The 70,341-nt window shown below is 41.9% G+C and overlaps 6 protein-coding genes and 1 pseudogene across 11 annotated transcripts; 4 read left to right on the top strand and 3 right to left on the bottom strand.

Annotated features, from left to right (window-relative positions):
- Window positions 1-10,447: 10,447 nt before the first annotated feature.
- LOC121774304 lies at window positions 10,448-11,296 on the bottom strand. Its single transcript, XM_042171203.1, has one exon. It carries the CDS (start codon window positions 11,294-11,296, stop codon window positions 10,448-10,450), a length of 849 nt encoding a protein of 282 aa, XP_042027137.1.
- A 3,946-nt stretch (window positions 11,297-15,242) lies between these two features.
- LOC121774147 lies at window positions 15,243-16,259 on the top strand (annotated as a pseudogene).
- A 669-nt stretch (window positions 16,260-16,928) lies between these two features.
- On the bottom strand, window positions 16,929-19,052 carry LOC121773663 (pentatricopeptide repeat-containing protein At5g44230-like). Its single transcript, XM_042170561.1, has one exon. The coding sequence runs from the start codon at window positions 19,003-19,005 to the stop codon at window positions 16,993-16,995; it is 2,013 nt and encodes a 670-aa protein (XP_042026495.1). The 5' UTR covers window positions 19,006-19,052; the 3' UTR covers window positions 16,929-16,992.
- Window positions 19,053-37,170: 18,118 nt separating this feature from the next.
- On the top strand, window positions 37,171-39,071 carry LOC121773540 (peroxidase 72-like). The gene is made up of 4 exons (XM_042170417.1): window positions 37,171-37,413; window positions 37,702-37,893; window positions 37,975-38,140; window positions 38,472-39,071. Exons 1-4 carry the CDS (start codon window positions 37,186-37,188, stop codon window positions 38,885-38,887), a joined length of 1,002 nt encoding a protein of 333 aa, XP_042026351.1. The 5' UTR covers window positions 37,171-37,185; the 3' UTR covers window positions 38,888-39,071.
- Window positions 39,072-39,954: 883 nt separating this feature from the next.
- LOC121774824 (50S ribosomal protein L7/L12-like) lies at window positions 39,955-51,712 on the top strand. 3 transcript variants are annotated; one of them, XR_006045032.1, is made up of 2 exons: window positions 39,955-40,729; window positions 51,613-51,712. XR_006045032.1 is itself a non-coding variant. In XM_042171682.1 (1 exon), exon 1 carries the CDS (start codon window positions 40,176-40,178, stop codon window positions 40,668-40,670), a length of 495 nt encoding a protein of 164 aa, XP_042027616.1. In that variant the 5' UTR covers window positions 39,955-40,175; the 3' UTR covers window positions 40,671-40,830. The 3 variants fall into 3 exon arrangements, 1 of the variants encoding a protein (XP_042027616.1); XR_006045033.1 differs by lacking the exon at window positions 51,613-51,712 and adding an exon at window positions 42,744-42,754; XM_042171682.1 differs by lacking the exon at window positions 51,613-51,712 and having other exon boundaries at window positions 39,955-40,830.
- LOC121774822 (folate transporter 1, chloroplastic-like) lies at window positions 51,450-55,316 on the top strand. 2 transcript variants are annotated; one of them, XM_042171680.1, is made up of 11 exons: window positions 51,450-51,859; window positions 51,940-52,016; window positions 52,128-52,204; window positions 52,878-52,968; window positions 53,477-53,567; window positions 53,752-53,825; window positions 53,946-54,059; window positions 54,394-54,465; window positions 54,576-54,596; window positions 54,730-54,797; window positions 55,043-55,316. In XM_042171680.1, the coding sequence occupies exons 1-11, from the start codon at window positions 51,754-51,756 to the stop codon at window positions 55,176-55,178; spliced, it is 927 nt and encodes a 308-aa protein (XP_042027614.1). In that variant the 5' UTR covers window positions 51,450-51,753; the 3' UTR covers window positions 55,179-55,316. The 2 variants fall into 2 exon arrangements, with proteins under 2 accessions (XP_042027614.1, XP_042027615.1); XM_042171681.1 differs by having other exon boundaries at window positions 51,452-51,859; window positions 53,949-54,059.
- On the bottom strand, window positions 55,160-61,214 carry LOC121774821 (D-2-hydroxyglutarate dehydrogenase, mitochondrial-like). 3 transcript variants are annotated; one of them, XM_042171677.1, is made up of 15 exons: window positions 60,995-61,214; window positions 60,310-60,671; window positions 59,535-59,636; window positions 59,348-59,395; window positions 59,106-59,176; window positions 58,629-58,747; window positions 58,113-58,208; window positions 57,926-58,035; window positions 57,574-57,654; window positions 56,806-56,906; window positions 56,329-56,437; window positions 56,143-56,248; window positions 55,980-56,065; window positions 55,778-55,903; window positions 55,160-55,415 (listed from the first exon to the last, which is right to left on the bottom strand). In XM_042171677.1, the coding sequence occupies exons 1-15, from the start codon at window positions 61,101-61,103 to the stop codon at window positions 55,317-55,319; spliced, it is 1,725 nt and encodes a 574-aa protein (XP_042027611.1). In that variant the 5' UTR covers window positions 61,104-61,214; the 3' UTR covers window positions 55,160-55,316. The 3 variants fall into 3 exon arrangements, with proteins under 3 accessions (XP_042027611.1, XP_042027612.1, XP_042027613.1); XM_042171678.1 differs by lacking the exon at window positions 60,995-61,214 and having other exon boundaries at window positions 59,535-59,604; window positions 60,310-60,547; XM_042171679.1 differs by lacking the exon at window positions 60,995-61,214 and having other exon boundaries at window positions 60,345-60,547.
- Window positions 61,215-70,341: the final 9,127 nt, after the last annotated feature.

Genomic DNA, 70,341 nt, shown 5'->3' with positions numbered 1-70,341 from the left:
AATTGTGTAGTTTGGTGTGAATTTTTTGGTGTGAAAGTGAAGGTATTTATAGATGAAAATGTGTATTTTTGGGGGAAAAAAAATTAAAAAGTGGTAAAAAACGGTAATAAACGGATATATTTTTTTGGGAAGTGAATTTTTTTTATCGGTTTTTTAATTAAAAACCGATTTTTTATAAAAAAAATATTTCAAAGGCAACGACTATGCTGTTGCCCAATCACGTGCCGCCACGTCGCCTGCTCGCTGGCACGGACGTGCTCTTCGCAGCGAGCAGCGCCGTGCCAGCGGCGCGAGCGCAGCGGCGGTGGAGCTTGTCCGTGCCAGCGGCACGGACGGACGAACGCCTTCCGTCCACCGCTGCGCATGCTCTTATGCTTATGCAGTTCTTCCATTTCTTTGTTTGTTTATTCTGCCCTTGTAATTGAATTTGGGCTCTTAGTTAATCCTAAAACTTAGTTTTTGTTGATTAGGTTTATTTAATCTTTTTACCATCAATTTCGGAATGTGCTGCTTCATTTTCAGCATCTGTTTATCCATATAAACATTCAATTATTCAACTATAAGCTTCTTACCTAGTGTAAAATTATGTCTTAATAGCCATTGACATTTGATTTTGGCTATGATTTGATGTGTTTGTCCACATACCAATGGGCCAATTCAAAAAGCTGTATATCTAAATACTAGTAAAATTTCTTGTTCCCTCGTAGTCATTTTTACGCATATTTAAAAAAAATTAAAATAAATAGTTAAAAACTTTAAGCCGAGAAAAAGTAGTAAGAAAGAATTATATAAATAAAAATTTTCTTTAAATTATTCTCCCTTATTTTACTTTTTCTCCATTTTAATTATTTATTAGTAATTTTTTCAAAATAAGTGCTACAAGAAAGTGAGTCAGCTGTGAGGGAATAGAACTTACTTTAATGATGGTCCGATTATGCTGCAGAAGTTTGAAGGAAATGCCTTCAGCTAAGTGGAGAGAAGTTGCTGACAATTGGTTTGGAAATTGTTGTTTGACATTTGGAGGTGTAATAGAGAAGCTGGTTGCGGAATATGCATAATCCTACACTTGTGTTCTAGGTTTATGCATATTTTTGAATTCAACCTCTGTTGTTTATGCCATTCACAACGCTGTTCCTATACCGTTTGTTAACCGTTCCTTAAACTACTATTTCCGGGCCCCACTGTACTTTTTTACTCCATTCCTTAACTAAGGAACGGAACCTGCAACCCTCCGTTTCTTATTCGTTCCTTAACCGTTCCTTAAATTAGTATTCATTCAATTTCATTTTTTATTTTTATTTCCAACCCAATTCAATTAAAACAAACACACTTCATTACATAAAATAAACTTACAACATAAAATTCGTAAAAAAAACATAATTTAATAATTTCCTAAAAAATATAAGTACACAATTTAATAATTTCATCCCCCAAAGTTTGCTCAAATGTGCTCAATTAGATCCTCTTGGAGTCGCGTGTCCTTGCACGAATAGATAACTGTTCTTGTATAGACGGATGCGCTCCACTTCGAGGCGGACTACTTGCTGTTGAGCTTCCGGCGATTCGGGGTCGAACCAATTTCCCGCTTCGGGTCCTTCGTCTTGGACAATCATGTTGTGCAAGATTATGCACGTATACATGATGTCGACCATGCTCTCCATGAACCACGTACGAGCCGGGGCTTTGATGATGTTGAAGCGCGCATGGAGAACCCCGAACGCCCTCTCCACATCCTTGCGAGCAGCCTCTTGCTTCTGTGCAAAAAGAGCCTGCTTTGGGTTCGCAGGCTTGTTGCACGTCTTCACGAAGGTAGGCCACTTCGGGTAGATGTCGTCGGCGAGATAGTACCCCATTTTATAAAGCCGGTTGTTGGCGACGAAGTTGATGGCCGACGCTTTACCATCCAAAACTTCGGTTAAGAGGTCGGATTGGTGGAGCACGTTTACGTCGTTGTTCGACCCGGGGACCCCGAAGTACGCGTGTCAGATCCAAAGCCGAAAGTCGGCAACGACCTCGAGTATAACGGTTGGGTGGGTGCCTTTGTGGCCGCTCGTGTAGGACCCCCTCCACGCCACCGGGCAATTCTTCCATTACTAGTGCATGCAATCGACGCTGCCGAGTATCCCGGGGTATCCGTGCACTGTTTCGTGAAGGTCGAGCAAGAACTGACAATCGGTCGTGCTTGGCCTCCGGATAAATTCATTGGTGAAAGCTGCCTAGACGCCTTTGCAGAATTTGAGCAAGCACATTCGCCTAGTGGTGTCTCCGATGTGGAGGTATTCGTCGAACATTTCGGCCGTTTGTCCAGTCGCAAGCTGGCGGATTGCTGCAGTACATTTCTGTAGCGTCGTGTGGCTGGGACGGCCGATCGCGTCGAACCCTTCCTGGAAGAACTCTTCTCGGGCTGCCAAAGTATTCGCGATGTGGAGAAATAACGGTTTCCTCATGCGGAAACGGCGACGGAAGTAGGTATCTCCCCAAACCGGGTTTTCGCAGAAGTAGTCGCGTACTAACCTTGCGGCGGCTTCCTCCCGGTTACGATGGATGTACGTACGAGAGCGTCGTTCGGGCGGTGCGGCTTTTTCCGCCTCCCGTCGTCGATCTTCTTCAAGTGATTGTTCCATTATTTGACGCATTTGTTCAAAATGATCCATTAGTTTGATTAAATATGGGAGAAGAAAAACAGAGTTGATTTGAGATGAAAATTGGGGTGGAAATAGAGAGGATTTGAAAGGAATAGAAGTGTGTTTGTGAGTGAAATGAGTATGAAATATGAGTATTTAAAGAGTAAAGAAATTAAAAAAATTAAAAAAATAAAAAACGGATAAAAAAAAGGTAACATTACCGTTGTAAATTTTTTTAAAAAATTAAAGTAGATTTTTTTTAAAAAAAATGAATTATTGCGTCACCGTGACGAAACCCACTCGCGGGGGCAGCGAGTGGGCGTCACGCATGCGTTGGGAGCTCGGCGCGTGGCGAGACGTGTCGTGCCGCGTCTCGCGGCGACGACTCACGGCATGGCATGGGCACGGCATGGGGACGACACGGGCATCCACAACGCGTGTCTCCGCGGTTTCGTTCCCTAGACACGAAGCGCGGCACCGTGAAGGCACGCGTTGTGGATGTCCTCATGCACAAATGATATTTTAGGGTGTGAATGTGCAGGACAAGGCAAATGAATGAAGAAAATTTTCGTACTATTACTTGTTTTACTTCACATATTTCATAAACTTCTTCTAAGATGTAAAAGAATGAAGAAATTAAAATGTTGGACTTCTTCAAGACCAGAAATTGTCTCTGTATGGTTTAATGATTCGAAATATTTCTGATGGGATAATTAAACCCATCATTTCGGCCGTTTGTCCAGTCGCAAGCTGGCGGATTGCTGCAGTACATTTCTGTAGCGTCGTGTGGCTGGGACGGCCGATCGCGTCGAACCCTTCCTGGAAGAATTCTTCTCGGGCTGCCAAAGTATTCGCGATGTGGAGAAATAGCGGTTTCCCCATGCGGAAACGGCGACGGAAGTAGGTATCTCCCCAAACCGGGTTGTCGCAGAAGTAGTCGCGTACTAACCTTGCGTCGGCTTCCTCCCGGTTACGATGGATGTACGTACGAGAGCGTCGTTCGGGCGGCGCGGCTTTTTCCGCCTCCCGTCGTCGATCTTCTTCAAGTGATTGTTCCATTATTTGACGCATTTGTTCAAAATGATCCATTAGTTTTATTAAATTTGGGAGAAGAAAAACAGAATTGATTTGAGATGAAAATTGGGGTGGAAATAGAGAGTATTTGAAAGGAATAGAAGTGTGTTTGTGAGTGAAATGAGTATGAAATATGAGTATTTAAAGAGTAAAGAAATTAAAAAAAATAAAAAAATAAAAAACGGATAAAAAAAAGGTAACATTACCGTTGTAAATTTTAAAAAAAATTAAATTAGATTTTTTTTTAAAAAAATGAATTATTGCGTCACCGTGACGAAACCCACTCGCGGGGGCAGCGAGTGGGCGTCACGCATTCGTTGGGAGCTCGGCGCGTGGCGAGACGTGTCGTGCCGCGTCTCGCGGCGACGACTCACGGCATGGCATGGGCACGGCATGGGGACGACACGGGCATCCACAACGCGTGTCTCCGCGGTTTCGTTCCCTAGACACGAAGCGCGGCACCGTGAAGGCACGCGTTGTGGATGTCCTCATGCACAAATGATATTTTAGGGTGTGAATGTGCAGGACAAGGCAAATGAATGAAGAAAATTTTCATACTATTACTTGTTTTACTTCGCATATTTCAGAAACTTCTTCTAAGATGTAAAAGAATGAAGAAATTAAAATGTTGGACTTCTTCAAGACCAGAAATTGTCTCTGTATGGTTTTATGATTCGAAATATTTCTGATGGGATAATTAAACCCAAAGTTCATTTATCCATAATGTGAGAAGATTGGTCTTAGGCCATCCAAAACGCTGGCACTATACCGTCCCTTAACCGTCCCTTAAATTACTATTTGCGGGCCTCAATGTACTCTTTTACTCCATCCCTTAATTAAGGGACGAAACCTGCAACCCTCCGTCCCTTATCCGTCCTTTAACCGTCCCTTAAATTACTATTCATTCAATTTCATTTTTTTATATTTTTTTCCAACAAATTCAATTAATAAAAAACACACTTCATCAAAAAGAAAATAACATTACAACATAGAATAAAAATACAACTTAAAATTCAAAAAAATAAAAAACACACATAACTAAAATCCTAACAAAATAAAAATGACATAATTTAAAATACAATTTTATAGAAAATAAAAAAAACTACTCCGCCGGCGAATCATGCCCTGGAGGAGGCGGTGGAGGTGCATCGAAGCCTTGAGCAGGCGGCATGCCAAGTTGTGGTGCCATAAACATAATTCCGTTAGGCCAGGCTTGGTATTGGGTGGGCGTAAAGCGGGAAGTGTCCGCCATTGTGGCGGTCATGTACATGGACATAAGGGAGTTCGAGGGTCCCCCGAGCCCGAGCCCGAGCCCGCCTGGCTTGATTCGGCTCAGCCCTTCCTCCTTCTAGCCGCCTTCACCACATTTCTCCCTTGTGGCCGACGGCGCCCACGGGAGGACCCCCCGGCATCGTCTGACGGGGTCTCCTCCTCCTGCGAGGCAAACTCTTGTGGCCAGCTGCCCGAACCGCCCTTACCAGACGAGTATTGGCCACTCGCCGTGTGCTTCGTGCGCTTCGAGGTTGAGCCAGAGCTGGACCACACACCGCCGGCCACCTTTCCTCGTTCCTGACGACCTCCCAAACATCGGCATATTTGAATTGTTTGCCGGTGTCTTCGAAGTAGACCCGCAAAGCCGACCTCAGAATGTCGGCTCCCGTGGATCCGCTTTGGTCCTGAGCCGCTTCATGCTTGTAGATGGCGCAGAATCGTTTGACCTCTCTGTCGACTCGGTCAAAGTGAGCGCGAAGCATCTTATATGTGCGGCGGCGGGTCTTTTTCGGCTTAATCTCGTGGTTGGCCTCGGTGTCCTTTTCCAAGAAGCACTTCCGGGGTTGTTGATTCCCGACTGATCCAGGCGTTGTACACCGCCAGCGTTTCTTTGGGGTCGTACAGATGCCGGCCTAGATCCTCCTCCTCCTCGTCCGCTTCCACCTCCGCCCTGGAACTTCCCTCGCCTCGGCCTTCTTCCGGAGTGGGTTGAACCGGATAATCCTCCTGAATCTGGGAGAGTCCCTACGAATACCGCGGGGCGGAGGGACGAGTGTATGCATCCACATCAAAATTGGGTGGTTGGTACCCCCCGGCGTCGACGAACCCTGGGTGCCCGGCGTCGACGAACCGGAACCACCCAATGTGTTGTACATGTTTTGTTGGAGTCTTTCATGCACTCTCCTGTTTGTTTCATAAAAGCCATTAACACATCTTTCAGCTCATCCTTCTTCGGTTCTATGATTTGGCCATCTGATACCTGGAATCCGGGTGGTGGTTGCAAGGCATTATTTGGGTTCCCGTAGGACAAGTTGGGATGCACCTTGTTCCCATAGTGGTTGTAATTGCCTCCTCCTAGGTTGGGGCGGTAATTGTTGAAATTTCTGCTAATGCCACCTTGGTAAACGTAGTTTACATCTTCGACTCCTTGTTGCATCTCAGTCCCAACCTGCCTTGTTCCCATATACCCAAGCTTGTCAGTTAGGAATTCCAGCTGCTTGGATATTGTATCCATCCTATCAAAATCGGAGGTGGATGCCACTCTATAGGATTTGCTTCTATCGTTTCTCCATCCATCATCATTTGAAGCCACTCTCTCAATCACCTCAAGTGCTTCAGCTTCTCCCAACTTCAAGAGAGATCCTCCGGCGCTCATGTTCAATTCGCGCATTGCCTCCAGCGTGCCTCCCCTGTAGAAGGTTAAGATTTGTTGCCCCGGGCTTAACCCGTGGTTGGGGTATCTTCTCATCAACTGCTTGAATCTTTTCCAGGCCTCCATAATGTTCTCCTGAGGTTGCATCTTATATTGAATGACCTCTGCTTGGCGTTTGAGTGCCTCGCTAGGTGGATAGTATTTCTCCAAGAACAGCTCCACTATTGCATCCCATGTGGGCACAGAGTTAGGACCCATGCTGTCATACCAGTCCCTTGCATCGTCTTTCAAAGAGAATGGAAATAATCTGAGGCGGACTTGCTCATCTGTGACTCTGTTCGCCTTCACTGTGTTGCTGATTTGTATGAACTTGGTGAGGTGCTTGTTGGCATCTTCTGAGTCTGTTCCACCAAATGCGTTTGCTTCTGCTCTATCTATCAACCCCGATCTCAATTCAAACCTATTGGCCTCTATCCCCGCATTGTTGACTGGTGGATTAGTAACCTGTCTGTAGGCAAACTGATTTTGTACGGGCACTGGCCTCACGTTCTGCTCATCCAATTGCCTCTGCATGTTAGCCAGCTGCAGACGGAGTTCACGAATGACAGGATCCTCATTGTTGTTCTCCCCGCCGTTCTCCATTAGAATTGGAGAATGAGGCTCGCACTGTATAGGTGACGGAAGTGGAGATGGACTTGGTGATGGAGTTCACTGGATAGGAGAAGGTAGACGCCTGTGAGCGGGTGAAGAAATCCGAATCCTTTGGTTTAACCTTCTCTGCGCGTTCCTCCTTCTGTTGGATGCTTCGATCTCGGGATCGATAAGCTCTAGAGGTGGACCTTTAGAACGTGTGTGCATACAACCTGAACAAGGAAACACATCTATTAGAGAACTCAAAATAAAAAGTAAAAATAAAGCAAGTAAAATCTAGATTAGTAATCTCAATCATTATCACGATATTAAGATATAATGACACACAATTGTCCTCGGCAATGGCGCCAAAAACTTGACTCAACTTATTTTAACACAAGTGATACCCACAAGTGTACGGGGCTAGTGTAGCAATTAGTAAGCAAGAGTATCGTATCCCACAGAGATAATTTGTATCACTTAACTACCACGATAAAAATCAACTACTATCTAGACAATCAAGAAAAGATTGGCTTGTTCTAACAACTAATAAAAGCATATAGTAAGCAAGTAACAATTAAGAACAAGGAAACACGGTGTAAAAAGGATGTGAAAAGATAATTCCAAGCTCTTATCCAGTCAATTCGCTTTACCCTTTGGTGTCTCTAGAGTTACTAAGCCGACCACAATTATAGAATAAACCCCCTCCCGAGGTGAGAAACCTGTAGATTAGGTGCTAGGATCGAAGTCCCCTTCTAATCCTAAACTCCTAACTCCCAAAAGCTCGATTAGGTCAATGACCTCACTCAAAACCTCAACTATCCCGAGTTCTATTGTATTAAGGTGTGAATTATTCTTCTTTCCGGATTAATTATTTCATCTCCCGATTAATCTAATTAATCCTACACAATCAAGTGGTGATCAAGCAATTGAAAGGAATAAACCCAAGAATAATCAAATAACTACAAGAGCAAGGCAAGAACAAAATCAATCGGATAAAAACTATGAAATCAGTGCATCATCACCAAGAATTCTACAAGAGATGTTTAGCTACTCATGTTTATAGAGAAAACCATGTTCAAAACAAATGAATTCAACAAATACATGAAGTAAAGATAGTAAGACTCCTGTGAGATCAATCGATGGATAGGTGACTTCAATCTCCCGATTGGAAGTCTTCAATCTTCAATTCTCTCTCTCAAAGGTGTGCTTGGGGTGGTGTGTGAGTGTAGGAGGCGTTAGGTGTGGTGTGGAATGAACCCTAGGCTTCTTCTCCTCTTAATCCCCTTCAAAAATCGCGTTTTTGGCATAAAAATACGTCAAAACAACGTACCCGGCCGGGTGGAATTATAAAGGGTAAAATTAACCCGGCCGGGTGATGATTTTCGACCAGATTCTGCTCCATTTGAGACACCCGGCCGGGTGGATTTACAGGGTAATAATTCACCCGGCCGCGTGAGATTTTCTGGACAGCGCAGTGTTCGTAAAACGGCCATATCTCTCTCATCCGAACTCCGATTGGGGCGTGTAAGGTACCTACGCGAAGCTCTTTCGAAGACGAAGAGAATGATGTGCATTGGGGGTTGATTGGACTTCAAAATCTCCAGTAAAATTGTCTCAAGCCAAGACTGTTGCACATCCACCTATTTTGCACATTTTTTCTTCACATTCTTAACAAAATGGTCAATATACCAACATAATACAGAAGTAGATGTAAACACGCCTAATAATAGATGAAATATGATCAAATTCATATAAAACCACCCTCTAAAACCATGTAAAATCCAAATGTGGCAACTCCCCCAAACTTACATAATTGCTAGCCCTCGAGCAATGAAGTAAAAGAACTAAAAGAAGACTTGGATTTAAAGGGGTTTTAGACATCATCATCGTCTCAAAGAATATGGAATAAAGGAGCATATCACAATACAAATTCTATCAAGTTAAGCTGTCGAATGCACTTTTACTACTAACTCGTATATCACCTTGGTTTCATGCTTCACTCGGGATGTATATGTGTGTGTATATTCACCTCACTAAAAAGTGTATAAGATATCAAGTAGTCACTCAAATCAAGCAAAAATGCATGATTTACCATAAGCTTGCTCAATGTCTAAACTCTTCTCTACCTCGTGTGACAATAAATCAAGAGTCCTAAAGGTCTTTTATTTAGGTTATAATGTAGGCTCTTTGGTAAGGTGAGGAAATATTTGGCTAAAGTGACTGAAATTCCCAAAACGTAAAATTCCAAGAAATCACAACAATCAACTTTTAACTTCAACCATTCTCAAAGCACTTCTCGGTAATAACTACACTTGGTCTAATTTCTTCCCAACTTCCAAAGACCTCAAATTATTCTCTATATACAATTTTTTTTTCTTTCTTCTTTTTCCTTTTTTTTCTCTTTTTTTTTTCTTTTTCGTTCACGTTTTTTTTAAGAACAAACTCAACCAACCTTTTTAAATTATACTTTCCCAACTCTTCTTTTCAAATCTCAACAAATTTAGAGTCTAGGATTCTCAATCCACTTGATTAGCTTGAAAAAAGAAAAGGATTAAGGCTCAAACTTGGCTAACAAGGGTGTTATATACTAAGGTTAGTGTTTAGGTAAAAATGAGGCTAACAACGATGGTCTAACATCTTCCCCTATATTTAAGGTCACTATGTAGACTCAAGAAGACCAGGAGCAAGTTCTAGAAACACATGCACAATTGATGATAAAACACACATGAAAGAATTGAATGCTCAAAAATCTCATTTGGGTAAATAGCATGAAGCAAGGCAAACAAACAATTCGTTACTTATGCACCCTATTACTCAAACTCTCAAGTCAATGGTCAAGTGATAGCTCAAACTGGATGGTTCTTTTATCATAGACGACTAGTCTTCACCCCAATTACTACCAAATTTGTTTTTCAATTCAAGCCCAAAATTTTCAATCAATCACAACTAATCAATCTAAAGCAAAAATAAAGCAATAAAATAAGTACCTCATTAGTGTCCCTATCCGCCATATCATCCCCCAAACTTATTCAAAGCTATGCAAAGAATAAGTTTGAAAAGTTGGTGGAGAAGGGAGACTTACATGGTATGCAAGCAACACAAAACACACCAAAAACAAACTGAAACGGTAAAATTAAAAGTTACCTACTAGGGGTTACCTTCCCTATAGTGTCTTTGGTTATCGTCGTTGGCTCGACGTCCTCCATGAGCTGCATCATGTCACGCCATAACTGGTGGTGTTAGACTTTCTGTCAATATTGGAAGCATATGATCTAGTCAATCTCTTATTCCACCAAGTATTTTTCAGAGCTCCATCAGAAATTTTGGTTTCCACTTTGGTTGAATTTTCAGCTTTTGTTTTCTTCACCTTCACTTTAGGATTTGATATAGTCTCTTCTTTAGAAATTGATCCACCACATGAAGCAAACATCCATTGCGGTAAAGAAAAATCCCCAAATGTGGACTCAATTTCTTATGCCTTTTGGACCTCTACAACGTGCACAGCTTTGCACTCCTTCTTCATAACAAGTTTTTCTTCCTCACGACTCTTCATAGCATTGTAGATAGATAGGATGTGACGTTTGTTGCCCATATGAAGAGTGAGCTCTCCCTTTGCTACATCTATCAATGCTTTTCCCGTTGCAAGGAATGGGCGCCCTAGGATAAGCGGTACATTCACGTCTTCTTCCATATCCAACACTACAAAATCGACGGGGAATATGAAGTCGTGTACCATCACAAGAACGTCCTCAACAATTCCTTTGGGATAGATGACGGTTCTATCTGCCATCTGTAGCGTGATTGTTGTCGGCTTGAGAGTGCCGATCTTCATCTTTCTGAAAAACGATAATGGCATCAAATTTATACTCGCCCCCAGATCACAAAGTGCCTTTGTCTGTCTGTCATTTCCAATGACGCATGAGACGTTGAAACTCCCAGGATCTTTAAGCTTGGCCGGTAGCTTTTTCTGAATTATGGCACTACAGTTTTCAGATATGTTCACCGTCTCATAGTCAGTCCACTTCTTCTTCTTGGAGAGCACATCTTTTAGAAATTTTGCATATGTAGGCATTTGCTGTAACGCCTCTACCAACGGGATGTTGATGTTCACTTTTCTAAATATGTCAAGAAACCTAGAGAAGTGATCATCTAGTTTCTTCTTCTGCACGCGCTGTGGAAATGGGATCTTAACCTCAGCAGGGGGTGCAGGTATCACGGTACTTGCCTTGGGAGGCGGCACCTCTTCCATTGGTTCTTCTTCTTCCACCACCTCTTCTACCACTGTCTCCTCTTGAGAGATTTTCTCATTCTCTGCAGGCATGGTTGGGCCTTCATAGCTCTTTCCACTTCTCAGATTAATGGCTTTGCAATCCTTACAGTCTTTAGGATTTACAACCGTTTGTGAAGGAAATTGGTCTGGTTGATGCTGAATACCCACAGCCTATGAAACCTGGCTCATCTGGTTATCGATGCTCTTCATGTGAATATTCAAGGCATTCACATTAGCTTCAACCTGCACTAGCCTTTTGTTGGAGTCTTTCATGCACTCTCCCGTTTGTTTCATAAAAGCCATTAACACATCTTTCAGCTCATCCTTCTTCGGTTCTATGATTTGGCCATGTGATACCTGGAATCCGAGTGGTGGTTGCAAGGCATTATTTGGGTTCCCGTAGGACAAGTTGGGATGCACCTTGTTCCCATAGTGGTTGTAATTGCCTCCTCCTAGGTTGGGGCGGTAATTGTTGAAATTTATGCTATTGCCACCTTGGTAAACGTAGTTTACATCTTCGACTCCTTGTTGCATCTCAGTCCTAACCTGCCTTGTTCCCATATACCCAAGCTTGTTAGTTAGGAATTCCAGCTGCTTGGATATTGTATCCATCCTATCAAAATCGGAGGTGGATGCCACTCTATAGGATTTGCTTCTATCGTTTCTCCATCCATCATCATTTGAAGCCACTCTCTCAATCACCTCAAGTGCTTCAGCTTCTCCCAACTTCAAGAGAGATCCTCCGGCGCTCATGTTCAATTCGCGCATTGCCTCCAGCGTGCCTCCCCTGTAGAAGGTTAAGATTTGTTGCCCCGGGCTTAACCCGTGGTTGGGCATCTTCTCATCAACTGCTTGAATCTTTTCCAGGCCTCCATAATGTTCTCCTGAGGTTGCATCTTATATTGAATGACCTCTGCTTGGCGTTTGAGTGCCTCGCTAGGTGGATAGTATTTCTCCAAGAACAGCTCCACCATTGCATCCCATGTGGGCACAGAGTTAGGACCCATGCTATCATACCAGTCTCTTGCATCGTCTTTCAAAGAGAATGGGAATAATCTGAGGCGGACTTGCTCATCTGTGACTCCGTTCGCCTTCACTGTGTTGCTGATTTGTATGAACTTGGTGAGGTGCTTGTTGGCATCTTCTGAGCCTGTTCCACCAAATGCGTTTGCTTCTGCTCTGTCTATCAACCCCGGTCTCAATTCAAAGCTATTGGCCGCTATCCCTGCATTGTTGACTGGTGGATTAGTAACCTGTCTGTAGGCAAACTGATTTTGTATGGGCACTGGCCTCACGTTCTGCTCATCCAATTGCCTCTGCATGTTAGCCAGCTGCAGACGGAGTTCACGAATGACAGGATCCTCATTGTTGTTCTCCCCGCCGTTCTCCATTAGAATTGGAGAATGAGGCTCGCACTGTATAGGTGACGGAAGTGGAGATGGACTTGGTGATGGAGTTCTCTGGATAGGAGAAGGTAGACGCCTGTTAGCGGGTGAAGAAATCCGAATCCTTTGGTTTAACCTTCTCTGCGCTTTCCTCCTTCTGTTGGATGCTTCGATCTCGGGATCGATAAGCTCTAGAGGTGGACCTTTAGAACGTGTGTGCATACAACCTGAACAAGGAAACACATCTATTAGAGAACTCAAAATAAAAAGTAAAAATAAAGCAAGTAAAATCTAGATTAGTAATCTCAATTATTATCACGATATTAAGCTATAATAACACAAAATTGTCCCCGGCAACGGCGCCAAAAACTTGACTCAACTTATTTTAACACAAGTGATACCCGCAAGTGTACGGGGCTAGTGTAGCAATTAGTAAGCAAGAGTATCGTATCCCACAATTATAGATTAAACCCCCTCCCGAGGTGAGAAACCTGTAGATTAGGTGCTAGGATCGAAGTCCCCTTCTAATCCTAAACTCCTAACTCCCAAAAGCTCGATTAGGTCAATGACCTCACTCAAAACCTCAACTCTCCCGAGTTCTATTGTATTAAGGTGTGAATTATTCTTCTTTCCGGATTAATTATTTCATCTCCCGATTAATCTAATTAATCCTACACAATCAAGTGGTGATCAAGCAATTGAAAGGAATAAACCCAAGAATAATCAAATAACTACAAGAGCAAGGCAAGAACAAAATCAATCGGATAAAAACTATGAAATCAGTGCATCATCACCAAGAATTCTACAAGAGATGTTTAGCTACTCATGTTTATAGAGAAAACCATGTTCAAAACAAATGAATTCAACAAATACATGAAGTAAAGATAGTAAGACTCCTGTGAGATCAATCGATGGATAGGTGACTTCAATCTCCCGATTGGAAGTCTTCAATCTTCATTTCTCTCTCTCAAAGGTGTGCTTGGGGTGGTGTGTGAGTGTAGGAGGCGTTAGGTGTGGTGTGGAATGAACCCTAGGCTTCTTCTCCTCTTAATCCCCTTCAAAAATCGCGTTTTTGGCATAAAAATACGTCAAAACAACGTACCCGGCCTGGTGGAATTATAAAGGGTAAAATTAACCCGGCCGGGTGATGATTTTCGACCAGATTCTGCTCCATTTGAGACACCCGCAGTGGAATTATAAAGGGTAAAATTAACCCTTCCGGGTGGAATTATAAAGGGTAAAATTAATCGCGTTTCTGGACAGCGCAGTATTCGTAAAACGGCCATATCTCTCTCATCCGAACTTCGATTGGGGCGTGTGAGGTACCTACGCGAAGCTCTTTCGAAGACGAAGAGAATGATGTGCATTGGGGGTTGATTGGACTTCAAAATCTCCAGTAAAATTGTCTCAAGCCAAGACTGCTGCACATCCACCTATTTTGCACATTTTTCTACACATTCTTAACAAAATGGTCAATATACCAACATAATACAGAAGTAGATGTAAACACGCCTAATAATAGATGAATATGATCAAATTCATACAAAACCATCCTCTAAAACCATGTAAAATCCAAGTGTGTCAGTCAGCGTGACGATGCCCACTCGAGGGACGGCGAGTGGGCGTCACGCATGGACTGGGAGCGCGCCACGTAGCCTCGACGCGTGGCGAGCCGTCCCACGTTTTGTCAAGGTAGAACGGGACTGGTGACGGGCTGGGGGCGGGCTGGTGACGGGACGAGACGCTGCAACACGTCCCGCCCCTATTCCGTCACGTAGGAACGAAATACGCGGGTGGCCTTATAGTGCATGTAGTAAAACCGAAGGATGATATCTTCACATGTACCAAGTCTCAAAAATTAAAAAAAATAGGAGTAGTAGGCCACGCAAATCTACAAGGCCGGAGGTGATGACACATGCCCATCATAATACTTATTCAAATTTGAAAAAGTGGATATCTTGAATAGAATAGAAAGAGTATGCATTTTATAATGTATGTGTCATAATTGTTTGTTTGTATGAAAAAAAAGTTACAAGACTTATATATATATATATATATATATATATATATATATATATATATAAGACTTAAGGTTGAATTAGTCTCTCACAAAAAAAACACTTTTTGATCTGATATGGAGTATGAATTGTACGTTAGCTCTAGTCCCAAATGATACTGTCTTCGTCCTTATATAAAATGTCTCGTTTTTCTAATTTTCAGTTTATCTTGTTAAACAAATAAATGTGTAGGACTAAATTTATTTAAAAAATAGTAAATGTACAATAATAATTTTGGATAAATTAAAATATAGAATGGTGCTTTTCATCGTTGTTCCTTGATTGCGATGCTTATCATTTGTGTAAGCATTTGCATGAATGATGGTTTGTCATAATTAAAAATACAAGAAGAGGATTAGATTTACAGAAAAATTAAAAAAAATGCGTGTGCTTATCCGCAACCGCTGCTACGCCGAAATGCGACACATGTCGAAAACCTCCTCTCCGAAGAACAACTCACTTAAACCTACCTACGTGTCTCTCTCTCTCTCTATAGACTATATATATATATATATATATGCATTTCGTTCTCTCATTCCACCATTGCTACAAACAGCAGCTCTTGTGTTTACTAACATAAATCCAATCAAGTTTCAATTCAAAGAGGAAAGATGGCGCAATACGGCAGGCAGACCGACGAGTATGGCAACCCCATCTGCCATACTGACGAGTACGGCAACCCCGTCCAACGCCCCGGAGGAGCCACCGCCGGAGAGTACGGCACTCACACCGGCCACGGAACCACCGGCGTAGGGCTAACTCATGGGACCACTGGCACCGGTGGAACGGGCACCACTGGGGCGTACAACTGATCAGTACGGCACCACTGGGGCGTTTGGCACTCACGGCGTAGGAGCTCCGGGGACCACCGGGGCTCATCCCACTCATGGCCTTAGTACTGGTATGGCAACTGGTGGCGGCCACCACCGCCGCTCCAGCAGCTCCAGTAGCTCGGTATGATCATAGCTTTTTTTTTCAAACGCTTAATTGAGTATTTTTTATTTTGGAAAGTTTTAATATAGTTTGAGTGATTTCTATTTTTAGCAAAAATGACTGACTATTCTTCTTACTTGATTTATTCTTATTATTTATCATGTCTTAATTAAAAAGAAATTTTTTTATTTACCATGCCTTATTAACAAGACACTTTACCTTTGTGTCAATTTGCTTTCCCCAAACAAATTAATGTTTTATATGAAGTTCTTTTGAGTAAATTAGGATTAATTTGGGTGTGCAGGAGGATGATGGGCAAGGTGGGAGAAGGAAGAAGGGGATTAAGGAGAAGATGAAGGAGAAGCTTCCTGGCAGCAAGACCACGGATGAGCATGACTACGGCACCGGCACTGGCACTGGCACTGGAACAGGCACCACTGGGGTGGGGTATGAGCAAGAGCATCATGAGAAGAAGGGAATCATGGACAAGATCAAGGAGAAGCTTCCCGGCCATCATTGAACATATATATACATACATACATACATGAATAATGCAGTGTATGCATAGTAGCCATAATAAGCCATTTCTCGAGGAGTGGCCTTTGTGTGTGTATTTCTATTTGGACAAGTCTTCTTTTGTGTGACATCAATACTATTATCACTTTTTACTTTACAAATTCCTTGCTACTTTTGTCTATTGCAACCATCATACAAGCATACTCCACTTTTAATCCAAATAAAAACATCAAGAATTTGAGTATTTGTCACTAATTTTGCTATGTGAGCCACTCCACAAATTTTGAGTGACATGCGAAATTTAATGCAAATAATGAATTTTTCTTCCATCTTTCGGCCGAGTATATACCTTTATAACTCTCACATATATAACTTCAGCGATTTTCAATCATCTTAGAATCTTATAAATTAAACTTTTGACAATTGATTTTTTCACCATTTCAACGCCAACAAATGAAATTGTGGCAAGTGTCTAATTGATTTTGGTGATAACTCTTATCCCAAATCCTGAGGCGAAAACATGTGATTTGTTCAGTTACCTGTATTTAACTCTCTAGTAATCGGATGAGTTTGACCACCTTTTTGTTTTCCATTAATATTCCATATGAAGTAAAATTGGACTGCACATCACAAACGTGGCTCCAATTAGAGAAACCGTATTGTATATTAGCCCATTCTATTTTATTAAAAATGAATCCGAGACTCTTGGTTTCATACCTTAGCCATTCTATCTATTAGTATTAGGCTAATGTGCATTTCTTTAATTCAAGATCCAGATGTTAGAAGGGGAAAAGCATTTTATTTATCATAGTATTGTCAAGAAGAAAACACATTTTTATCAACTATAAATAGTACTTCACCAAAAATCCGAACAGGAACAAAGCCCATGACGAAAGTGATGAAACCTGAAATTATCCCTAACCAAAATATCCCTCCCAATCACCCTCGACACCCCACACATAAACACATGACAATCCTCACATATTCTCAAATTCTTCACAATCCTCACAGTCCCCTGTCCCCCCACCATCACCGCATACGCCAACGCCATCTTCTCACTATGCCCCATCAAAATCCTCCTCTTCTCCTCCTCTTCCACATCATACACCACTCCCCCCACCCTCGCCTCGTACCCCGCCCTCTCCGCCACCTCCTCCAACACCCCCTTCACCTCCCCACTCCTCGGATGCGTCCACTCTCCCGCGTAGAACACTTGCACCTCCCCCCTCTCCCCTTCCACCCAGCTACACGCCACCCCCGCCTTCTTCCTCAGCCCCTTCGCCCTCATCTCCCTCCTCACCCTCGCCACGTCCTCCCACCTCCCCGCTTTTGCATAAGCCTCGCATAATAATATATAGTTCCCTATGTTCCCCGGCTCGAGCTTGAAGAGATGCCCTGCTGCTTCCTCTGCAATGCTTGCATCTCCGTGGACCCGGCTTGCTCCTAGGAGAGCCCCCCACACGCCGCCATTCGCCTCCATAGGCATGGCTTTGATGAGGCTAAGCGCTTCCTTCAACCTCCCCCTTCTTCCAAGCATATCCACCATGGTGTTGTAGTGATCCACGGAGGGTGAGATGCCGTGTTTCTCCTTCATTTCGTCGAAAAAGAGCTTCCCCTGCTCCACCATACCTCCATGGCTACAAGCAGTCAGAACTCCCAAGAATGTCACCGAATTTGGCTTTACATCTGTCGTCGTCGTCATCTCGCGAAAAAGCTCGATTGCTGAGGTGGCGCGGCCGTGCATTGCGAAACCAATGATCATAGAGCTATAGGAGTAGACATTCTTCCTTTGCAATGAGTTGAAAACACCATATGCTTCTTCCAGACATCCGCATTTCGAATACATGTCGATTAACGCAGAACCTACATGAGCGTCGTGTGCAGGGTCGAAGCCACATCTCACAGCTACGTCTCTAACCCAGTACGCGTGCTTAACCGCGCCCAATTGAGCGCACGCGTTTATAACTCCGACCAACGTGACCTCGTCTGTCTGGACACCGGCGCTCTGCATTCTCTCGAAGCACTCCAACGCCTCCCTGGGCTTGGCATTCTGCACGAAGCCGGTCACCATCGCGGTCCACGCCACCATATCCTTCACCGGCATGGCGCTAAAAAGCTCATCCGCGCAATCCATCTCCGCCGCCTTCGCATAAGCATCGATAAGCGTAGTCCAAGAGATCAAATCTCGTTCAGGCATTTCGTCAAACACCTTCCGCCCGCAATCCAAATCCCCGCATTTCACATACATATCGATCAAAGCATTAACCACAAACAAATCCGCACCAAATCCACCTAATTTCACACTCTCTCCGTGAATCTGCCGCCCAAAATTGGCATCCGATTCGCTCGCAGATCCCTTCAGCAGCGCCGCGATAGTGAAGGACAAGGGAATCAAACCTCTTCCGCGCATCGAATTGTATACGAGGATCGACTCTTTTAGCATCCCGTCAACCAAATAACCCCTGATTAAAGCAGTGTACAGAAACGCATTGGGGTGTCTCACCTCGGAGAAAACAGAGGCGGCGTATGATTTTGTGGAGACATTGAATTTGGATAGCATTCGGATGAGCTTGGCGATTATGTAGGAGGATTGATGGAGGCATTTTCGGATTATGTAAGCGTGGGTTTGCTTGATTTGGGCAGGGCTTCTGCAATGTTCGAGTGTGGAAACGAGTTGGCATTCCAAGTGTTTGATTTTTTGGAGGTGGGAGAAGGGGATGAATGGGAGGTGGTCGTCGTGAAACTTGGCGACTGTGGAGATGAAGGATGAAGATTTGAGTATGGGCGCAATCAGCTTCTTCGAGAGTGAAACCATTACACAATACGATTTGAGTATGGGCGCAATCAGCTTCTTCGAGAGTGAAACCATTACACAATACTCAGAAAAAGTTAGTTTGAAGCTTCTTTTCAGCTCCAAAATTCAAACAGTAATGTTGCCACGTGCAGTTCTCTATGAATATAACGTATAAATATTAAAGCATCTTAGATTTATAAAAAAAAAGAAAAAAATAAATTAAAATAATGCTAATAAATAATACTAAGACTCATATGATTATAATTTATAATTTTCTTAAACAAAGTTTTTAAAATTACTACAATATAACTTAAAATTTAATGTGCAATTAGTTGAATTTTAAATTTCAAAATAAATTTGATCAATGACTAAAATTGTAAAAAAAACAAAAACAAAAAAAGAGACAAAAAAAAGTAAATAGCTATAATAGTACTACTTGGTTGGAACTTTTGAAAAGGTTTGGAGATGATAATCAGATTCATGAAGGAGATTAAGGAGATACTGTGTTTTGATTTGTCAGAGTCTTCGAATAGAAGATTGTTGATTATGGATAGGAAAATAAAGTAAATCAATCCAAGATTTCCTTTCTATATGTAACTTAGACTAAGGGTTCGTTCGATGTTTGCTAAATGGGCATAATAGACCCGAAAAATGGTCAATAAAGGCGGTTTGGTGTTCCGAATAAATATATGCATGGCCAAGGGCCCGCACTTATTTTCGACACAAATATTTATTGCTCCCCACTTGATATTGCAAATCTGCTCTGCTACATAGATCTGGCTCATTATGGCTTGTTTCCTGTTGCATAACTTCATCCGCCGGGAGATGCCCGTTGACCCGATTGAAGCCCAGATAGATGGATTTGGTGAATTCCCCCCTAACACTTACGATGCTGACGAAGTAGATTACGTCGACCATGTTGAGCCAACCACCGCATGGACTGAGTTTCCCAAATGATGCGGAACAATAGACAACATGCTTAGTTCGCTTTGTAGTTTTCGTGTTGGGACCTATTAACTTTAAACCCTATGCATGTATTTAACGCCATGCTTGAAGTTAGTTGCTTTTTGTTCCATGTCATTTATCATATTTTTATTGCCTTCATCCTATTATTTGCCTTTTGCATTGCAGCGTTTGCAATGACAGAATATGCACCACAATGCCCATGTGGCCAAGGCAATATGGTAATGCGCTGCGCGGGCAAAACAACTAGAAATGCGCAGGCAAAATTACTTCAAATGTCCGGTCAATGGTGATCATCTGGGGTCAAAGTGGTGTGATGAGTTTCGGGCAACTTATTGTCTCGGAATTGGTGATCGAAAACAAATGGCCAACAACTCAGGTTCTCTTTATGTTGAGCGTCATTGTCGACATGGCTGTAACGAAATGGATCACAACGGAATGCCAATCCATCATTGATTATGTTGGTCTTCATGGCAGTTGTTCTGGTTGTACTAATATAGCTAGCTTATTAATATTCTTATCCTTGTTCAGAACTCCAAACCAACATTTTATAACCAAAATATAATTAAAATCTTACAAACTTGAGTTCTAAATTAACTAAAACAATATAGCATCAAGATTTCACTATACGCACTCAACTTTGATTTAAACATATATCAAAAACTCTCAAAACATCATTACTAAACTCATCTTGAACCTCTTTAATCAAAATATGCAAGAATCATCAAAATCTTGCCTTACCTATGGGTTGTCCCAAACATTCCACCAACTAAAATACATACTTTTTCCTATTTAAGATTAATTTATGCTAGTATGACAATTACTTGAGCTAATCAAAGTAGCAACACAATTTCCCTAGTATTTTAGAATTCTAAGCTAACACTACATTCACACATCAAGTCATACTTTTCCTTCAAATTCACCTGCCTCGCCATATATAGGAAGAGAATTAGTAAAGGTTGAATTTGCACTTAATTTGTTTAAAATTGAAACAAGGAAAAGCATGAATCTAAATCCTAGCTTCACTTTGAATCCAAAATTGAATAAATAAAATATATAGGGAGGTTGCTTACACAAAAAGGAGACAAATCTAGCCTGGATTTGCCAAAAACCGACGATGGTGGCGGTGGAATCGGCCGGAAAGCCGCTGCACAGAAAGATGGAAGCATTCGTGTGTGGGTGTAGAGAGAATGATTTATCTGATACAGATGCAGAGAGGGGGACGAGGAGGGGCGCCACAATTGATGGAGGCACGACGACGCCGGTGGAGGGCTATCTCCCTGTTTGTGTCACTGTGTGTGTATATATCTACCTCTGTGTGTGAGTTAATAGAAATTGTTAGGAATGATTATTCCCGTAAGAGCATCTCCAATGGAGGCTAGCGGACCGGCTAACCGATTCCCGGCGCTAGCCGGTCTGCTAGTCGAACCATTATAGGCGGCGAGCGGAAAAACACCGAGAATTTCGGCAAATGCTGGCCGATGCGCTCGTCGATCGGCTAGCCGCCATTGTAGGCGGGCGATCGGCGAGCGATCGGCCAACACTTTTTTTTGAAACACTATATATACGCGATTTGCACGTCATTTTCATTCGCACCGCTTGTTTTAACGAGTTTTCTCTCTCACTTAATTTCTGTACAAGAGCAATAAAGCAAAATGGAGAACAACAACGAGTCTACTCCAGTGACGAGCGGGTCTCAAACTCCCACGGTACCTGTGGGAGGTGGATGGGGTCCGATGGTCGGGTACTACATGTACCCTTGGCAGCAAATGATGCCCGGGATGGTAGCCGGGGGTTGTATGCCGGGATGACAGAGGATGCAGGGCGGGCAGGGGGTACCGGGGATGCAACCCGGGATGTAGATGATGCTGGGGTGGCAGCCGGGGATGCAGGGGACGTCCGGGGGGGGACAATGTCTATCGCCCCAGTCTTGATTTTTTGACTGCTTCTTCGCACACATCGACCCCATCGGAGACGCAGTTCACTTGGTGTGATACTTTCTCCTTAGAGGAGTTGGGGATAGATCTAGGGGTGGCAAATCGTGCGGATTGGGTCATTATCGGGTCAACCTGATAACGACCCAACCCAATAAAGCCTAACCCGAATCCGACCTGTTAAGAAAACTCTAAACCCGAACACGAACCCAACCTGCTACTTTCAAACTTGAACACGACCCGCATCCGACACGAACCCGTTAACGACAAGTTATAATTTAGGTTGACACAACACGATATCGACCTGAACCTGATATTACACGATTATAACCTAATATTACAGGATTAAATCTAATATTACACGATCAAACCTTATTTTTCAACCTAATTTACACGATTAAAATCTGTTTTATATATGATTTAAACCTGATTTACAATAAATTTAAAAATTAAAGTAAAATATATTTTTTAATAATAATAAAAATAATAATATTATTTCATAATGGGTTACCCGCATCCAACCTGCATCCAACCCGAACCCAACCCGGAATTATCGGGTTCTTAATGAGTCAACCTGATAAGGACACAAACCCAATAAAGCTTGATCCAAACCCAATAATTTCATGCGGATCCGTGTCGGATTATCGTGTCTTGTCAAAAATTGCCAACCCTAGATAGATCTCGAGGATGCGGACACTCCCGTTTAAACAGGGGGAGTAGGGCGGGGTCGGGGCGCACCAAAGAAGAAGAAGGGCAAAGGGAAGGGCAAAAGGGTGGTCGGCGAGTCGTCGCAGCCGGCTGATGACGACAGCCTGGCATTGAGAAAGTGGACGGATGCGGAGAACGTCGTGTTGTCCATGGTTTGGGTGAGTGTGTGCGATGATCCCCTCCATTCGAACAATCAAAGGATCGTCAACTTGTGGGCTAAAATATCAGCAGCCTACAAGGTATTTTGCCCGGAGGGAAGGCCACACAACGGGGAGGAGTGTCGGAAAGGGTGGGACCGAATCAGGGCTGCGGTCTCCCGATTTTCGGGCTTGTACACCAACGCCCTCCGCATGCAGACCAGTGGCCAAACCGACGAGGACTGCATGAGGATAGCGGAGAAGTCTTCCCCGTGCCCGGGCTTTATAAGGAGTTCACCTACTGGAACTTCTATAAGGTGCTGATGGACTCCGAGAAGTTTCGGGCAGGTGTCGATGCTGGCTGGCCGAAGAAGCAGCGACTGAACTATGCCGGTGATTACAGCGGCAGCAGCGGCGGTTCCCACGACCTCCCCGAGGATGTTCAGGAGTTCCCGTCCCCTCCATCGTTTACTCGCCGCACTCGCCCAGTTGATCAAAGGCGGGCGCAACAGGTAGCGAGGGGGGTCGCCCAGGGGTCCCAGGAGGTCCAGTCGGCATCCCCCATGTTGGCAAGTCGCCAACCGAGCTCGCCTTCTTCACGCGTCAACAAACGCGGGCTCAGATGCACAAGATCTTAGCTGAATGGAGGGCGGCAACTGACCCCGTGGAGAAGAGGTTTCTTCACTCAATGCTCGAGAGTATGCGGGTCGATTTGGATGCTGCCTCGGCACAGTTGTGGGGCTCAGACGCGGGCTTAGATGCCGCAGATTTGGGGGTCCCGGATAGCGGCGACAACGGCGGCGATGACGGCGACGACCACGAGGAGTGAGGCAGAGGCGGGGGCTCGTGTGTGGAAGATGGGTTTTTTTTTAAATTAATGTAATTTTTTTTAATTAATGTACTTTTTTTAATATTACTATTATTATTGAATTTTCCAGTATCTGTGTTGTAAATTTAATTCCGTATTTTGTGTGATTGTTAATTATTTGTTTTTTATAATTTTGTTTATTGTGGCTAGCCTATTGCTTGTCCAGTTGCTTGTCCTGATGTGGCAGGAGGAGTTTTTAGTGCTGATGATGTGACAGGAGGAGTTTGTGGCTAGCCTATGGCTGCCTATTACCATTGGAGATGCTCTAAGTTCCAGATTTCTCTCAAATTCCCTTTTGTTTTCTTTATCTTTAACTATATTTTATTTTATTTTTCATTTTATTTCAAAAACCTACGCTTATACTTAGATATAGCATTAAAAATCAATATAAACACATTTCCAAACCTTATAATTTCCTACTAACCCAACACACAAATTCTCAAACCGTAAGTCTTCTAATTTAATTCTAGGGCTCTATTGCACTTTTAACTATTTCAAATTTACTAATTTTCGGACCGTTATATCATCGAAAATCTCTAATCGAAGACTTTTCTCAAGAACGTACTAAAACACTTTAAAACTCAACTCTTTGCTCGCGTATCTTTTCTTAGACTTATCTAAGACTGGTATTTCAGTACTCCATAATTTATCAAATTGTCAAAAAAAAATTATGTTAATTATGTCGAATTATTCGCCTAAAATCCTAATTCTTGCGATTTATAGCACCGAAATTCACTTTTCCGTCTAAGGTGGATTTTGGGGCATACACAAGGCCATTCAACCTCATTACTTCCAAAACGCATTCTCATTTAATTCTTAACACCCCGACCGTTTTGAAAATGCCTCCGGTTAACCAGCTAGAACTTCTCTCAATTCTTCCGGAAGACGAACTGCCAGTTGGGTTACCGTACTCCCAACATCGCTATTTGTACAGCGGCGGATGGACCGACGACGATGAAAAGCTCCTACTTGATCTGATGATAAAGGCCAAAGAGAAGGCCAAAGCCGCTGGCGGTCGCGAAGATTTCTCCGACGCTTTCATTTGTATGGCTTATGACCTTCTGAAAGATAAGTTTGAGTTTTGCTATTTTAAAAGGGATACCAAGGAAAGTATTGCGTTCCTTGAAGAACGCTACAAGAGCTTCAAGTTTGTCATCAACTATCCCAGCGCGAGTTGAGAAGTGGAGGAAGAGTATGTCAAGGCTAGTACTGAAACTTGGGAAGACATGATTATGGCCAATGCCTACATTACATATGTGTTTAACATGAGTTTTGTTTGACATGTTTTTGTATCTACGCTGGCTGCAGGCAGATGATTTGGTTGTGGCTTACTACCTCCGTGATGAGCCGGAGTATGCGAAACTCTCCCGAATTTTCCGGCCTGATGACGATGACAACGACGGCGAATGTGGCCCCTCAAGAGCTGGATGTAATGTATGGCGGACTTGAAGCTTGTTGGTCTTAGATGTTTGTTTGTGTACTTGTTTGTTTTTATCTTTCTATGTTGTTGTGTCCAGCGGCATGTTTCGTGTTAAGGTCGGTGTGTCTTGGGTATGCGTAGTTTCGTTCTCGTTGTTCCGGAGTAATATGTAAACTACCGCACTTGTAAGTCGGATGCCTTAATTTTGTGCAATATTATGAAAGATATCAACTACATTTGGGTGGTGTAACTACATATATGTGTGCTCTCATGTCGACCTTTGTCCCACCCACAACCAAACGTTTCTATATACACTTTAGTTGTAAACGTACTGCGTAAACGTATCTGCCACCCAAAAGGGACAAATGATTAATAACAAGGATTAATGGTCATTACATTGGTGCACAAAACATAAGCAAATTAATCACCAAATTCTACTACAAAAGATGTTACTTGAAATATGACCCAAAATTATGCTATCCTCGGTTCCCCATATCATCGATCACAACACCATCCGCAATCCCATACACCACCCCATTCACGTTCACCGAGGTGTGTAATCAGTACATGACAACTTTATTTGAAGTCAATGGGGTGTTCGAGAGGTGGAGTAAATGTGTTGTTTGCTTCAATGCAGATTTGGTGAATCTCAACCACAATCTTATTCGACGAGATGGGATAGGATGCTGACAATACATTGCACTATGGGGAGGGGGGTAATGATGGATTATTGGTTGAGTGTCATTCACAAAAATAGTAACGTACTTGTGTATATATATGTGTGAAATAGCACATTCGTTACAAGGTAAAATAGCACCATGCAATAAAAAATTTATCCAGATGTTGTGTTGGATGTCCCATTACAATCCCATTTTTTGTGTACTGAGAAATCGAGTTCTAAACTAGATGCAAGACTGATCGACACGCTCATGCATCTAAAGCATGAGTCTGATTGGAAGGTAGTCGAATTTCCACCGTACTTCTTCACGATCGCTGCGGCACAGATTCATGCTTGGTGTGGAGAAGTGTTCACATACCCTGACGTGGTTAACCGAGTCGGTTTTCTTACCTTGCGATACCAAACATTCAACGATTTGATCAAAACGAAGGCCACTTATTGGGATAGGGTTGATCAGTTTGTCCACACTGCAAATTGCATTTGGGTAAAAAAATTTGAGGTGATTCTTGCATGAATCTTTTTTTTCGCATTCTAGGTTACGCGTTGTAGGGTTGTGTGATATGGTTGTAATGACGTTTTGCTTTTGACGCAGTCAAACCCTTTCGAGGCTGCTTACAACTATCACGACGAGCCGGAGTTCAACCGGCTTCGGAGCCAATTATGTGCAAATGTTGGACGTTGTAGATATTTCTCCTCGGGAGGATGTACTCTACCGACACAGACTATATGGTAGTCGACGCTGATGAGGAAGAGGTCAACTCTCATGTTGTTGTCCCAAAACTATCTGCATGCCGCAAGCTCGTATTCGACGAAGGTACGTCCACTGATAGGTTGTCAACGACACCACCGGGTGTTCTCCCGTTTGTTGATGTCACCGAGGGAAATTTTCATAGTAGCAGCCAGCAAAACCGACGTCTACCTCATGCTCATCACGGCATGAACATTTCACGCGGCCAGACCACCCAAATGTCTCCCTTCGGGAGCTCATGTGCTTCAAATTCACCACTAGGGGTTTGGCGCCAAGTTCGTATGTAGTTTAGTTAGGGAAGAATGTCGGTACTATGGTTTTTGGAGGCTATCGCTATTGAACCTGATGGAGTACGGACTAAACAAGCCCAACAGCAGTGACGGCCCATCGGCCCAAAGCCAAGAGTATCAGTTCGGCATTACCAAAGAGTTCGGCCCCAGCCTACAGCTCGGTAAAAGCCGACCAGTCAAGCTCTACTCTCAGATCGGCAAAAGCTGCTCGGCAATAGTTCAGCAGTTCGGTCTCAGTATTCGACCGAACTGGGAGATAGTGGACTCATGCAGAACCTCCACGACCTCCACTACACGATCTATTTAGTGGTACAGTTGTCAACCTGCAAGCCAACAAGGAGATAGTGGACCCATGCAGGATCTCAAGACCTCCACGACATCCACAACCTAGTTAGCGGTGATGCAAGCCACGATCTTAGTTCAATGTATAAATAGAACTTAGATCAGATAGAAAAGGGCTCTCTCGCTCTCTAGAGATCAAATATCAAATAGCAAGTCTGTATTGTAAGCTGTAGAAAACAGATCAAGCAATACAACTCTGCCCTCTTTTCTTCCCGTGGACGTAGATTTACCTCAGTAAATCGAACCACGTAAATCTCTGTGTCGTGATCTGCATTTACCTGCATTCATCACCATCAAAAATTCGCCAAACCATCACTGGCGCCGTCTGTGGGAAACAGAGAACCAAATTTGTGATAAAGCGAATTTTTGATCCTTTTTCCACCCCAAAAAAAAAAAATGCATACCAGATCACATAACACCCATAATACCGTTCGTGATAACCGTGAGGAAGCTAGTCCAGCTCGCAGGTCTGAAAAACGGCCTCGGGAGACATCTACCTCCGGTTCTCACGAAGAAGGAACAAGCCACTCCAGGAGAGACCGCACCGAGTCTTCCCAGCAGCCCGATTTAAATGAAGCTGTCAAGCTGTTCTTGGCCGAGAAGCAGGAGGAGTTCTTAACCTTCCTGCAGAAGAGCCAACAGCCGGAGAAGACAACGGCGGATTCTCCCTCCTCATCCAGACATGAAAGTCACTACCGCAGTAGTGACGTGTCTTCCAGGAGAAAGAATCCTCAACCCCGACATGTTCCTGTTCCTCCTCGGTACCGGAACCACAGGAGAACTCCATCTCCTCCGTACCGAAGAGATGTCGGGTTCGCCATGTACGGAGCATTAAAGACTCCGTTCTCGGACGATATCACCCGAACTCCTTTGCCGCGGAACTACCGGACACCGTCAATGACTTATGACGGGCTAGTGGATCCTCATGACTTCCTGGGATGCTATCAATATAATATGGCGAACCAGGGTCTCAATGAGGTCCATATGTGCAAGCTGTTCCCCGAGCTGCTCATCGGGAACGCCAGAAGGTGGTTCGACAGCCTTCCTCAAGGCAGCATTAGATCCTACCGAGATCTAATGGATGCTTTCCACAGGAGGTTCTTTCAGAAAGCGGAAGCCCGAATTACTTCGGCTCAGCTGCTTTCTATACGTCAAGGTCGCGACGAAAAGATCAGCGACTTCCTGACGAGATTCCATAAGGAATGCCTACAAGTAGATAATCTCAATGATCTACTTGTCATTTCGGCATTCCAAAATGGAATCCTGCCCGGAGCTCTCTACAGAAAGCTCGTGGAGTGCGGTCCGCAAACAGCTCAAGAAATGTGGGACATTGCGGACCAGTTTTCCCGTGCGGATGAGGCAGACCGTCGAAAACGGTCTTTAGACAGCTCATCCCGAGAAGAGAAAAAGAAGCCCGATCAAAGCAGCCAGGTGCTTCCTCGCCGAACTCCTTTTGAAAGAATTCAAAGGGCACCGGTACAAGGCAGATTGGGGCCACGTCTCAATCCTGAGAAGCCGCCCGCTCAGTTCGTACCATTAAACAAGTCAAGAGCGGAAATTTTCGAACTACATTCCGATATGTTCGAAAAACCAAAGCGGATGACGAAATCAGCCGCGCGGCGACCTCAGGATCAATATTGCTCCTTCCATCAAGCCCACGGTCACGATACCGAGGAGTGCCGAAATTTGGCTGCAGGTATTGATGTTCTTGTGAAAACAGGAACGTTAAAAAAATACCAAAGCAAGCAGCCGAAAAAGAACAAAAGGCAGAGAGGTGCGAACTGCAATCCTCAGGATCCGAAAAGGCATGAGGATCCCGAAGACGACGACGAGCCGCAATATGATGGAGTAATCCAGACTATTGATGCTCTCCCTGCCGGGAAGACTAAGTCGTCCCTAAAAGCAGAACGCAGAGGTTCCAATCAAGAGGAGCCAACACATAAAAGGCTGAAGAAAGACGAAGTGATTACATTTTCAGATGCCGATCCCGTCCCAGCCATCTCTCCTCACCAAGACGCTATTGTCATTCAAGCCGGAGTGGCAAACAAACTGATCCACAGAGTATTTGTGGATACAGGAGCGTCAGTCAGCATTCTTTTTAAAGAATGTTTCGATAAAATGGAAGTGGATCCAGCTCGGCTCAGTCCAGCTCCACTTCCTCTGAAAAGTTTCGCCCAGGAGGACACCCGCCCTGAAGGTATTATCAGCCTTCCGATCACGGTGGGAAAAGCGCCTACAAGCTCCAATACGATGATCGAGTTCTTTGTGGTGAAAGCTCGGTCCCCGTACAACATCATCCTGGGGAGAGACTGGCTCAACACAGTTCGGGCCGTTTGCTCTACTTATCACCTCACCATCAAGATCCCCACTAAAGGTGGGATAGCGGTCATCCGAGGTGATCAAAAGAGAGCAAAAGAATGTCTGCAGATTGCGCTTAAAAGTGCCGAGCAATCAGTTCGGCACCATCAAGCATAGCAATCACAGCAACCGGAGTCAGAGGCAAGCGAGATGACCGAAGTCACTTCAGAGCCGAACTCAATGACCGTTCAGTTATACGAAGATGATCCATCCAGAACGGTCAAGATCGGCTTCGCAGGAACGCCTCTACTCCGGGAAAAGACCATTCAGCTCCTCAAGGAGTACAAAGATGTCTTTGCATGGTCTCCGTTGGACATGACCGGAGTGCCCCCCGAGGTAATCACTCATCGGTTAAATATTAATCCTTCAATCCGGCCAGTAAAACAGAAGCAAAGACTCTTTGCGGCAGAAAGAAGCCAAGTCATCCATGACGAAGTCCGCCAATTACTAAAAGCGGATGTACTATTCGAGGTGAAATATCCTTCTTGGGTGGCCAATCCTGTGATGATCAAGAAAAAAGAAGGAGGATGGCGGATGTGCATAGATTTTACCGATCTAAACAAGCACTGTCCTAAAGATTGCTATCCCCTTCCGAATATAGATAAAAAAGTAGAAGCTTTGATCGGCTTCGAAATTTTCTGTTTTCTTGATTTATACAAAGGATATCACCAAGTGTTGATGGATGAGAGTGACGCTCCGAAAACAGCTTTCATTACCGATTTCGGCATTTTCGCTTATAAAAAGATGCCATTCGGTTTAAAGAATGCCGGAGCCACTTATCAAAGGATGGTAGACAAGCTTTTTCGGCACCTAATCGGAAAACAGGTTGAAGTGTATGTCGACGACATAGTTGTCAAAAGCAAAAGCACTTCGGAGTACGAAGACAACCTCAAATCCACTCTCGACGTGCTCCGAAAAGCCAACCTCAAACTCAACCCCCAAAAATGTACCTTTTTGGTAGATTCGGGAAAATTTCTGGGTTGTTGGGTTTCAAAGGACGGACTCAAGGCAAATCCCTCAAAAGTTCAAGTTATTCAGAACATGGCGATGCCGAAGTCCATACACGATGTGCAAAGACTAACTGGATGTCTAGCCGCATTGAATAGATTCCTTTCCCAAGCAGCCGAAAAGCAACTGCCGTTCTTCAAAGTGTTAAAAAAGGCACCAAAGTTTGAGTGGGGAGCCGAGCAGAAAAAGGCTTTTGACGAGCTCAAAAGTTATTTAGCCGAGCTTCCAATTCTCTCTGCTCCAACAGATGCCGAAGTGATTTTCTTATACTTAGCGGCATCCGATCAAACCATTAGCGCGGTGCTTGTACGAGAAGAAGGCCTAAAGCAGTTTCCCATCTACTTTACAAGCCGAGCATTAAGAGGTCCAGAAACAAGGTATCAACCTCTGGAAAAAATTGCTCTGGCGTTAGTAAATGCAGCAAGGAGACTGCGGCCATACTTCTATGCTCACAAGGTATGCGTCTTAACCGATCTGCCTCTTCGGCAAGTTTTGACCAAGCCAGAAGCATCAGGCAGAATCGCCAAATGGGCCATAGAGCTGGGAGAACACTCAATCGAGTACCTACCTCGGAAAGCCATCAAGGGACAAGCCTTGGCAGATTTTCTTGCAGAGGCCAAGTTCGATCAAGCAATCCCTGTCATTGCCGAACAGAAAAATTCTGCCAATGCCGAACTAGCACAGCCCTTGGAATCCGAAGAAGAGCCGCCGGACTGCTGGAGCGGATTCGTAGATGGAGCTTCGAATAAAACGGGAAGTGGAGCTGGTATTCTGCTTATCGCTCCCGATGGACACGAGGTAACCTATTCACTTCGGTTCTCATTCCCAACCACTAATAACGAAGCCGAATACGAAGCCCTCCTTGCCGGACTCCAGCTAGCGCAAAGTCTATGTATCAAGTCTCTCAAAATCCATTGTGATTCACAAGTCATAGTGAATCACATGTTGGGTACAAGTGAAGCCCGTGATGAGAGGATGAGGAAATATTTAGACAAAGCGCAAAGCATTAGCCGAAGTTTCTCTTATTTTCGGATAATCCGCATTCCCAGAGCAGAAAATAGCCGAGCAGATACTTTAAGTAAGTTAGCCGCATGTCCAAGCTCAAAGGTGGAGGAATTGATGCATCGAAGCATTGATGAAGCTGAGGTACATTCAGTAACCAGCTCGCCGAACTGGATGACGCCGATCTTACAGTATCTAGATCAAGGACAACTGCCCGAGGATAAGAGAGAAGCTCGGAAAATCACATGCCGAGCACTTCGGTACGAACTTCATGGAGGAGTCTTATACAGAAAGTCCTACCTTCAGCCGTTATTACGATGTATAGGGCCAGAAGAGACGGACTACATCCTCAGAGAAGTTCATGAAGGATCGTGCGGCAGCCACATCGGAGCTAGAGCTTTAGCTAAAAAAGTTCTAAGATGGGGATATTATTGGCCAACCTTGGTACAAGAAGCAGTGCAGCTCGTCAAGACATGCCCGAAGTGCCAAATCCATGCAAATATCCCAAGGATGCCGCAGACCGATCTATCCACTATGCAAAGCCCTTGGCCTTTTATGCAATGGGGTATAGACATAGTAGGACCACTACCACAAGCTCCTCGGCAAATAAAATTCCTAATCGTTGCCGTGGACTACTTTACGAAGTGGGTGGAAGCTGAACCATTAGCTACGATAACGAGCTCGAAGGCATTGGATTTCGTCTGGAAGAACATAGTGTGCCGATTTGGCATACCCCACATCCTCATCTCGGATAACGGGACTCAGTTCACCGACAAGACGTTCAAGAATTGGTGCCAAGAGCTGAATATTCAACAGCGGTTCACTTCGGTCTCTCATCCACAAGCAAACGGACAAACGGAGGTAACAAATCGTATCCTGGTGAAAGGGTTAAAAGCTCGGTTAGAACAAGCCAAAGGACAATGGGTAGAAAATCTCCCTCAAGTCCTATGGTCCTACCGAACTACACCCACAACCTCCAACGGTGAAACTCCGTACAGTCTTGTGTACGGTACTGAAGCCGTGATTCCGGTGGAGATCGGCATACCCAGTCCCCGAACTCTAAATTTCTCAGCAGAAATGAATGACGACGGACTGAGAGCCGAGCTAGATCTTGCCGAAGAAAGAAGAGAATTGGCATGCATAAAAGCAGCCAAGTACAAGGAGCAAGTAGCCCGGTATTACAACCAAAGGGTGAAGAAGCTGCAATTTCAAGTGGGAGATCTCGTTTTGAGAAACAACGAAGTAAGCCGAGCAGAAAAGCTGGGCAAGCTCGAACCCACATGGGAAGGTCCGTATCGGGTGTCAGAAGTCCTCGGCAAAGGGTCTTACAAATTGGCTCACATGTCAGGAGAACAGGTACCCCGAACATGGCACATTTCCAACCTCAAGAAGTTCCATTTGTAAGAGACAGTCCGGTCAGTCAGTCTTGAGTCCTGTTCGGTCAATGTGCTTTCTTTGGTTTGCTTGGTCTTTGTTTGTCTCTGTGCGTTTTGTCTGTGTGTTTTGTCTGTCTCTGTGCGTGTCGTCTCTTACAAATGTTACTGAGGTATCTTGTTCTTCGAAGGCTGATCCCCTTCTTAGAACATATATAAGCCAACGATTGTGAAGTCAAAGCTTCTAAAGAGGATACAAGACCACAATTCAGCTTAAACAAGCAGTTCGTCTGAAACGAACTGCAATAAGCCAACGATTGTGAAGTCCAAGCTTCTAAAGAGGATACAAGACCACAATTCAGCTTAAGAATCAAGCACTTCGTCTGAAACGAACTGCAACAAAAGTCTGATTCACGCGATAAAACTTGCCTGAATTAGGACAAGGGAAAGTCCGATCCACGCGATAAAACTCGCCGAATTAGGACAAGGGAAAGTCCGATCCAAGCGATAAAACTCGCCAAATTAGGACACAAGCTTAGTCCGGTCAAAGATGTTTATTTCATCAGACCAAAGACGAGTCCGGTCAAAGATGTTTATTTCATCAGACCAAAGACGAGTCCGGTCAAAGATGTTTATTTCATCAGACCAAGGACCAAGTCCGATCAAAGAAGTTTACTTCATAAGACCAAGGACCAAGTCCGGTCAAAGAAGTTTACTTCATAAGACCGAGGACAAACATCAACTTACCCCGTACCTTTATCCAGAATGCCGAAGTGACTCGCTTCGCCGAAGTGATTCACTTCGCTTTTCGGGGGGGTAGTGATGGAGTACGGACTAAACAAGCCCAACAGCAGTGACGGCCCATCGGCCCAAAGCCAAGAGTATCAGTTCGGCATTACCAAAGAGTTCGGCCCCAGCCTACAGCTCGGTAAAAGCCGACCAGTCAAGCTCTACTCTCAGATCGGCAAAAGCTGCTCGGCAATAGTTCAGCAGTTCGGTCTCAGTATTCGACCGAACTGGGAGATAGTGGACTCATGCAGAACCTCCACGACCTCCACTACACGATCTATTTAGTGGTACAGTTGTCAACCTGCAAGCCAACAAGGAGATAGTGGACCCATGCAGGATCTCAAGACCTCCACGACATCCACAACCTAGTTAGCGGTGATGCAAGCCACGATCTTAGTTCAATGTATAAATAGAACTTAGATCAGATAGAAAAGGGCTCTCTCGCTCTCTAGAGATCAAATATCAAATAGCAAGTCTGTATTGTAAGCTGTAGAAAACAGATCAAGCAATACAACTCTGCCCTCTTTTCTTCCCGTGGACGTAGATTTACCTCAGTAAATCGAACCACGTAAATCTCTGTGTCGTGATCTGCATTTACCTGCATTCATCACCATCAAAAATTCGCCAAACCATCAGAACCCTAACTTATGTAGACTACCGACAGTCTTATTTTGAAGTTGTTAACGGGTAAAAACTTATGGGTTGTGTTGTGGAACTCAAATGGTTGTCTAGTATGTTGTGCTTCTAGAATAGCTAGAGCAATATGTTTTTAATGGATGTATGTTTGGGTATGTAAGGTGGTTTAGTCTTCGTGGGAAAAATGTTAGTTGGGGTTTTGTTACTGCAAGATGAAAATGTGCAACAATCATCAATTCGTCCAAACCCTTGCACACTTCCAGTGCAGTGAACTTTCATTGCAAAATTAGGATGGGAGTTGCAGTACATAATATATTTCCTAAACACAAGGGTACACCACAAAGAAAAACATACTAAAGCAAATGCAAACACTACCAACATATTACTTAAATATAACACTTTGTTTTCTACTCCTCCAAAAGCGTGAGAACATAACTCAGACGTGCTTGCGGCGGCATTCCCATAAACACCTCTAACCGTTGTGGTTTGTCGGAAAGGATGTTACACAGTTTGTACCTCTGCGCTAGGGTGAGTTCTTCAACATCACCAAGGTTTTCATACACCGCTTGTCGAGCCATTCCGAGATCAAATTCGTAGCCTATCTTTGACGAGATTACCTCCAACCTAGAATTGGTATCCGCGTGTAGATTGGCCAAAAACCCATGAGTGCTCCATCGCTATCACTAGCCTTACGTTTCCGACCTAACCTCGCTCTGCTAGTTGGTTTCTAACTATTGGCGGAGCTGTATGGATCGACGACTGGATCGTCCTCATCATCATGATGTTGAGTAGGGGGGATTTCTTCATACGCGGCTTGAGACTCAGTCTCACCACACTCGCTTTGCACACCTACGCCTGAACGAACCCTATTAGCAGCGTCGGCGACGGCCTCCGCTCCCGCTCCGGTTGCCCGATCTTTTGGAAAATGCATTTCCATGTCTCCCAGAAAGGCCAAGACTTGTTGTGCATGAACTTCGCCTTAGGTTCCCGTTGCTAAACACCGTATCTCACGGTTAATATTATACGTACGTCATTAAAAATTCAAATCTTGAAAAGTTTCACATACACACCTGAACAACATGTTCCCACTCCTTGTCATCTATGTCTATTTTATAGTCTCCATTCACACTGAAACCAACTCCAGTCCTATCCAGTATACCCCGAAGTAGATTGTAGTTGTTCTTCCAAGAAGTTATTTTCGACACGATGTGAGGGGTTCCCTTCAGATCAGTTTTGGAAAATTCTTGTCAGATGCTATCCTCGCACTTTTGAAGATATCCACACCTGAAACTGTTGTCTGATTTCCACCCAAGGGCAACCAGTTCAACCAAGGAAGCAGCTAGAATTTCTTCTTCTCGGTGGCTCCACATTCCACGAGTCTGATCACCTTTTTTGAATTTCTGACGGGGTACATCTTGGTCCCCTGCAAGGCGGACAAGCAATGAACAACACGTTAATATGAAAAACATATTTTTTTTTGGATGGGGAAAAGTAAAATAAACCTACACACCGTCATGGCCACGACCACCCACATTACTCAAGAGAGCCATGGCCTGCGACATATTAACCTTCAAAATCCAAAACACAATTGTAAGACCTAACCGACGAAAAAAAGGTGATTAAATCATCGATAAAAGGGGTGAAGCACTCCATGATACTTCGACTTACGAGATTAGATGGAAGCTCACTTCTTTAGTGTCGGCATGTGGTGTATGCTCAACCATTTTATACCGCCAGCTCCACCAACAATTGGAGGGGAGATGAAATTTGACATTTTGGATTTGCGCGTCTAAATGTTATTGGGGTAGTGTGTGACAAATGTAAAAATTATCAGGGACATTATTGCCCATACACTACCGTGTATTTAGTCAACAGACCCACGAAGTCAACAAACGGAAGCTTAATTAATGTGAAGCGAACGTGGATGAGTAATTCATTGTGACGAGTAATTCGTCACAACCGAACGAGCCCTAAATATGTATTAATGACTTGTAGTTCTCTTATACGGTTATACCCTAGTAAATAGTATACGAAAAATTATACAGTGAATTTATAACGTGGCATTACCCCACATATTGGATCGAATTGAGAAATAATTCATGTATTCATCACTTTTGTGTTTGTGATTGTTTGTGCTACTTCTAACAAATAAATTAAGATCTCTAATCGCCTGATCCATGTTTAAACAATTTTAATGGCCTCCATTTTTTTGATTGCGTTGTTCTACTCTTCAGTCCTTTTAAATCAAAATCATTTCAATGTTTGGTCAATTTCTGAATTAGAAAATAACTGCAAGCATCTTTACCTAACCAATAAAACTAGTACCAAGTATAACGAAGCATTACATTTGTTTGTATAATTTGTACGTAAATTTGCTGAAAAGGTCGCGATTCAATTGATGAACAGAAAATAGTCAAAATGAATCGAATCGTCACGTTACGATATAATAATACTATTAATAAGAATCTGTATGATATAGAGAATGGTAGTACTATATCTTTTGACAAAATCAGAGGAGCAGTTGCCCTACTATACATAGTAAGTTTCTCAGATATTCTTTTCCTTTTTCTTTGATTGAAGAAAATAAAAGAATAAGTAAACAAATAGAATTTTTTTTTAAATGTAATATGCAGCTTGTATATTAGCTAGATGCATATTGTATAAACTACTACTCCATGATTATTTGAGTGAAGCCCCTTTTGTCAACAGAGCAGGTGATGTACTTCTTCTATCATATTTATCACTCTATTTCATAGACTTGGTCTTTTACTTAAATCCAAAAACATCGTATTTTATATTTCGTTGCTCAAACTTAAAAAATACGAAATTAAAATTAAATAAGATGATTAATGTCTATCATGGAGGCAGTAACCAATTCAACTCAAAATCCTACCAACTCCAATTGCTATCTCTCTCTCACACACAAAAGTAAACTCTATAAATACTCAGCATTTCCATCTCCCATATCATCAAACAAGCCTTTCCTCAAGCAACACAAACATGGCAAACTCCATCAACTTTTTGTTGATTGTAACCACATTTGTAGCAATTGCTCCTCTCTGCTTCTGCCACAGCACAAATGGAGGCTATCTCTACCCACAATTCTACGACCGAACATGCCCACAAGCTCTACATATAGTCAAATCCATCGTTGCCAAAGCCGTCGCTAAAGAGCCTCGCATGGCTGCCTCACTCCTCCGGCTCCATTTCCACGACTGCTTCGTTAAGGTACACACAACTATATATATGTGCCCACAAACACATGAACCAACGTAATCCTATATATCAGTTAGTTGATTTATTAATATCAGTTGACATCACAAAACATATCAGTTCACTGTTTCATGAATATCAGTAGGCTTTTGTGATAGTGAGTGTCAACAACTAATATGTTTTGTGATGCCAACTGATATTAATGAATCAATGAACTTATATGGTTCACCATTCTTATTTTGATGTGGCTCTCATTTGGTCACATATATATGTGTAATAATCTTGATTGAATGTGTTTTGAAGGGATGTGATGCATCAATACTTTTGGACAGCGGTGGTGGCTTGACCAGTGAGAAAAACTCAATCCCCAACAGGAATTCGGTTCGTGGATTCGATGTGATTGATGAGATCAAATCAGCCCTCGAGAAAGCCTGCCCTCGAACCGTTTCGTGTGCAGATATTTTGGCTGTAGTCGCTAGAGACTCCACCATTTTAGTGAGTAATAATGTGGCCTAGACCGGCCATGTCTAAATATAACGAAATACGAGATGTAACATGAAAATGTAACACATGCAGGCTGGTGGGCCGAGCTGGGTGGTTCCGTTGGGGAGAAGGGACTCAAGAGATGCAAGTTTGAGTGGTTCAAACAACAACATCCCAGCTCCAAACAACACCTTCCAAACAATCCTCACCAAATTCAAGCTAAAAGGATTGAACATTGTTGATCTTGTAGCATTATCCGGTAAACTTTATACGTTTAGTGCAATTATTAGGTATTTATTCTCTCAAATTAATACTACTATGTTTTGGATTGGAAACACAACCTTAACTATGATAAACCGAGACAAAAAGTATAATAGAAACCTAAAGCGGAAGCGTACCAGAATCCACGTGAAATTATATCTTATATTGAAAATAAGACCGTTTGTTTTCAATTCGGTTCCTCAACAAACTAAAAATCACAATATGACATCTACACTTTTAGTATATGACATTTAATAATTTGGCCACTTAAAAATAGTCATGCACATTAAATTAGTCATGCGGTAGTTCTAACACGATGGTATCTGCAGGAAGCCACACCATAGGGAATGCAAGGTGCACAAGCTTCAGGCAGAGGCTGTACAACCAGACAGGAAAGGGGAAGCCAGATTCGAGCTTGGATCGGGCCTACTCAGCCCAGCTGCGCACGAGGTGCCCGCAGTCCGGGGGCGACCAGAACCTCTTCTTCCTCGACTTCGTATCTCCGACGAGCTTCGACAACAGCTACTTCAAGAATCTGCTGAGCTACAAGGGGTTGTTGAGCTCGGATCAAGTGCTGGTGACCAAGAGTGAAGAATCACTGGAGCTGGTGAAGAGATATGCAGAGAGCGAGGAACTCTTCTTCGACCAGTTTGCTAAGTCGATGGTAAAAATGGGGAACATTTCGCCATTGACGGGGCGCAGAGGAGAGATCAGGACCAACTGCAGGAAGATGTCTTCTTCATAATCAAGATTGAATTAAGTTGTTGCAGTGTTTTTCGACTTTCCTACGTTGATCGCCATCGCTAAGTATGTTCTATATTTTTCAGTAAATTTTATAAATGCTGTATTTTTTTTACTTTGTTCTTCTTCATGTATTGTTGGGTACTTGTGTACAATCTACATTTTACAGTCAATTTTATTTTTATGCATCGGCTAATTTCATAAATAGTTTATTTCATGGGGGTATATTTGATTATTTTACATTTCTTAGCTTACTTATGTTGAAAATGAAATTGAAATGGGAAAATGTAAATACTACATAAATTAAAGGGTGACATATTATTTTTGTGGACTTCATTTCATCCAAAATGATATGTCACCCTTTATATAGGGGATTACCAAGCTTGTACTCCAAATATTTTTGGGCACTAAGTATTAGACTTGTGCTTCAAATATTCTTGAACACTAAATATTAGACTTGTGCTCCAAGTATTCTTGAGTTAATTATCTTTTTCTTAACAACTTATAGTTTTGTAAGATTAGTTTTATAAATAGTTTATATATTGATTTATTTAAACATAAGTAGTAGTAGCATTCAATTTTGTATTTTATATTATTTGAGATTTGATTTATTTTTACCCTGAATTTTATTTCATTTTACTCAACAAAATATTTGTCACATCCCACATACAAAGATACTACTACTACTACTAGCTTAAAAAGACAGTTGATGATTAAGTCTATTCAGAGCGAAATCTCACAAATGGAGTACTTAAGCTTATTAAGTAGAGTTGGCTATTTTTCTTTCCCCTAACAAAGAGCTAAAGAGATTAGGTAAATACGTGAATTTGATTTTGAAGATAACACATACAGATACAATAGCTTAAAGAAAAAGACATTTGATAATTAAAGTCTATTGAGATTGAAATCTCACAAATAAAGTGTACTGTACTAATTAAGCTTATTAACAAATGAAGTAGTATTTGGCAATTTTTATTTCAGCTAAATTACGTGATGATTTAGTATTGCTTCATGCTACTCTAGTTTAGCTTCTATGCTTAGGCACTTGTGACTTGTCATTAGTGAGTGATTTTAGGCCGTATGTAAATTACCTCCTGGACCTGGAGTATTATTTTTCAATTTAGCCATTTCACTTTTAGGGGTAAATCCGGGTTGAAATTAGGATCCATATTCAACCCGGATCCTTAAACCCTGCTTAACAATTCGATTTCTCATTTCTTCAGCCAAACCCCTAATTTCCGATTCCGTAAATTACTGCTATTTTCCCAATAAAATCTAGCATTTCTCCCGCAATGACACACTATTTTACCCGATTCATTACTCAATCCCTCACCGGCATCCCCAAATCCATCACACTCAGTCCCCGAATTGAAACCCCTCTGAAATGCCATAATCTGATTCGAAGATTCTCGGATACAGCTCAGCTGTCGAAGCCTTCCCAACCACAACGAGTAGATGAGATCGTTGACGAGCTTTCTGCTCTCACATTACTCGAAATATCTGACCTAGCCGAGGTTCTGAGGCAGAAATTGGAGATTGATGAAATGCCGATGATGGCGGTTATGATGCCAGTGATGGGATTCGGACCGGGAATTTCGGGGGCGAAGGAGGAGGAGAAGAAGGTGAAGACGTCCTTCGATTTGAAGCTCGAGGGCGGCTTCGATGCGGGTGCGAAGATTAAGATTATTAAGGAAGTGAGGGCGTGCACGGATCTAGGCTTGAAGGAGGCCAAGGATTTGGTGGAGAAAGTGCCGACTTTGCTTGAAGAAAGGCGTGACCAAGGATGAGGCCGAGAAGATTATCGGGAAGATGAAGGAGATCGGAGCTAAAGTGATCATGGAGTGAGGTAAAGTGGTCGATTCTCATGTTGTGTTCTACTTCAAAATGCAGTTGTTGTTTTTTTAATAATTTAGATTTAATTGATTCCACAATGTGATGGTTCCTATGGATACATGCTGAAATATGATGGAAGCAATGATAGATTTCTGCGGGAATATCCATACATTGAACTTGAAATAGGTAAAATTTTGAGGGGAAAACACAAACTTGCAGTATTTTCAATGTGATGTTTCCCAATTTGTGTTTGGCATTTCTTTAGAGCATCCAATATAAGGCGGACACTTCCAATAGCCCCGTCCCTTTTTTATCCACAACCCTAGTTTATTTGTCCGCGCCCACAAAAAAAGTGTCCGCAGCTATAAGGTGGACACTGGACACTTCCAATAGCCCCAAAATTTTTAGCCACTTTTCATTATATTTTTTTTGTTTATTTTAAATCAATTATAATTAAAATTATCGGAAAGTAAATAATTAGAAAACGAGGTAATTGAGACCGAATATTCGTTGTATTGGAAACGGTAAAATTATACAACGAACATTTAAAAACAATACAAATAAAAACGCCGCCACCGTCTACTCGGTGGCGGAGTCGGATTCCTCCTCCTCTTCGCCGCCCTCGCCGCCACTGCTTCCACTCGCCCCACCGGACCCGCCGACTCTCGTCGGAACGAGCGTATCCACGCATGCTACCAGCGTATCCGGGACGGCCGGACTGAGCAGACCCATCATCGTCTCCAATGCGTCTCGATCTGCATCGGTGAAAGGAGATTGGCTGGAATAGAAAGGGTCTCTGGCCGCGGATGGTTAAGCACGTCCAGGTTGGGTCTGTAATCTCCAAACGCCGAGCGGCTCAAATTCCTCTGAAAAGGTTGGGGCGTGGGACTCGACCTCCACGGCTGAGATGGAGAAGGAGTTGGACTCGATCCCCACGGAGGGGGAGTTTGACTCCAACCCCACGGCTGGGAAGGATAGCCGTCATATCCCGATTCGTCAGTGCCGGGTGATTCGTTGTCTCCACCGTGCATTTTTTTAGAGTGAAAGTGTAGAGTGTGAATTAATGGAGAGTGTTTGAAAAGGGTGTAAAATGAGTGGGGGAGGAGTGGTATTTATAAAGAAATTTTCGAAAATAATTAAAAAAAATAAAAATATTTTTGGGGGCGGCCGGCGCGCCGATGACCGGCGCACTATAGGCCGGCGCGTCCTCGCACCATTCTCGCCGGAGGGCCTTTCCCCCCAAAAATGGCGTCCGCCTCGGGGCGGACGCACCATGCACTATAGATCGGCCGGGCGGCCGGCGCACCGCCCCTATAGTGGATGCTCTTAGGGTGTCCACAATAAGGGAGCCCCGGCGGCCGTCGCGGAGTCGGGGCGGGGAGGGGCGGACAGCCCACAACCGAGTAGTCGGCGTGGGGTAGGGCCGCGGCTCTGCCTGCAGCTCCCTACTGTGGGGCACCGGCGGCCGGAAAACTATTTTTTTTTTGGTTTTTTTTGATAAAATATTTTGATTTGTGATAAAATAATGTAATTTGTGATAAATTAATGTGATTTGTGCCAACAATTGAAAAAATAATGTAATTTGTGGTTGTGGCTTGTCCACTATTGGGTTGGACAAATTTTTGTGGCTGTGAAAAAAAAAAGTGGCTTGTCCACCTTATTGTGGACACTCTTAGTGTGTGCTATAAACTAGTTCATGTCAATAATCATTTAACTAGTTACAGAAATAATGGTATAAACTGGTTGGAAATTGGAAGAGAGTGAGGTAAGGTGGTTTATCATAGTCATTGTTTTATGTTGTTCTACTTGAAAATGTGTCTGAATTTCATTTCTATACATTTTGGGCCCCATATAGTTGATTTGATTGATTTGTATGGTTGGAAGCAAGCAAGGATAGATTTATGTGGGAATATATATACATTTGATGAACTTGAGATAGGTAAAAGTTTGAGGAGAAAAACACAAATATGCAATGTTTTGAATTTGATTCTGGATGTTTCTCTAATTTTCGTTTGACATTTGTGTAGTTTGTGCTGTAAACTAGAGGATATCTGTAGTTACAAAAGTGGAAACTGGTTGAAATAGAGGCGGTGTCCCAGGCGTTGATGTTTATAAAGGACCAACCTCGCTGTGGAATCGTGTGAATCCAGAATAATACAGGTTCAAGATATTATAGAGGTGCTAAGTTCTCGTGCCGTTTCAAGATATTTGATGAGTCGGCGAAAATTTGATGTTAGTGATGAATGCAGGAAAATGGCAGATCACGACACAATGAATTTACGTGGTTCGATTTACTGAGGTAAATCTACGTCCACGGGAAGAAAAGAGGGCAGAGTTGTATTGCTTGATCTGTTTTCTACAGCTTACAATACAGACTTGCTATTTTGTATTTTATCTCTAGAGATCGAGAGAATGTCCCCCTATCTATCTGATCTAGGTTCTATTTATACAAAGGACCAAGATCGTGGCATGCAGCTATTTACTAGGTAGTGGATGTCGTGGAGATCGTGGCGATCTTGCATGGGTCCACTATCCTGCATGAGTTAATGACTGCTTGACACCACTAAATAGATCGTGGGTGTAGTGGAGGTCGTGGAGGTTCTGCATGAGTCCACTATCTCCCAGTTCGGTCGAATACTGAGACCGAACTGCTGAATTATTGCCGAGCAGCTTTTGCCGATCTGAGAGTAGAGCTTGATGCCGACCTGAGAGCAGAGTTTGATTGGTTGGCTTTTACCGAGCTGTAGGCTGGGGCCGAACTCTTTGGTTGTGCCGAACTGAACTCTTTAGTCATGCCGAACTGATACTCTTTCTTGGGCTTTACTGCTGTTGGGCTTGTTTAGTACGTACTCCATCACTACCCCCCCGGAAAGCGAAGTGAATTAGTTCGGCATTCTGAATAAAGGTACGGGGTAAGTTGATGTTTGTCCTCGGTCTTATGAAGTGAACTCTTCTTTGACCGGACTCGTCTTTGGTCTGATGAAATAAACATCTTTGACTGGACTCGTCTTTGGTCTGATGAAATAAACATCTTTGACCGGACTAAGCTTGTGTCCTAATTTGGCGAGTTTTATCGCGTGGATCGGACTTTCCCTTGTCCTAATTCAGGCAAGTTTTATCGCGAGAATCGGACTTTCGTTGCAGTTCGTTTCAGACGAAGTGCTTGATTTTTAAGCCGAATTGTGGTTTTGTATCCTCTTTAGAAGCTTTGACTTCACAATCGTTGGCTTATTGCAGTTCGTTTCAGACGAAGTGCTTGTTTAAGCTGAATTGTGGTCTTGTATCCTCTTTAGAAGCTTGGACTTCACAATCGTTGGCTTATTGCAGCTCGTTTCAGACGAACTGCTTGTTTAAGCTGAATTGTGGTCTTGTATCTTCTGTAGAAGCTTTGACTCACAATCGTTGGCTTGTTGCAGCTCGTTTCAGACGAACTGCTTGTTTAAGCTGAATTGTGGTCTTGTATCTTCTGTAGAAGCTTTGACTCACAATCGTTTAGCTTGTATATGTTCTAAGAAGGGGATCAGCCTTCGAAGAACAAGATACCTCAGTAACATTTGTAAGAGACGACACGCACAGAGACAGACAAAACGCATATAGACAAAACGCACAGAGACAAATAAAGACCAAGCAAACCAAAGAAAGCACATTGACTGAACAAGACTCAAGACTGACTGACCGGACTGTCTCTTACAAATGGAACTTTTTGAGGTTGGAAATGTGCCATGTTCGGGGTACCTGTTCTCCTGACATGTGAGCCAATTTGTAAGACCCTTTGCCGAGGACTTCTGACACCCGATACGGACCTTCCCATGTGGGTTCGAGTTTGCCCAGCTTTTCTGCTCGGCTTACTTCGTTGTTTCTCAAGACGAGATCTCCCACTTGAAATTGTAGCTTCTTCACCCTTTGGTTGTAATACCGGGCTACTTGCTCCTTGTACTTGGCTGCTTTTATGCATGCCAATTCTCTTCTTTCTTCGGCAAGATCTAGCTCGGCTCTCAGTCCGTCGTCATTCATTTCTGAGGAGAAATTTAGAGTTCGGGGACTGGGTACGCCGATCTCCACCGGAATCACGGCTTCAGTGCCGTACACAAGACTGTACGGAGTTTCACCGTTGGAGGTTGTGGGTGTAGTTCGGTAGGACCATAGGACTTGAGGGAGATTTTCTACCCATTGTCCTTTGGCTTGTTCTAACCGAGCTTTTAACCCTTTCACCAGGATACGATTTGTTACCTCCGTTTGTCCGTTTGCTTGTGGATGAGAGACCGAAGTGAACCGCTGTTGAATATTCAGCTCTTGGCACCAATTCTTGAACGTCTTGTCGGTGAACTGAGTCCCGTTATCCGAGATGAGGATGTGGGGTATGCCAAATCGGCACACTATGTTCTTCCAGACGAAATCCAATGCCTTCGAGCTCGTTATCGTAGCTAATGGTTCAGCTTCCACCCACTTCGTAAAGTAGTCCACGGCAACGATTAGGAATTTCATTTGCCGAGGAGCTTGAGGAAGTGGTCCCACTATGTCTATGCCCCATTGCATGAAAGGCCAAGGGCTTTGCATAGTGAATAGATCGGTCTGCGGCATCCTTGGGATATTTGCATGGATTTGGCACTTCGGGCATGTCTTGACGAGCTGCACTGCTTCTTGTACCAAGGTTGGCCAATAATATCCCCATCTTAGAACTTTTTTAGCTAAAGCTCTAGCTCCGATGTGGCTGCCGCACGATCCTTCATGAACTTCTCTGAGGATGTAGTCCGTCTCTTCTGGTCCTACGCACCGCAATAACGGCTGGAGGTAAGACTTTCTAAAGAGGACTCCTTCATGAAGTTCGTACCGAAGTGCTCGGCATGTGATCTTCCGAGCTTCTCTCTTATCCTCGGGCAATTGTCCTTGATCCAGATACTGCAAGATCGGCGTCATCCAGTTCGGCGAGCTGGATACTGAATGTACCTCGGCTTCATCAATGCTTCGATGCATTAATTCTTCCGCCTTTGAGCTCGGATCTGAGGCCAACTTACTTAAGGTATCTGCTCGGCTATTTTCCGCTCTGGGAACACGGATTATCCGAAAATAGGAGAAACTTCGGCTGAGGTTTTGCGCTTTGTCCAAATACTTCTTCATTCTCTCGTCACGGGCTTCACTTGTACCCAACATGTGATTTACTATGACTTGTGAATCACAATGGACTTTGAGAGATTTGACGAGCAGACTTTGCGCTAACTGGAGTCCGGCCAGGAGGGCTTCGTACTCGGCTTCATTATTAGTAGTGGGGAATAGGAACCGAAGTGAGTAGGTTACCTCGTGTCCGTCGGGAGCGACGAGTAAAATACCAGCTCCACTTCCCATCCTGTTTGAAGCTCCATCTACGAATCCGCTCCAGCAGTCTGGCGGCTCTACTTCGGATTCCGAGGGCTGTGCTAGTTCGGCATTGGTAGAATTTTTCTGTTCGGCAATGACAGGGATTGCTTGATCGAACTTGGCCTCTGCAAGAAAATCTGCCAAGGCTTGTCCCTTGATGGCTTTCCGAGGTAGGTACTCGATTGAGTGTTCTCCCAGCTCTATGGCCCATTTGGCGATTCTGCCTGATGCTTCTGGCTTGGTCAAAACTTGCCGAAGAGGCAGATCGGTTAAGACGCATACCTTGTGAGCATAGAAGTATGGCCGCAGTCTCCTTGCTGCATTTACTAGCGCCAGAGCAATTTTTTCCAGAGGTTGATACCTTGTTTCTGGACCTCTTAATGCTCGGCTTGTAAAGTAGATGGGAAACTGCTTTAGGCCTTCTTCTCGTACAAGCACCGCGCTGATGGTTTGATCTGAAGCCGCTAAGTATAAGAATATTACTTCGGCTTCGGTTGGAGCAGATAGAATAGGAAGCTCGGCTAGATAACTTTTGAGCTCGTCAAAGGCCTTTTTCTGCTCGGCTCCCCACTCGAACTTTGGTGCCTTTTTCAACACCTTGAAGAACGGCAGTTGCTTTTCGGCTGCTTGGGAAAGGAATCGATTCAGTGCGGCTAGATATCCGGTTAGCCTTTGCACGTCATGTATGGACTTCGGCATTGCCATGTTCTGAACGACTTGAACTTTTGAGGGGTTTGCCTTGAGTCCGTCCTTTGAAACCCAACAACCCAGAAACTTTCCCGAATCTACCAAAAAGGTACACTTTTGGGGATTAAGTTTGAGGTTGGCTTTCTTGAGCACGTTGAGAGTGGACTTGAGGTTGTGCTCGTACTCCGAAGTGCTTTTGCTTTTGACGACGATATCGTCAACATACACTTCGACCTCCTTTCCAATCAGGTGCCGAAAAAGCTTGTCTACCATCCTTTGATAAGTGGCTCCGGCATTCTTTAAACCGAATGGCATCTTTTTATAAACGAAAATGCCGAAATCGGTAATGAAAGCTGTTTTCGGAGCGTCACTCTCATCCATCAATACTTGGTGATATCCTTTGTATAAATCAAGAAAACAGAAAATTTCGAAGCCGATCAAAGCTTCTACTTTTTTATCTATATTCGGAAGGGGATAGCAATCTTTAGGACAGTGCTTGTTTAGATCGGTAAAATCTATGCACATCCGCCATCCTCCTTCTTTTTTCTTGATCATCACAGGATTGGCCACCCAGGAAGGATATTTCACCTCGAATAGTACATCCGCTTTTAGTAATTGGCGGACTTCGTCATGGATGACTTGGCTTCTTTCTGCCGCAAAGAGTCTTTGCTTCTGTTTTACTGGCCGGATTGAAGGATCAATATTTAACCGATGAGTGATTACCTCGGGGGGCACTCCGGTCATGTCCAACGGAGACCATGCAAAGACATCTTTGTACTCCTTGAGGAGCTGAATGGTCTTTTCCCGGAGTAGAGGCGTTCCTGCGAAGCCGATCTTGACCGTTCTGGATGGATCATCTTCGTATAACTGAACGGTCATTGAGTTCGGCTCTGAAGTGACTTCGGTCATCTCGCTTGCCTTTGACTCCGGTTGCTGTGATTGCTATGCTTGATGGTGCCGAACTGATTGCTCGGCACTTTTAAGCGCAATCTGCAGACATTCTTTTGCCCTCTTTTGATCACCTCGGATGACCGCTATCCCATTTTTAGTGGGGATCTTGATGGTGAGGTGATAAGTAGAGCAAACGGCCCGAACTGTGTTGAGCCAGTCTCTCCCCAGGATGATGTTGTACGGGGACCGAGCTTTCACCACAAAGAACTCGATCATCGTATTGGAGCTTGTAGGTGCTTTTCCCACCGTGATCGGAAGGCTGATAATACCTTCAGGGCGGGTGTCCTCCTGGGCGAAACTTTTCAGAGGAAGTGGAGCCGGACTGAGCCGAGCTGGATCCACTTCCATTTTATCGAAACATTCTTTAAAAAGAATGCTGACTGACGCTCCTGTATCCACAAATACTCTGTGGATCAGTTTGTTTGCCACTCCGGCTTGAATGACAATAGCGTCTTGGTGAGGAGAGATGGCTGGGACGGGATCGGCGTCTGAAAATGTAATCACTTCGTCTTTCTTCAGCCTTTTATGTGTTGGCTCCTCTTGATTGGAACCTCTGCGTTCTGCTTTTAGGGACGACTTAGTCTTCCCGGCAGGGAGAGCATCAATAGTCAGGATTACTCCATCATATTGCGGCTCGTCGTCGTCTTCGGGATCCTCATGCCTTTTCGGATCCTGAGGATTGCAGTTCGCACCTCTCTGCCTTTTGTTCTTTTTCGGCTGCTTGCTTTGGTATTTTTTTAACGTTCCTGTTTTCACAAGAACATCAATACCTGCAGCCAAATCTCGGCACTCCTCGGTATCGTGACCGTGGGTTTGATGGAAGGAGCAATATTGATCCTGAGGTCGCCGCGCGGCTGATTTCGTCATCCGCTTTGGTTTTTCGAACATATCGGAATGTAGTTCGAAAATTTCCGCTCTCGGCTTGTTCAGCGGTACGAACTGAGCGGGCGGCTTCTCGGGATTGAGACGGGGTCCCAATCTGTCTTGCACCGGAGCCCTTTGAATTCTTTCAAATGGAGTCCGGCGAGGATGCCCCTGATCGCTATGATCGGGCTTCCTTCTGTCTCCTCGGGACGATGAGCTGTCTAACGACCGTTTGCGACGGTCTGCCTCATCGGCCCGGGAGTACTGGTCCGCAATGTCCCACATCTCTTGAGCTGTTTGCGGACTGCATTCCACGAGCTTTCTGTAGAGAGCTCCGGGCTGGATTCCATTTTGGAATGCCGAAATGACAAGTAGATCGTTGAGATCATCTACTTGTAGGCATTCCTTGTGGAATCTCGTCAGGAAGTCGCTGATCTTTTCGTCGCGACCTTGACGTATAGAAAGCAGCTGAGCCGAAGTAATTCGGGCTTCCGCTTTCTGAAAGAACCTCCTGTGGAAAGCATCCATTAGATCTCGGTAGGATCTAATGCTGCCTTGAGGAAGGCTGTCGAACCACCTTCTGGCGTTCCCGATGAGCAGCTCGGGGAATAGCTTGCACATATGGACCTCATTGAGACCCTGGTTCGCCATATTATACTGATAGCGTCCCAGGAAGTCATGAGGATCCACCAACCCGTCATAAGTCATTGACGGTGTCCGGTAGTTCCGCGGCAAAGGAGTTCGGGTGATATCGTCCGAGAACGGAGTCTTTAATGCTCCGTACATGGCGAACCCGACATCTCTTCGGTACGGAGGAGATGGAGTTCTCCTGTGGTTCCGGTACCGAGGAGGAACAGGAACATGTCGGGGTTGAGGATTCTTTCTCCTGGAAGACACGTCACTACTGCGGTAGTGACTTTCATGCCTAGATGAGGAGGGAGAATCCGTCGTTGTCTTCTCCGGCTGTTGGCTCTTCTGCAGGAAGGTTAAGAACTCCTCCTGCTTCTCGGCCAAGAACAGCTTGACAGCTTCATTTAAATCGGGCTGTTGGGAAGACTCGGTGCGATGACTCCTGGAGTGGCTTGTTCCTTCTTCGTGAGAACCGGAGGTAGATGTCTCCCGAGGCCGTTTTTCAGACCTGCGAGCTGGACTAGCTTCCTCACGGTTATCACGAACGGTATTACGGGTAGTGTGTGATCTGGTATGCATTTTTTTTTTGGGGTGGAAAAAGGGTCAAAAATTCGCTTTTATCACAAATTTGGTTCTCTGTTTCCCACAGACGGCGCCAGTGATGAGTCGGCGAAAATTTGATGTTAGTGATGAATGCAGGAAAATGGCAGATCACGACACAATGAATTTACGTGGTTCGATTTACTGAGGTAAATCTACGTCCACGGGAAGAAAAGAGGGCAGAGTTGTATTGCTTGATCTGTTTTCTACAGCTTACAATACAGACTTGCTATTTTGTATTTTATCTCTAGAGATCGAGAGAATGTCCCCCTATCTATCTGATCTAGGTTCTATTTATACAAAGGACCAAGATCGTGGCATGCAGCTATTTACTAGGTAGTGGATGTCGTGGAGATCGTGGCGATCTTGCATGGGTCCACTATCCTGCATGAGTTAATGACTGCTTGACACCACTAAATAGATCGTGGGTGTAGTGGAGGTCGTGGAGGTTCTGCATGAGTCCACTATCTCCCAGTTCGGTCGAATACTGAGACCGAACTGCTGAATTATTGCCGAGCAGCTTTTGCCGATCTGAGAGTAGAGCTTGATGCCGACCTGAGAGCAGAGTTTGATTGGTTGGCTTTTACCGAGCTGTAGGCTGGGGCCGAACTCTTTGGTTGTGCCGAACTGAACTCTTTAGTCATGCCGAACTGATACTCTTTCTTGGGCTTTACTGCTGTTGGGCTTGTTTAGTACGTACTCCATCAATATTGGTGTTCATAACTCATGTTGATATTTGCAATCATGTTTGCGTAAGTCTTAGTTCATCTTTGAGGAATTTTTCTTGAGGTGCTTTGTAGATTTTTTGTGCTAATGGTGGATATTGGTGATGGAACTTACCTTACTCACAATAAGAATAGCATCTGGAAATAGTTGAAGGTTATAATTTTTTTCAAAGAGAGATCAATAATGGTTCCCATCTACTCCCAAGATGACTCTTAACTCCCGGCTCAATAATAAATTAAGGTTAAGGTCCAGAGCTAATTAGTTTCTCAAATGAGTTCATCTTTGTCTTCCTATTTTTTCAAATTGCGTGCATATATTTGAAGTTCTTAAAATAAGATTATAAAAAAAGTATACGGATATAAAGTCTTTCATAATATTCCTACGTAAGAATATGTTATGAGCATATATACAAAAATGAAAAGAACTTGGTTTGTAAATCATATTTTCTCCATACGTGTTCATGAAGACTGGAGAGTATGCATTCTACCATTTTTGAACAGGATTTTTTATAGTTCACTGTAACACCAGTAACTGCTAGTAATTTCTAGGAGTATAAATTTTCAATTGTCAAGAGCATTTGAAAGATTATTAAAAGTAAATAAAAAACAATGTTAAGAATTTGGATTCCACCAACTTAATAAAGAATTCTAATTAATCGTGATTTTATCTAACTAATAGTGTGTGAGAATTCAATAAAAATACTCCTATAGTATATTTGTCCTTTAAAAATAGTGTTCCCTTCGTTCCAACTTAAATGAGACATTTCTACTTTAGCACAAGAATTTATATAATGGTATTTAGTAAATTAAATTATAAATACTAAAGTACTATGAAAGAGAATAAATTAAGTAAAAGAAAATAAAGAATGAGAGGGATAATTGTTATGAAAAGAGACAATGTCTCACTTAAGCTATGACATCTCAGAAATACAAATCATTTATATTTGTCCATGAAAATGTCAATCTCAATTTTTTAGTAACAATATTTCAAATTTTTATTAAAATTGAACAACTAAAATTGGAGTATTTTTTGGATAGCAAGTTAAGTAGTTATTTTAAAGAAATATTGGTGCCTCCCACACAGAGAAGCAGTACATGTGTGCGTAAAGATTTGAATTTTGAGCTCTGAAGAATTAGTGCAATTCCCAAATTGCATGTAATCAGAAAGGAACGACAGTTAATTTGATTAGTGATTGGCGCTGAAACTATTAAGCACCTGAGATCCATGGCGGCGGACTGGCAGTGGGAGAACGCGGCCGCCGGATCCGCCGCTGGCCTCGCCACTGTCAGTTTCACTCACCCGCTCGACGTCGTCCGCACTCGATTCCAAGGTCTCGCAATTACTCTTAATTTCAATTTCATCGATTAGGTATCGAATAATAAACCTTGCTTTTTTACATTTTGTCTTCAGCGAACGACGGTCGCTTACTGCACCTACCTACCTATAAGAACTCTCCTCACGCTCTATTCACCATTGCTCGCACCGAGGTTTGTTTCCATAGCTTAATCCATATTTGCATAATCCAATTCAAACACTTTCTTATTTCATTCATAAAGATGATGATGTTTTAATAGGCATTGCATTGTATTATGGTTCAGGGTCTCAGAGGGCTATATGCTGGCTTTTATCCTGCCGTCCTTGGCTCAACCATTTCCTGGGGTTTATATTTCTTCTTGTAAGCCTCATGCCCATATTGTCAAAATTTCTTCTTGCTGGTTAGGTTAACTTATTGGGAGCATTTACTTTGAGTGATACGATTAATTTTGACAATCTTATCCTTCAAATACGCAATCCTATGTTTTATCAACTTTTTTGTGCTTAAGAGTGTCCATGTACATGAGGAAAACTTGCAGAAGCAATGGTCAAAATGCATTCTCTATAAGGCCAATTGAATCCTGGATTTATTTTTTCTGAGTTTCATTTTCCATGTCTATGCATACATGCTCTCATTGTGCAACGAATGTTGTTTAATCTTTTTTCTAGAGAAAGCTTGAGGATCAAATGCTTAAGTTCTTGTTCTAGAATTATTTTCTTTGTGAAAATATGTGTCCAGTCCTTTGAATTTTCACCTAATTAAAATCATACTATGGTATTATGTCTTCCTTCTAGGGTTGCTGTAATCTTATACTATCTCTCTAGTTTATATATGTTTGAGTCTGTCTCTTGGTTTTTTGCTGGACTACGAAAAAAAATATTGTGTGCTTATCTAAAGGTGCTGCATATATTTTTCGTCTAGTATTAATTTTAGCAAACAGCTTTTTCACTAATTTGTCTGCTGACATAGTGCTGTTTGAACAACCGCAATCTTTTATTTGATCAATAACCATTGCTGTCTTATTCATTTGCAGCTACAGCAATGCCAAAGAGCGCTATCTGAGAAGTAGAGAAGAACTGACCCCTGGTCTTCATCTTGCATCAGCTGCTGAAGCTGGAGCCTTGGTCTGTATTGATTTTCTTATTCTTAAAAAAATTAGAACAGCTATATGGAACTAAATACTTACCGGAGGAAGTCCCTAATGATACTCTTGTTCTATCTTCTATATTGGTTAGGCTATATGTTACTGTTATGTGTAAACTGAAGTTCAGAAAGTAGTTCCATTCAAGATTTTTTATTCAAGTTGACTTCTTGTGGCTAGTTATGAGAGCTTTGAAACAGTCAAATCAATGTTAGTGATGCTATATGTTTCCATAGGCATTTGATTAGAAACATATATACAGTGAGGATCATCTGACTAATAAGTATAAAAATCATTTTCATGATGAGATTCGTAGTCAAGTAATATCATGATGAGATTCGTAGACAAGTAATATTCTGTAAAAGACTCACTTTGATTTCTTCTTGTCATCTTTCCAGTTGTCTCCATTTTGTAAAGTGAGTAAGCTGAATGGTTCCTCAACTCTCCTCAATTTCTTCTCTTGCTTAATGAAGTTTTATTGACTCTTCCAGGTCAGTTGTTGTACAAATCCTATATGGCTGGTGAAGACAAGGTTACAGCTTCAGACTCCACAGCAAGCTCGACCATATTCTGGCTTTCATGGTTAGCTTTGATCTTATACTGATATGTATATCGCGTTTTTGGCAAAGCACAGTCTTTCTTTATTTAGTCCTAAATTCTGGTATCGTTATTTTTAATATAATCAGAGATTGTTAGGGATCTTCAGCTTTCTTGGTTGATAGTTTTCTCTAGGTAATATTTAACTTCTTCATCGACTGAATTTCAGATGCTTTGAGAACCATATTGAGAGAAGAGGGATGGAAAGCACTCTACAAAGGACTTGGTCCTGGTCTGTTTCTGGTAAGGCCTTTTTTCCCTTTCTGTTTTTGATATATTTTCTTGTTTGTAATTGTCTACTGATATGACTCTTATCGTGAACAAGTTAGGCCTGAATAACTTAATGATTTTGGTGCTGTTCAGCAGATTACACATGGTGCTATTCAGTTCACAACATATGAGGAACTTCGGAAAATGGTTATCAGATTCAGAACTACAGAAAGTGAACAAAGTTTTAATTCTGATGTTAATTCATTGGTGAGTATCTGATAACAGTTCGTTAACTTGGGGAGATATATTGAATTTAACTGCAGACAAACAGGCATTTATAGGTTTTGCTTCTTTCCCCAAGCTAACTGTATGTTGTTATGCCTTTGTATATTATGCTATCCATCAGAACAACATGTGTCATCATTTCCTTTGTAGAATATTGTAGTCTTATAAAGTAGCAAAATTTCTGTGTTCTTTTATATGTGCATTGAATACACCTCTTTCTTTTTTTTGTTACCATAAAACAGTAAGAAACTAGAAAGGTTAGTTTTTACTTGCAATTGGTTTATAAGACTCGAATTTTCTGGCATTGTGGTTACAGGACTCAATTGATTATGCCATATTAGGTGCTTCTTCAAAGTTGGCTGCCATTAGTACGACGTATCCATTTCAAGTAGGCACCCTTTTGAAGGGATTCATAATCTTTGCTAACCCTTCTCCATACTCGTTATCAGATTATACTTTTTTCTTGTTTGCTGAATGTTGTTGTCTTATGTCTTGCAGGTTATTCGAGCTCAATTACAGGTAAAAGTATCTTATCATTTGTAATTCGTCATTACTTCTTCAAACTGCTTTTAAGAGGCCGAGGACACAACTACACCAGAACTTAAATTCTAATCTCTTTACGATTGAAACCAATGATTTTTTTCCCCTGCAGCAACGCCCAACTATTAAGGGCATCCCAAGATATATAGATAGCTGGCATGTTGCCAAAGAAACTCTAAGGTAATGAGAACTCTACTGTTCAATAATTTCGTCTCAAACGTTCCGTTTAAATATTTCTGTGTTAAAATGGCCAGCTTCTCTAAAAGCGCTGCTGCATGTGCAAACATTTTTATAGTAATTCAAGCACAGGACCTTTCTATTAGTCATACTCTAGTACCATGTTCATGGTCTCCTCAGTCCATATCTTCAATGTTCCGATTACGCCATGGCACCCTTACTAGCTTCTTATCCTCTTTGATGTGCAGATTTGAGGGTTTCCGAGGTTTCTACAAGGGCATAACTGCAAATGTACTGAAAAACGCTCCTGCTGCCTCGGTTACATTTATCGTGTATGAGAATGTGCTGAATATGTTGAAACTGGCTAGGAGGAAAGATATCTGATTTCATCATTTATTCATTCTTTTTATAACTGAGATAACAATTGTTAGTATGGAGTAATTGATTATGCGTCAGTCACAACGGATTGCATTTCAATGATATTTAATAAAACTATTACACATGTTTGGATTTCTGTTTGAATCAACTCTGTGATGATAATACGGAAGTTGGAAGAACTTTATACGGGTTGAGTATTCCACTGGGATCTAGAACTTTCTTGATGGCTGCCATTACTTGCACCTGCATACCAAAACAAAAAATCCATTCAAAAGCAAAGAAATACACACAAGTTACAGGCTTTCGATACTATTATGCGCGTTCTTGTTCCGTTCCCATTCCTGTCCTCGGATAAGTGTCATCTGCTATCAAGTATCTTACCCAAAACGGAGCTAGATTTACTCTTTTTACCCAAACAATTAAAGAATTTGTATTATAAACAAGGATGGAGGGTATTTCTAAAAAGACAGCATAAACATAGATGGCCATGGAGTCTATGCTAGAGTGCTGACAGCTAAAGAGGGTTTTAAAACTTTTAAGAAGCAACAAGCAGCAAAATTGACCTTTCATTACTAACACATGAGAAGAAATGAGATGAGACTTACGACTTCAGTTGAATTGCTGTAATGAAGTTTATTTGCTTTCATCAGTCCAATGCCATGCTCAGCACTGATGCTTCCTCGTTGCTTAGATGTCCACTCGTATACAAAAGGTTCAATTTTAGCTAATATCTGGAATGAATGCAAATCCTTGTAAATGCAGCTCAGAAATAGATAATCTACAGATGGAAAAGGAATGCAGTGTTACATTGTCGTCATATTGTTTGGTTGAAATGTTCAGATGTAGATTTCCATCTCCCAGGTGACCATACGCCACGACATTTGCTGCAGTGCCTAGAATTTTAAATTAAGGATCAAGTTGAGCTCACGGAGAAGCAAAAACTCCAGCGAGATTATAGTTTGTAATTTACCAAGACGTTGACGCATTTCCTCTACAAGATTGTACATCTTTTCTGGGGGCAAAGACAAGTCATACTTGTAAGTAGCCCCTGCTTTCAGCAGAGCTTCAGGTACTCCCTGTAAATGTAAAAATGTCACCCAACTGAGCATTTTAAAATTATGCTAATAAAAAGGTTGACAGAAGTCTAAACTATTACCTCACGTATGCGCCAAAATGATGATGCTTGATTTATGTCTTGCGCTACAACTCCATCAGTTAACAATCCACTTTCTATAGCCTGAGCAAGGAAGGCTTCAAGCTTCTCCCTAGTGATATTGGGTCAAATAGCAGGGATCCAGTTCATCAACGAAAACTAAATACTCGCACATATCTATAAACTAGCATAACCAATTGCGTCTTAAACTGAGTAATCATGGCAGAAGAAACATTTAGACAGACAGTTGATGGCCAAAATAAGGTGTAGAAAAAATGGTGATATCCAGTCACAATGGTGAGACCAAAACCAGTTCTAGCAAGAGTGATGGTCAGACATAGAAACAGTGAAATTCCATGTTGCCAGGAGTCATAATCAGTTTTACAACAATGAATTAGTTGAATATCATGGCCACGGGTTCATAAAAGTAAAATTAAGTCAATTTGAATCCTGGGGATGATTGAAGATTTTAAAGCTTACTTGTCATGAGATTCCATGCTGCCAGTAGTCTCAATCAGAACATAGAAGTTGTGCTTAGAGGAAGGTAAAGGATCACGAAGACCATCTAATTGTGTCAAAACCTGTCAAACAAAACCCGCAAATAGAAGTTATACATGATGCAAACTATACAAACGATATTTTCGCTGCAATTGCAATTTTTTCTTAGACTTTGGCATTATTATTAAGATATAGATGTAATCAGGCGCCTGGTGATACATTAGAAAACAAACTAGATATTAATCCATGCGTAAGGTTAGATATATAGATAATGTCACTGCATCATACTTGACTGAAGCACATGATCTTGCTCATGTTCCACAGATCTTTTCCGATAGCTCTTTTACAGTATCCATTCAGGTTTTTACCTTGCAATACATTACATTCCTTTTTCCATTAGTCTTGGAGCTACATCAAGAATATCGTCTCACAAAGAGAACTACCAATGAAATTCCTTTGCATAGAACCATCCTCGAAAAGTAACATGAATAATCAAAAAGTAAAGAGGTTCTCATGCAGTGATCCTTCGTCCCTATCCCTAGTAAGGACTACATCAAATAAATGCAATCTTAAGCCATGAATTCACCAGCTCGATTATACTAGCAATATATAGAAGGAAATTTTGCCACATATATTATGAAAAGCAAATGTGGCGATGGCAAGCAGAGTCTGACAATCAGAACATGTAGAATTTTACACAGGATTTACATAACTCTATGAGAGTATTAGTTTCATCTAACGAAACCTTACCAGATCCATAGCATTGATATCCAAAAACTCGAATGCAGAAAGAATTTCTCCAAGCTTCGTCTTAGCTTCGACCAAGATTTTCTGTAAGGATCAGAGAATTATGTAAGGCATGTTCTCATCATCATTCTCCAGTGTAACACAGTAACTTGCCCACTCCTAATATTCATATTTTGGAGAATAATGAAATGATACTATAGTATAGAAGCATCCAAATATGAATGATTAAGAACGGTTAACATTAGTTTTCTTTATAATTTATCACATGTATTTAGAAACAGGAGTAGGATCCAGAACTATCTTTATCTGAAAAACTGAAGTTTCAACATCGTAATGGCTATGTATTTAGCTTTACCTGACAGCTTAGATAATCCTCACAAGCAAGAAAAGCTAGATTTACTGAAGGCAACTTTGGAGGGGTGAGTATCGAAACCTTTGTGACAATTCCTAATGATCCCTCACTCCCTACAAATAACTATAGTTTAGACAAGATCATTTGGCAGATCTTGATATTATGGTAAATCCAACAATATAGTCTTCACCTATAAACAAATGCTTCAAGTCATATCCTGTGTTATCTTTGCGTAAAGTACCAAGCATATCAAGCACAGTACCATTAGCTAGAACAACTTCAAGACCTGAAATATCAACCCATAAAAGGTATGCTCAAGAAATAGAAAAAAACAGGGAGTGCCATTAACAGAACAAAATAGTAGAATCCACACAGGCACATACGACCTAGAAAGAACTATGCACTTCTCTAGTTGTGAATAAGCCTAGTAAGAGGTACAGATACAGAAAAACATTCTGAAAGAGATCTTCTTAAATTCATTATTATGTTGAAAAACCTTCACAACGTTTCTCATGAGCAAGGTCAAAATATAGTTGAACTCGACATCCTCTAACCAACCCCTAGCATTAACCATCAGCAAGGCTTCCAAATCTGTTATAATTCTTCAAACTACATTTTCTCTCAATTAAAGTGCTTGATCAGATTCAACGTAGATGTTACTTTGTTGTTTGTACAAAGGAGACAGAAAAAACAGAAGACAACTCACCAAGAACACTTCCGTGAAGCGAACCATATCGGAGAAGGCGCAAGCCCCCAGCATTAGTTGAGATGTTTCCCCCAATTTGGCAGCTTCCTTTAGCACCCAAATCAAGTGGCATAATATATCTGAAGAAGAAAACACTTACAGTAACATGGATATGGGAAAAATCATTGAACATTGGAAAAATCATTAAAAAGGCTTCAGAAAGTTTAAATGGTAATTAGGAATTAATGTAGCAACCCCGCCCAATCCCCCAAAAAGAGAAAGGAGGAGACGCCCAAATTAAAGATTAATTAAACATATGTTAGTGATAGCATCCACCCCTGCAAACAATACACTAGAAATACTTCTCATTTTTGGAAATAAAAAGGACTTAGAACTTCAAAGTTATATTACAATTGAGAAGAATTGGATATCATCATTATGTTATACAAGGCGCCAGTCTTTAATAACAGAAATGTAATAAATTGAAGAATGCATTACCCTTCATTATCGAGAAACGACATCAAGTTCTCCAGAATGCATCCAGCCTCACATACCAGTATACCGCTAACCTATTTACAACTAAAAATGAGTCATCAATGCAAGTGCTAGCATAGATATCAGAGCTAATCTAGAACATTGATGCTTCTGGTTGTATTCTTCCTTTGTTCTTTTCCTGGTCCCCAACTTACTTCTGGAAGATAAGAGAAAAACGTATGGATGTTGAAATGAAAAACTGTTACCTTGTCAAAGGAAAGGATATTATTCATGGAGCCAATGTTGATGATCACCTGAAAGGAGATAGATATAAAGAGGGGAGGGTTATGCAAAATAGTCAAAAGATGAAATAACCATAAAAATTCTACTTATGTCACAGAGAGAACACATTTTCTCATGTCCCAATTAGAAGAGAAAGAGATATGTTAATACCTCATCATACACAGGAATACTTCCTCCCACAAGACTTGTATTTCCACCTTGCGGTACAACAGCTAAGCATCTGGAATTACAGTAATCAAGAATCTGAGAAACCTATACAGGGGAGGAAGATCAACAGTTATAGCTGTAAAGAAATAGAAGTTAACTTAGCCTGCCAATCAGAAAGCAAAGAGGAGAAACCAGAGTGCACAAAAGGAACCTTTGTTCATCTAAAAATTGTGTTTTGCTACAGACAGAAGGTAAAGCTTACACTAAAATATTAGTGTAAGCTCATAATTATTCCATCAAATATTAGGTATTTTCCATCAAAGGACACGTAAGTGTCTGCTCAGCAGTATTACAGATATAGATCTTCTGACTAAGATATAATTATTCCCTATTTTACAGCATAAAATTAAACTTAGCAGCGGGCAGAACTAAGAACAAAAGAATGCACCCAATCGCTAGAGTCAAGCCTAATAACAACTCGGTGCCTGAGGACTTTAGATTTGCTGCTAAGTGCCGTGCATTACAAACACAAGAAAATGCTCTTCAGAGTTAGGAATTAAGATGTTTGGTGGTAGTTATCTCAGAATAGTCTTCTGACTCTTCTCTGAGTTGAGACATCTTATCTCGTTTGTACAATAGGAAAACCCTTTAGTTCCACTGATTCGACATATAGTTATCTCTAAGTTCTATAGACTACTAAGTATGTGTATGTGACTACAGACTAAAACTAATCATTGAAATGAAGGATGTAAGTTTGGTAGTTGAAAAAGACATTAACCTCCTGGGTTGTCCGAGGTTGTAACATAAGCTTACTTGAGCCTTTGTACTTCCGCATCCAATCTGTGTTTGCATCATCCAGCTTTTCCTCATCCTGAACCACACCTCTCCCACCCAGTACTTTATTGAAATAGCTTATATCATCGGAATTTATTGTAGCAAAGGACTTGTTTCTCTCTGGTATTGAGGCAGTGGAAGCAAGATTTCTATGATGTGTTCGGATGCCACCACTCTGAAATTTAGCTAAGCAATTCAGGATACCAACAACAGAACCTCTGAAGCTATTTTTCGCCGAAATATTTCTGTGAAAACAATCATCTTGCATGAACTTCTCATAACTCCGGAGAGATGTGTAACTATGACCTGACACCCAAGACAATGCAAATCATCAGATTATACAAAAGAAATCAGGAAAAAAAAAACTGTTCATTATTCCTTCAAAATAACTGCATATAATGAGAGACCAACTCCTGATTTGCTTAAAATACTGAACAAAAGTCCATATGCTCAAAAATGGTGTGAAATTTGAATTTGATGTAAATGAGTGAAGTAAAACTACTTTTTGAAATGACAAAATAGACTTCCTAAAATCTCCCAAAAACTCATTCTATAATATGCACTATATATAAAAAATTACGCACAATTACATGAATATGAGCAGAATCTGAGTATAGTAGCACAGGTACCTGAGCTCGAAGGGCGGATGGAACAGAGCAACTGAAGGTTCGAACGACGATTGGATAGGTTCCTCGATGAATGTCTGAGTAGACGACTAGCTGCTGTCAAATACTTCATTGATTCTTGAAATTGCCGTCGCGATATGAAATCAGTGCAATAGCGATGATCGATTTAAATTCGATTCATGAGTGGGAATCTCTCGAATGATGCAATATGTCCTAATGTGGCCTTCCTCTGTTTGGTTAGTCAATATACTGACGTGTTCAGATAAGCTTATTCAAAAATTCCATACATTTTTAAATTCATCCATTTTCTTAATTAGTTCGAATTTACAAATTAATGGTTATTACTATTTCATTTCTACAATTTAGAAATACAATTAATCAAAAAATACTACTAAAATTCAAATAATTAAAGTCTTAAAAATTACTTCATATGTCCCATGATACGACAGAATACCCAAAGCATCTCGAGAGACCATTTAAAAAGATAATGTAAAATCAATTGTTCCAACTAGAGGTCCCCAAATCGAACCGAACCGGATGAACCGGCCCGAAACCGTCTCCGGCGGTTCCGAACCGGAACCGGAACCGGAACCGTCGGCGGCGGTTCGAACCGTGACCGGAACCGCCGATTCCGCCGGGCCGGTTCAGGTTTCCTATTTTGACGAACCGTAACCGGCGGTGCAAAACCGCCGGTTTCACCGGAACCGCCGGTTCAGAACCGGAGGTTCGGCGGTTCCCGATAACTTTTCAGGCTACTTCCGACCTACACATAGCCTTTTCAGAAACCGCCGGTTTTCGTCAGAAAACCGTTGACGAAACCAGCGGTTTCTTACAAAAAACCGGCGGTTTCAACATAAAACCGACGGTAAACCGGCGGTTCCGCTGGATTTTCAAAATTTTGAATTTTTTTTAAATTTAATCACAATTTTCCCCTATAAATACCCCCCCTCATCTTCATTTCTACTCACCATATTCTTGTGTTAATAAGAATTTCTCTTCTCAATCTCAATTTCTCTATTCTCCATCCTCATTCTCTCAAGTTGTTTACTTTATTTGCGCTCATAATTTACTCGCGTTGTTCACGTTATCATATTCACACAATCACACTACTCTCTATTCTCCACTTTCAATTTTCCATAAATATCAAGTCTTCATCTCGTCGTGGTGGTGATCGGGGCAAGGGAATTGCCCAAGATCAAAGTGATACTCGTCGTCGACGTGCCCCTACTAGATCACAAGTTGCGGAGGAGGTGGGAAGGCGAGCCGCTCTTCGAGCGCAAGTAAGTTCTAATATGTTTTTGTTTTTTGCTAATTCATGTTTATTAAATTCATAATTTCATTTTTTAAATCTATGTGTCTATGTGTTTTATTTTTGTGTTAGTATTTTTACTTAGTTGTATAATTTTCGTAGGAGGAAGAAGATCGAAATGTCGCCTTGTTACTTGCCCTCGCCGACGACGACCAACAAGGGGGGCATTCACATTCGGCTTCGCGTTTCGAATACGATGTGAATCTATCATCGGACGAAGGCGATGATGGATCGCATCAATTCCCCCCTTCTAGCGCCGGCCAAGTTGGCGAAAATGATGAGGAGGAGGAGGCCGATGCTCCTCCTGCTTCAGGACGACAAAAGAAGAAGATGCCACCAAAGTTGAAATCCGACATTTTCACCAAACATTACAAGAAGGTCCCGGTGGTAATTTCAAATCCTAATGATCCGACCACTACCGTGTAGATAAATGAGTTCAAAGCATATTGCAACTATTGCGATAAAGTCTATCCATTTGGAACCGGTGGGGGATATGGTACTCTCCATCGCCATTTGAAGACAAAACACCCCGTAGAATATGGGCATACTAAGTCCCAAAGCCAAATAAACTTCCCTTCCGGCTCATCGTCTCAAACAGGTACGCCTCTATTTAAATATGATCCCAAAAATGTTACCGATGCTATGGTAAGATGGGCGGCAATGAAGCATTTGCCGTTTAATTTTTTTAATGACAAAAAATATGAAGTTACTATGCAAACCGCTTTTAATGTGCTACAAAAAGAATCCCCCCCTCAACTGCTCAAATATCTAACAACCGGTAGTTTTTTGATAAAAAAAGTGAAGTTGGAAAATTTCTATCCAACTTAGGGCACAAAGTTAATATTTGCTCCGATGTGTGGACGAATTCTTTCCAAAGAAATTCTTACATGGGAATTTCATGTCATTTTATAGACAATAGTTGGTCTTTAAATAAACGTTTAATTGGTTTTAGACAATTTCCTTCCCCACACACCGCACAAGCAATTGCATATTTAATTATTCAAGTTTTGAATGATTATGAGTTATGCAACAAAATATTTTCGGTTGGTTTTGATAACGCAACCGCCAACACTGCAAGTATACCCGATTTAATTGCGGCTTGCTCCCCGGTGATAAGTGGTAAGTATTTTCACCAACGATGTATTTGTCATATTTTAACCTTTGTGTACAAGATGTTGTCTTTATGGCAAAGACATTCAATCTATTACAACAGTTGTATCCTTGATCCACTAGAAGCCTCAAATTGGCAAGGCGTGGAAGAAGTATTGCCACTCGAAGAAAATAAGGTACACAACTTTTACTTTAGACGTGTCTACTAGATGGAACTCTACATATGATATGTTGCATTCTACATTAGAGCATATAGAATATTTGGTTGATTTTTTATAGAACTTTCCCAGTTGATGATTTTTATCTAACTTCTTCTTGTTGGGATCAAAGCATGAGTTTATTTAAATTATTCAAAGGTTTTAGAAATGCCACCGTTGAGTTATTGTGTGTGTATTATTGCACATCCGTTCGTGTTTTAGAACATTGCATGTACATATCACTTGGTTTTAAAACTGCAATGAAAAATTCCGCAAATAATCTTGAATTAATGTGTGTTTTATATTACATGGTTGAAAATGGCTCAAGTATTTCAATGAGATCCCAACGGTTTTTTTGCTTGCAAAAGTTTTGGATCCAAAATGGAAACTAGTTGGTACTTTAAAAATTTTAGAATTTTTATTACAACAATTTGGCTTCTATTGATCTTGAACCACTCTGAGCTTTGTAATCGAATGACGAGGACGACGTCAACTACATAAACCTAGCACAAACATTCCAAATAAACCTCCCCCACCTCCCAACCCTGCAAAGAAGTTTTGAGTTCGACTTGCTGGCTCTCTTTCACGATTACGAAGCCAAGTACAACAATACCCACCAAGTGAGACCTAGACCCCCCGTCCAACACATAACTTTGGCTTCTTCCAAGTTGATGACCCCGACACCCAATCCCAATTGGCGGACCTATATGGCTTCAGCAGTGGAGGAAGGACGGCAAATTCGGTAAGTGAGTTAGATTTATATTTTGACTCACACTTTTCATTCAATGAGGAAGAAGGAGGTCTCGTTCCCCAACAAATCGACGTCCTAGATTGGTGGGGATCACACGAGAAAGATTTTCCCATCCTTGCATCAATGGCCAAGGAGATCTTTTCGGTTCCGGCTTCCACTGTCACCGTCAAGTCCGCCTTTAGTGTTTGAGGCAACGTCTTGGACGACAGAAGAAGTTGACTCACCGGGCTAAACATGGAAGCCACCATGTTACTTGATGATTGGTGCTCCGCCGAAATTAGAGACCAAGAACCGGATTGGGATAATCAAGTAGTACAACCCGACCAAGACTACTTCCCCGACGAAGAAGAATATGTCAATTCCTCCGATCAAGCCAAATAGGTAAGCAAGGTAAGAGAACTACGTGGACTTTGATTCCAAAATGCAATTGAGCATTGAGGATACGTAGGCATCTCAACTTAAATTTTAAATTTAAGTTGAGCTCAAGTCCTTTTCCTTTATTTCTTTTTTCTCCCCGTTGTTTCGAATATGTAATTTGTAAATTGTAATCAAGACTTTAAGTCTTTTGTAATTTATAATTTTTAAGTTGTAATTTGTAAATTTTAAGTTGTAATTTGTAATTTTAAAGTTGTAATTTGTAATTTTGAAGTTGTAATTTGTATCAATAAAATTGCATTTGTACATCGCTTTATTCTAATTTTATTTATGCAAGTATATTTACATTTTTTACTTGAATTACAAATTTACAATGTAAAAAAAATACCTTGAACCGCCGAACCGGACGAACCGGCCCGGAACCGGATAGGAGCCCGCGGTTCCGACGGTTCACGTGAACCACCGGTTCACGGTTCAGGAACCGGAACCGCCGAACCTAGGACGGGCCGGTTCTGGCTCATGCTTTTCTTGAATCGGAACCGGCGGTTCCGAACCATGAACCGCCGGTTCCCGAACCGTGGTGACGTCTAGTTCCAACTTGCGTGAAATGGATAGTGTTGGCGATTGTAGCTCTCTTCTAATAGACATATAAAATATCCTTACTTTATATTCATGATAAGGAATGAGGGCATGTACGAAGACATGACACATTTATGATAAAATTCTTCATCGGCTCTGCTCAATATCCACCACACTCGTCACTGCTCACTAGCACATTTTGAAAACACACGCAGGGCTGAGTACTTGATATACTCAGTGAACATTTACCGAAATATACTTTACATTAAAACTGGTTTTGTCAAGCCATCACCGAGTGAGCTCAGGGATTAATCTTTAAAACGCCCAAGTACACTAAACTCTTTTCTTCTGTAAACTATGACTGTCCAGTCTATTTTCCTATAGCATATACCATATCTGAACCGGGAATGTGGCCACATTCCAAGTCACTGGACCGACCAACTCAAAGGATGACTCACTATATCCTGGTGTACACTAATCCGAGTAAGGTTTGTGGCCCTACTGAGACCCGAATTCGATTAACTGACCTGATCTAGTAGGGAGATTCCCCTTGCTAGACAACCAAATAGCATTGCTAAAAATATAATATGGCAAGACAAAACATACTTAGAATTTAAATAACTGAAATCATACTTGAAAGATATTGCTTTAATTAAAAGAGAAAGTCCACAGCAATACGTTAGGTAGAAAAGCCCACATAATAATATAGGATAGAAAACTCACCTCATTAACTTAGTTTTCTTAACTTGGATTTTCTTATTCCAACTTTAACTTGCTCGCCGAAATAGCCTTTTTGAAAACAACATGTACTTAATTAGACTCAAGAAAACATATAGAGCATCCATGCTAAAGTGAGGTTCTGGTTTGTTCTCTAATCTTTCTTATAAGTTTTCCGAAATTATTTTGCAAAATTAAATCGTCACTGTGCTACTGTATTAAAATCAACTTCCCCTCGAAATAATTATTTCAAAAATTAAAACATCGTCTAGGATATTATCACAACGTCCCCACAATTGTTTATTTTTACTACACCTTACCTTAATTTGGGAAGTCCAAACTTTAATATACGAATTCAACAACTAAAACAATTAAATCCTAGTCTAACTCTAATTATTTTAGTCCAAAACCATAGACTCTCTAGTTCCGATTCAACAAAGACATTCCTCTAAACCAAGACCTATTAATTAATTGCAATCCATTTATTTATGCAACTCTTCTAAAAAGAAAAGAAAAGAAAAGAAAATGGTATATATCTCATTCTCTCTCTTAGCAAATTCCCCAAATCTGTCTCTCTCAAAAGTCAAAACAAATCGGAGGACACAATACCATCCCCAAAAACGTGTTCTCCTCCGTCTCCGGCGTGAGACGGCACGCCACCTACCACCTCCATCTTAGAACTTCTCTCCCCCTCTTCTCACCGGGGATAATATGATATACGTTTTGTTGAAAATCGATTTTGCTGAGGACGCGTGGAGTTGGGAGTTGACATATTGGAAACTCTATTGGGCTGCCAAAAGAAATAAAGAGGGCATGGAGATGGGCTCTCCCAATAGTGCTTTTTTAAAGAAATATTGGGCTATATAAAAAAATAGTTCATTGGCCCAACAATTACACGTCAATTTTCTTACATTTTATTTCATTGGAGATGTAGGCATGTTCATGAATTTGTAAACTCATGCCTTGGTGTATTAGTGGTCTGTCAATTACTTCAAAATTGTAATTCTTTTTTTTCCGTCATTCATAGCTTTTAATTGGTTTGGTTGAGGAAACGACAAAATTAATACGCAAAAGAACTTGGATTCTAGATAATATTCTGCTAAACGTTTGACATTTATATATATATATATATGAATATATTCATTTCCTTTTTGTATCTTTTGTTCTTTGTTTTGTCATCCGACGGTTAGATTGGTGCCACGTGTTATTTAATAATGCAGATTTTCAGTTGAATAATGCACACCGACTAATAATGCACCATTATAGTGTAATAATGCAGATTTTCAATTGAATAATGCACACCGACTAATAATGCACCATTATAGTGTAATTATGCAGATTTTCAATTGAATAATGCACACCGACTAATAATGCACCATTATAGTGTAATAATGCAGATCATCTGGACCGTTGATGAATGAGATCTAACGGCCCACATTAAGAAGAATAAAGGAACTAAGGGATGAATAGGAGAATAACGCTCCCCTATATATATATATATATATATATATATATATATATAGTCCCATTATTCATAAATCCACTCTTAAAGACCGAACCTATACAATGAAGTAAAATGAGCTTGTAATGAAGACCGAAAAATTTAGTTCGGTCTTTAAAATTGGTTCGACATTGATCACCACTCTATATATATATATCTATATGAGTCCCATTATTCACAAATCTAGTCTTAAAGACCGAACTAGAGACCAAATTAGGGCCCTTAGATCTAGTTTTTAGTGGATGAGATGAGATGATGTAGTAAAAATTTTAATAGTTCATTACATACACAAATTACTTCAACACGGGGGGTATTTAAGTCATTTTATAAGTAGGGTAAAAGTTAGAATTCGTAGATCACAAAAATTTCACTCATTCTCATACCCCGCCCGCCTCTTCTTCTCTCAAAACCTCTCCGAAAACCTCTCTGAAAAATCAAGGGTTCTTCATCTTCATCGATCATTGAAAGAGCAGGTTTGTGCAGGTGTCGTTTCAAGCAAAGGGTGTATCCTACTGATCAGTATGGAAGTCCCTGCTAAACCTGAACCTGGTATCAATAATTCCTCAACCCTCTTCTACTGGGTAGTATATTGAAGGTAGGGGTCGAATCCCACAGAGATGAATGCGTTTTGGGAATTGTGGTGATATTCTGGAAAGGTTTGGTTAGCTACCACGCTTTGGGTTGAGACTTATCTAGACTGGAATTTAAGGTGGTACTCTACTGACTAGGATGTGGGAAAGGTGTTGGACAGACGGCTGTGTACGTGGAAAGTGGGGAACATGGTTTTCAGGAAGTATATGGAAAGTACTAGTTTACTATAAAAGGTTAAATAGAATATCAGAGGAAAAGAGGTAGTTAGGTGACTAGACTGACAGATCTGTAGGGTACCAGCTGAAAAGGTAGAAAAAGTAAAGGACAAAAGCAAAAGTAACTAAAAAGTCAAAGTGGTCCCAAACTTGGATGTGGATGTTATCTTCTTCAACATGAATAAACTCAGATCAACAATCTCAGATTTCATGAACGAGAAACACAGATTAACAAGCTTCACAGCTCAGATCTACAATTAAAACTTCGAATCAAAAGATCGAACACTGAAACTGCAATTATGCTTACTGGTCAATAAGCGCGGGAAATAAATCAAATGCAATTAAAGGAAACCCGGAATACTTGTAATTTCAGATTTGGAAGGCAGTGCAATATTACTTCTGTAGTGGCTGCTCGTAATATTCCAATATAAGCTTATATTAAATTGTGGGTTCAATTTAATTAGTAAAAAGCTAATTGGGTGAGGCCTGTTCCAAATTCTTCCTTAGATCCCTGACTGGGCCCAATGTGTGACTTAATATAAATAGGAGAATAAATGAGACAGAAAATACACAAAAACAATTTTTGTCAAAATTTTTGTCCCCCCTCTAAAGAGAGATCTCGAAAATTGTGCTTCCTCCGTGAGCAGTTTCTGTCTTCCATTATTCGAGTCCTAGTACGTTGGTGAGATTTGCCCACACAAATATCAGCGTATAGTCCAGGACACCAGTCAGAAGATCCGAGGTCTTGTATTGAAGATCTTCACATGGAGACGGAGCAAGCCATCATCGATTCTTGATTGAATCAACAAGGTAAATTGGCTAATTTCGTAGTAAGCATGTTTTAGGAATTTTATGTGCTAAAGCATGTTTTAATTCAAGTTATGAGCATGATACATGTGATAATTACGTGAATAGATTTTGTCTAAATAATCTGCTAAATAGATCAAATTCATGTGATCCGTTATGAACGCACGCTTCCGCTGCCAGCCCCTTCATGCGCCTGTATGCATAGGTTCCGAATGGGCAAGTGAAAGTGGTCTTATCCTGGTATTCAGGATCCATGTAAATTTGGAAGTATCCGCTGTACCCATCTAGAAAGCAAAAGTACTTCTTCCCAGCCAATCTCTCCAACATTTGGTCGATGAAAGGCAAAGGGAAATGGTCCTTCCTCGTTGCATTGATCAGCTTTCGGTAATCGATGCACATTCGCCAACCCGTGACTAGCCTCGTTGGGATCAGCTCATTCATCTCATTTTGAACGACTTGATTTCCTGACTTCTTTGGGACCATGTGGATCGGGCTGACCCACTCGCTGTCCGGCACTGAGTAGATAATCCCTAGCGACAACAACTTCAAGATTTCCTTCAATATTTCCTCTCGCATGTTGGGGTTTACCTTCCTTTGGGCATCACGATGTGCCTTTGCTCCCCCTTCCAGCCTGATGTGGTGCATGCAGACATCGGGACTTATTCCCACTAAATCTGTAAGGCTCCATCCAATTGCCTTTTTGTTCTTACTCAACACAGTCAGTAGCCTCGCCTCTTCTTCCTTTGTAAGGCGGCTGCTGATGATCACTGGATATGAGTTCTCCTCTCCGGGGAAGGCATACTTCAAATTTGATGGCAATTTCTTCAGCTCAACTTGGGGTGGAAGTGTGTCTTCGGGTAGACGGTTTTTCTCAGCTTCTTCTTCTTTCTCTAATTTTTCCTCTGAAGATTCCTCTATACTGACTGGTAGCTTGGCCCCTGTGGCCCCAATAAATTCCGATTTCTGGCAGAAGTCCTTAATTGCTCCCTCTATTTCTTCATCAGTCAACCCTTGGCTACTGATTAGATCACACCATGCAGCAGCTTCTACGTCAGCCTGCTCATAAACATCTAAAGCTTGGAGTTTCTCCTGCAATAGTTCGGTCTCAAGAAAATCTTGGACTAAGGGGTCAATCACATCAACATAGCATACATTCTCAGAATGAATAGGCTTTTTCATGGCCTCATTGATATCAAAA

The sequence above is a fragment of the Salvia splendens genome, chromosome 17 (genome assembly GCF_004379255.2).
Source record: "Salvia splendens isolate huo1 chromosome 17, SspV2, whole genome shotgun sequence".
Classification (NCBI taxonomy): Eukaryota; Viridiplantae; Streptophyta; class Magnoliopsida; order Lamiales; family Lamiaceae; genus Salvia; species Salvia splendens.
This window is presented reverse-complemented; position numbering and strand designations above follow the sequence as displayed.

What these genes read in the sequence shown, in the direction of transcription:
- LOC121773663 (XM_042170561.1), bottom strand. Translation starts at nt 19,005, where the DNA reads ATGGTTTCACTCTCGAAGAAGCTGATTGCGCCCATACTCAAATCGTAT.
- LOC121774304 (XM_042171203.1), bottom strand. Translation starts at nt 11,296, where the DNA reads ATGCCTGCAGAGAATGAGAAAATCTCTCAAGAGGAGACAGTGGTAGAA.
- LOC121774821 (XM_042171677.1), bottom strand. Translation starts at nt 61,103, where the DNA reads ATGAAGTATTTGACAGCAGCTAGTCGTCTACTCAGACATTCATCGAGG. An exon ending in CATCCGCCCTTCGAGCTCAG is followed by an intron (nt 60,672 to 60,994) that starts GTACCTGTGCTA and finishes CTTGGGTGTCAG; the next exon opens with GTCATAGTTACACATCTCTC. An exon ending in GTATTCCTGTGTATGATGAG is followed by an intron (nt 59,396 to 59,534) that starts GTATTAACATAT and finishes ATCTCCTTTCAG; the next exon opens with GTGATCATCAACATTGGCTC.
- LOC121774824 (XM_042171682.1), top strand. Translation starts at nt 40,176, where the DNA reads ATGACACACTATTTTACCCGATTCATTACTCAATCCCTCACCGGCATC.
- LOC121774822 (XM_042171680.1), top strand. Translation starts at nt 51,754, where the DNA reads ATGGCGGCGGACTGGCAGTGGGAGAACGCGGCCGCCGGATCCGCCGCT. An exon ending in TGGGGTTTATATTTCTTCTT is followed by an intron (nt 52,205 to 52,877) that starts GTAAGCCTCATG and finishes ATTCATTTGCAG; the next exon opens with CTACAGCAATGCCAAAGAGC. An exon ending in CTGCTGAAGCTGGAGCCTTG is followed by an intron (nt 52,969 to 53,476) that starts GTCTGTATTGAT and finishes TGACTCTTCCAG; the next exon opens with GTCAGTTGTTGTACAAATCC.
- LOC121773540 (XM_042170417.1), top strand. Translation starts at nt 37,186, where the DNA reads ATGGCAAACTCCATCAACTTTTTGTTGATTGTAACCACATTTGTAGCA. An exon ending in TCCACGACTGCTTCGTTAAG is followed by an intron (nt 37,414 to 37,701) that starts GTACACACAACT and finishes TGTGTTTTGAAG; the next exon opens with GGATGTGATGCATCAATACT. An exon ending in TGATCTTGTAGCATTATCCG is followed by an intron (nt 38,141 to 38,471) that starts GTAAACTTTATA and finishes TGGTATCTGCAG; the next exon opens with GAAGCCACACCATAGGGAAT.